The 71,883-nt window shown below is 48.6% G+C and overlaps 2 long non-coding RNA genes across 2 annotated transcripts; both read left to right on the top strand.

Annotated features, from left to right (window-relative positions):
- The first annotated feature begins 51,237 nt into the window (after positions 1–51,237).
- Positions 51,238–55,891, top strand: LOC112669963 (uncharacterized). The gene is made up of 2 exons (XR_003142695.3): positions 51,238–51,740; positions 52,651–55,891. It is a non-coding gene; the product is annotated as an uncharacterized LOC112669963 (long non-coding RNA).
- A 3,392-nt stretch (positions 55,892–59,283) lies between these two features.
- On the top strand, positions 59,284–62,486 carry LOC112669962 (uncharacterized). The gene is made up of 2 exons (XR_003142694.3): positions 59,284–59,559; positions 62,148–62,486. It is a non-coding gene; the product is annotated as an uncharacterized LOC112669962 (long non-coding RNA).
- Positions 62,487–71,883: the final 9,397 nt, after the last annotated feature.

Here is a 71,883-nt window from a genome sequence, read left to right as displayed (position 1 = left end):
GTATCTGATGGGATGAAGTTATATCCCATTGACCTAATTATCACTTCCTCTAATTATTAGGAAGTTTGGAAATTTTTTCATATGCCTATTGATCATTTATTTTTCCTTTTCCCATAAGTTACTTGCTCACCTCTGTAGGGGATTTTCATGTCATTTTAGGTTGCTTCTATTTTCCATATTGGTTTGTAGAATATCTTTATACATTTTGCCAATGAATCTTCTGTTACTTGCATTGCAAATATCTTTTTCCAATTTGAAATGCCTTTTCCCTTGGTTTTGGTGTCTGTCATTGTACAGTGTTTTTCACTTTCATGAAGTCCAATTTAATCTTTTATTTATCTCATGGCTTATGTTTTGCACCTCATTTAAGAAATTATTTTTTTCTATAATGTATTGATTATAATATCTATCATTATTGAATTTAATCAGCTTGGCTATTATTTTGCTACCTTTTGAGTTTGATGCTTAATTTAATTTTATTCTTATTTTAAGCAGATGTTTTTTTCTTTATCTTTTTTATTCTTTTAATTTATTTTTTATTTTTTAATTTTTTGTTATATATACATATGTGTATATATATGTATATATGTATACAAATATACATATATACAAATATATGGATATATATTTATATTTATTGGAATTCAATTATAATTGAATTATAATAATTATAATTATTTAGACGTAAGGACACCTCCAACCTGAAAATGAAAGCTTGGAGAACCATTACCATTCAAATGGTCCTCAAAAGAAAGCTGGGGTAGCAATCCTCATATCACATGAGTAGCAGAAGATATTTAGAAGGATTTTTAAAAATTTCCAAGTGACAAAGCTTACTGGTTTTTCTTTTTCTCTTACTACATCAATTTTATTACATTATAGTCAGAGAATCTGGTCTGTGTTTTTTGTCTTTCTTTAGTCTCAGTCTAAAAACATAGAATCTCAGCATTTTCTGCCCATATGGTAGAAGCCTTCTAGGCATCACCAGCTCATACGTGTACGCCTGTATGGCAAGAGAATGGGTATCACCAGGCCCTAGAGGGAGACCTACACAGCTTGGAGACTGTGCTATGGTATAGGAAGGTGTCAGATATATATTTGACCTCCTAATTTATAGTGATCCTGGCTGCACTAGAACTCAACCTGTGTCTGGAATGATCAGTTTAGCAAATAGCCCCTCAACATTCTTTCCCCACATGTCCATTTTTTTGGTTTGTTTTTCAGCCAGAACAACACAGAACAATCCAGCTTTGCCCCTGAAAAGCCCCTGCACTGGAAAAAATAGGACATTAACTTAACCAAGTGACTACCACCATATCCACTCTATTCAACACCCAATTCTACTGCATAGCTGGTTTGTTGGTCAGTCTTACTTTCAAGAAGATCATGCAATGAGCACCCCCAGATGGTAGACTCTAAATAATCATAAGGCCAAAAATAAAACATACCCCAAATTTTAATAATGTGAACTTCTGCGATTCTAAAATTTCCCTAGAGAAATTATGACCTCAGTCACATATTCTCCCTCTCTGCTGGGAAATGAATGACTTCAAATGCAATGCCCCCTCCCCATGATGTCAGAGAAATTAAGGTCTCTCTCCAAATCACCTCTCTCCGATTTTCTTTTTCTGTTCTGTTCCTGGCAGGTGGCCAGGCCACTGCCACCTCCCCATGGAGTGCACAGCACCTCTCACTCATCCTCAGGCCAGAAGGTTCCAGGCCAACAGCATGGAGCAAGGAGGAGTGCAGATGACACAGATCTGCCTTGAGTCATTCTTTGTGTTGTCTCTAGGATACCGTATTTTCCCAAGGTCCTGAACCTTGCAGAGTGATATATATCTTGTTGCTTAATACATATTTATTGGAAATTAATGATGATAAGCAGCTGCTTTCTATGTCTGCCAAGTGGTACATTTTCATAATTCTATTCTGTAAAGCAGTTGATTCATCTAAGAAAGGCATCCAAATGAAAGATATTAGAGCTGTTTCCTTTCGTGTTGTAAAAACTTCATGTCAAAACCTAGTTTCTCCGGCTTTAACTCTGTCATAACACGGCGCCAAGCTGCACTTACAGATCTCACAGATCTTCATTTGGTAATGAAGACTTTGGGAAGACATTTACTTTTTTGAAAGTAGAAGAGAGGAAAGAGCTACACACTGTATCCCTTAAACAAAAATTTCAGCAAGTATTTCCCTGCAATATCTCTGCCCTTTCTCCAAGGGCCACATGCTTCTTTTACTGACTCTTCTTTAAATACACGTAGGTATACATGTGGGCACACACACATGCATGTGCCCCTGTCATTCCGGATATTCCAGACTCTGCCTCCACATCCACCACACTAGGTCTAAATCCTCTCTGCTTTCAGTCTCACTCGGAAAAACAAAATTTTGGCCTGTATTAAGCCCTTCATCAATGTGAGGAATCACGTTGGTGAGGATTAGGTTCCAATTACCTTACAAAAATTCATAAGTATGGTAAATCATATTTCTGTGCCCCTCTGGAGTCCAATACACTTTTTATTTTCTTTTTCTTTTTAAGGATTTTATTGATCTATTCATGAGAGACAGAGAGAGAGGCAGAGACACAGGTGGAGGGAGAAGCAGGCTCCTTGCAGGGAGGCTGATGTAGGACTTGATCCCAGGACCCCAGGATCATGACCTGAGCTGAAGGCAGACACTGAACCATGGAGCCACCCAGATGCTCTGAATACGCTATTTCTAGTGGGCTGACTTAACATGGCCACTTATTTCTCCAATGATGAGTATCAGATGAAGCAGCCAGTGATATAAAGGGGCATGCAGCTTGAAAACTATGCACTAAACATGGGCATCCCAGTGCAGGGAGATGTTCACACCCTGATATTGGGATTGAGGTGTCATACTGGAGGTGGAGACCAACTGAGGGGACAATGCTTGGTGACTCTTATTTCACCCTCAGGAGTACATATGCCATCATGTTGTCAGGTGGAAGGGCAGGAAGACTCCTTCGGAGACTGTTTCTTGATCTACCAGTTTTCATACGATTGCAATGGCTTAATTTAAATGCATATATGATTAGACTCTGCCATCTTTTACTCAGCTGTTGTAACCGGGGAACTTCTGTTTCTCTTGCCACAAATAGAGATGGGTATCTCAGAAAAATATTTCATCATATGATGCCCCTGCTGTAAATAATATAATAAAAATGCCAGATTGAGAAAAAAAAACAGGGCATCAAGTTATCTTAAAGATCAATGAATTGATAGACTGGAATACAGAGAAATGCATTCAAAGTGTGTGGGCTGGTGTCTGCAGGCTGCATAGAAATGAATTTTTATCCCAGGTGGTTGTGCTGCTAAGGGAAGGATCTCCCCCTGATTCAGCTCAGTTTCCACACTCATTGAAATTGAACTTGGATGTCAGAGATAGAGGCAAGTTTCCTCAAAAGCAGAAAAGCAGAACATAGTTGTTATTCGTGGCCAAAATGGGTTGGAGTGAGTGCAAGTAGTCTTATTGATGGAGAAAGAGAAGATACTCGATTACAGACCTTGAGTTTGGGGGGGCCTTCATGTATAATTCTGTTTCAGGGAAACAAAACCAGAATACAAAATGAATGCAGAGTTCAGACAGGGTATAAAATGTATATATATGGGGGTGCTGGAGTGGCTCAGTCAGTTCAGCATCTGACTCTTGATTTGGGCTTGGGTCATGGTCTCAGGGTTGTGGGATCAAACCTCACGTTGGGCTCCACACTCAGTGGGGAGTCTGCTTGGGATTTTCTCTCTCTCCCTCTGCCCCTCCCTCCTCTCTCTCTCTGTCTCTCTCTCATGGATAAATAAATCTTGAAAACTGTATATTGAATACAGTATTTATCTGAGAGAAACAGAAAGCAGGATGGTGAGTACAGGTAAAGTGTGTACATATAACTCTTTTATATTCCATTTCTATTGTGGATAAATTCTTTCTCCTCTAAATTTCGAGAGTGCCACTGATGACATAAGGGAGAGCTATTGGGGGGGTATTATTATTATTATTTTTGATATATGTGTGTGTGGTTTTTATGTGGGGTATATGTGGTGTGGGTGTGGTGTATGTAGTACATGAGCCCTGGATGTGCGGTATACATGATTTCTGTGTGTGGTATGTGTGGTAGGTATATGGTTTGTGTGTGGTGTGTGTGCATAATTATATGTGTCCTGTGAGTGTGGTGTATATGTTGTGTGTATGTTATATGTGTGGAATGTCTATGAGATATATGTGTTTGGTTGTGCGCAGTATATGTATAATGTGGAAGCGATATATATGTAGTTTTGTGTAGTGTTTGTGTGGTATAGGTGTGTGTGTGTGTGTGTGGTTTATATAGGTTGTATCCATGCACGTGGTTTATGTGTGCTGCGTGTTTGTGTGGTATAAGTGCAGTGTCTGTGGAGTTTGTATTTGTAATATATGTGTTGTGTGTGGTGTAAGGGTGGTGTGTTGTGGTATAAATGTGGTGTGTGTATGGAGTGTGTGTATAATTTGCGTGTGTGGCATATGTGTGGTGTATGCATCATTTGTCTGTGGTGTGTGTATTGTATATGTGTGATGGTGTGTGGTGTGGGTACAGTTTATGTTTGTTGTTTTTGTGGGGTATGTTTGGTCTGTGTGTGGTGTATGTGAGGTGTGTTTGTGTGTATGTGGTGGATATTTTAAAAGTGTGATATGTGTGTGAGGGTATTATTTTTTTAACTTGACACCTTACTGAAACTATTTGTTGATTCTAATTCATTTTGAGTTGTCCCACATTGTAGTAATTCTATAATGTCTCTAAATAGTGGAACTGTTTATACTCCTTTTCAATATTTACATCTCTTCTTTACATTTACTTTTTATGCAAGGGGCTATAACACCCCATGTGATATTAATTAGCAGTGAGAGGTGACAGGTTTCACTTATTCCTGACTGTAGGCAACACTGGGATGATGGCCTCTGTTAACTAAACCCACCTGCAGCTATGGATAGCTCTAGCCTGTTGAGAGCTTCCCACCTCAAGCACCTGTGTCCTTCTTCTCTTTTGGTCTGTGCTCTGGAAATTGGCTTGTCTTTGTGCAGAACCAGCTCTGAGGGATGGCAGGAGAGGCCATTGGGGATAGACTTGAACAAATGGGGGCGGGGAGATAAATGCTTTCTCCTCCTCAATCCCTGAGGAGGCCATTCCGCTTATATGTATTTATCTCTTCTTCTGTGATCTTTAAACCTTTTATTTCTGGGATCCCTGGGTGTCTCAGTGGTTTAGCGCCTGCCTTCAGCCCAGGGCATGATCCTGGAGACCCAGGATCAAGTCCCATATCAGGCTTCCTGCCGGGAGTCTGCTTCTCCCTCCGCCTGTGTCTCTGTCTCTGTGTCTCTCATGAATAAATAAATAAAATCTTTTTTAAAAATAAACCTTTTGTTTCTTTTTCTTGCCTTATTGCAATGGCTGAGACCAGCAATACAATTCCTAATAGACATGATGAAAGTGGACATCTTTGCCTTATTCTTCAAGACATTTTTTTTGTATGTCACCCCTTCATTGAAGATTTTCCTGACCTGCTTCTGTAGAATCCATTCTTGTCTAAGCCTCAAGTTCCAGATGGGGTTGTGAAGAGCTCTCTCCTGAGTATAGAGGTTTTATCTCTTACTTTCACAGTGCATTTTTTATAAGTGTCCTTCTCTTCCTGGACTGTGACCTTGAAAGACAGTAAACTGATCTAGAATAAAAACTTCCCTTTCTACTTATTCCTTATGCAAATTATTTAATCTATCTCAACTTCAGATATGCCTTTTATAAAAGCAGGATAATTATACATGTCTTGAAGAATGTCTTTAAACCTTTCCACCAAAGGAGATGTCTGGGAGGTGATGCCGTCGGACACAAAGGCCTAAGGATTTGCCACGGGAAGGGATGTTGGCAAAAGCTGGCAGGACCTGTTCCTGCTACTCTGTCCCAATGCCTGTACTTTCATGCCCAGAGCTAAGAACTGTTCACTGATGGTGAACAACAGAACACGATCCTCATTACCTCTCTGCCTCCCTGACCAGTGCCCTTAGTACACCAGCTTTTTCCTCTTCTTACACAAAACCAGGCTCACTCTTGCCTCAGGGCCTAGGCACTGACTGTTCTTTCTGCCTACAGTGCCCTTTCCTCAGCTATATTTGCGGAACAAGCCCCCTCACTTCCTCCTCACTTTCCTCCCCAACCTTTTATGTCTCCCATCCCTACTGTATTCTCTGCCTTAATGTTGTCTACTTCTGATTTACTTAGAAGTAATTTAATGATGTATTTTATTTTTTATCCATATCTACCCCTAGAAAGAGGAAACAAGAACCTCTGTCTGTTTTTTCTCCACTGCTGTAACCCCAGAAACAAGAATACCACCTCACACCCAGTCAGCTCTCATTGAATGTTTGTTGAATGAATGAGTCCAACTTTGGCCCAATGATGGGTAAAGCCTGGACCAGCAAGAGGGTCATGCTTGCAGCCATGCACAGGCAATTTCAGCTGTCAGATAAGTGTCGTCTTCTCCCAGTGATCATCCTTGTGTGAAGGGGAACGGTAGATTCCATGTATTTTTTCCACTGAGCTTTTGTGCTCAAGTTTGAAGGCTTCTTGGACTGAATTTTGGGATAAATTAGGAAAGGAAAGAGAGTATCAAGTATGCAGTAAGAAGGATGATGATCTGAACAATTAATAGGAAACATAAAGAGAAAAGGCCATGTGTCTTAGGAAAGTAGGGCAGGTTATGCCAGTTTCGTTCCTCTCACTGAGTGGATGCCATCGGTGCTGGCACAAAACTCGGCACTTGGAGCCACTTCCTAATGAAGAATGACTGACTTAGAAGGTTCAGTGTGCAATTAATTATATTGTTTGACCTTGCATGACAATGCAGTAGCGTTGCATTTCCTATACCTATCAGCATTTGGGTCTAATTCCACTGATATGCTACAGATTTTAATCGACACACTATTCAAATTACTTGATAGTAATCAAATTACTTGATTCAAGATTCATTATGTAGAGATGTCCTTGACTAACTCTTGCAGTTGGCACAGAACCTGATGTCTCCACTTCCTCACATAGAGAGCACAGTTCTCTTTTCTTTCTTTTTAGATTTTATTTATTTATTCATGACAGACACAGAGAGAGAGAGAGAGAGGCAGAGACATGGGCGGAGGCAGAAGCAGACTCCCCATGGGAAGCCTGATGCAGGACCTGATCCCAGGACTCCAGGATCAGGCCCTGGGCTGAAGGCGGCGCTAAACCGCTGAGCCCCCCGGGCTGCCCAGTTCTCCTTTCTTAACTTGGTCTTAGGTGGCTTCCTGCAGAGACTCTTTCCCCCCACCTTTTCACTGCTCTTCCACACAAGTCCACTGCTTCCTGCTGTTTTCTCATTATATTCTAAAAATGGTCTCCCCAAGAAGTGATCTTTTCATAGCTTCTTCTAAAAGAGAATGGGCTGTATTTAATGGTTTAGTATAGGTCAGAGAGAAGAGGGTCAAGAGTGGTGGTGAGGAAGGAATCATCATTCTCTGGAAGGAATCACCCTAGAACTCAGCAAGCATTTTCCTGGAGCCACTCTCTGGGGAGCACCATTGAAGGGTGCCCTCGTCTCTGCTGTGGGGCATACCAAGGCATCTCCTCCATGCCAGGGCTGTCTTCATGTCAAATACTAAAATGTCCGCGATTTGTCTTTAGGAATTAAGAATGCCACAATCTCACTCTTATTGTGTCTTGGCCCTCTTGGGCTGTTAAGACGTGAACACACTGATTCCCCAGCTGCTCTCAGGGATACGTGTACGTAGGGCCTGTTGAGAAGGCAGGAGAAGGCCGTGGCCGAGGGGAGATGGGGACATGAGGGAGACTGGGCTGGGGGCCAGCCTGCTGTCCCGAGGACCAGCCGTCAGGAGTCTCCGCTCCCTTCCATCCCCCCTTGCCAGCTCTGCTGTGGGGTCGCCAGGAAAACAAAGACAAACCATCTCCAGGCTGGACACTACGATTTTTCCAGTTCCATAAAGGGAAAATAAAATCAAAAGCCGCAGATGACATTAGGTTTGGAGCCTGTGTATGCCCGCTAATCAAAGCCATGTGAACGTGGAGCATGATTGCAACTGAAAAAAAAATATGAAAAAAAGAAAGGAAAGGAAACAACATCCAATTTGTTTGAAGCTGCAAGGCGACATCAGTGCTCCTGTGGGTCCTACCGACATGGCTAAGGGGGCTGGTGAGAACTTGTGGCGGGGAGAGGCCTGCTGTGTGCAAATATATATACTACTGGTCTCGTCAGCATATGTTTGCAATTTTCAGAGATCATTTCCTCTGTTTTGAGGGGGTGGGGGATTTTTATAAGAACTGCCTGTGATGTTTCTCTGACATGGGTTGTGTCTATACCCTAGCAAGGGACAAACCCAAAAACTTCCAAATCAGAGTCTTTAGATTTTTCTGGACATGGAAAGCAGCCAGACATCATATTGAAGCAAACCCTAGTGTGGGGCACAGAGCAGTGCTTCCTGTTCAGGTCACTGCCAACTCCCTGCTGACTGTGGCTACATCAGGGAGACATATCATGATGCTCTCATTGTCCTCCTCCCGTGGCCCATGGTATGCCTAGGTCACGTATTACACCAACAAGGGGGTTATTCCCTAGTGAGACTTTAGTTTGTAAGCACTGCTGGAAAGGTCTCTGCTACAAGCTTCCACTAATATAAGGAAACCTATAACCACATTGAAGTAACTGGTGCAGGAGGCAGAGGCGTGTCTGCGTGGGGAGGCAGGATAAGCCTTCCTGATGCCCGGCTGGGTGGCATTTCGGGATGTAGGTATCAGTTAGGTGTTGCCAGAAGAGACATACTCCGTGTAATACCTAGAAAATCCAACACGCACCAAATGTTTCTCAGGGAACGTACCACGTGGGCACCCTGTTGTGGGAAAGTGTGCCCCTCCCCACCTCCTCTTTGCTCTCATAGAGGAAGATGTCTCTGAAGTTCTCTTGAGATCTGTAATCATAGGGACTCCTGATACTACAGTATGAATCACTGAAATTGCCATAGTATGTTCATAATATAATATATATTGATCACAGGTAATTGGATAAATGAAATCACCTCTTCTTTCCTCTCAAAAAGAGTCCAAAAAAGAGAGATCATTCAAGTCCCTACAAGGAGACATTTCATAGGCAACTTGCAAGTCATTTTTCTCTGGCCTGGAAGGCCCACAGCTCCGGCCGCGTGCTGCCCCGGGTCTGGGTGCGCTATACCCAGAGCGCGGCCACTGGGTGCTGCTTGGCGGTGACGGCTCCTGCTCCATGACCTCGCTCCTTGGCCTGAGGTCCCTTAGCTTATAGGAAACCAACATCTATATTTCTATCGGACTATAAAACACACTTTAAAATGAGTGGGCATGCAGCATTTTATAAAAATGGATTTTATGTGCTGTTCTGTGACCCTTTAAATTTTGATGAATATTTTACAAATTCCTCTCCATGTGGAAAGTGTGTTTCAACCCCATCACATTCAACAACCACCTCGATCCCATCGTGTGGCTGCACTGGCCACTCATTTCAGCCAAATGGGGTTTATAACAGCTCAAAGAGCTGCAGGTTCAGGACTTCTCACTCCACACATCTTCCAAGGCCCTTTTCTTACTTCTGCATTCCTAATTTTATCTTGCTTTACTAAAATAGGGCTCCCGAAAACATCAGCTTCACGCCCCACAGAAGTGTCTTTAGGGCCATTTTTACTTGTTTGCCTCTACCCTCTACCATCCTTCATTCCTTATCCGTGCTTGCTTCCCTGCCTTCAAGAAGCAAGAACCCATCTATTACGGATTGAATGTTGTGTTCCCCCTGCACCCAAATTCAAATATTAAAGTCCTAACTCCCAAGGTGATGGTATTAGAAGGTAGGGCCTTTGGGAGGTGATTAGGCCATGAGTGTGAAGCTCTCGTATGTGGGATCCATGGCCTTATTAAAGAGAACCTAGAGACTCTCTTGGCCCCTTTGTCATGTGAGGACACAGCAGAAAGGCAGCAGTCTTTGAATCACAAGACCCTCAATAGAACCCAATCTGCCTTCATCTTGATCTTGGACTTCTAGGCTCCCAAACTGTGAGAAATAAATATTTGTTGTTTGAACCTCTAGTCTATGGTATTTTTGTTATAGCAACCCAAACTGACTGAGACCCCATCTTTAGTCAAATACTCTTTCAGTTTAAGGAAACAATTGGCACCTGCCCACATGCAACCAGGACAGTCGCTAGGCCTGGTCTGTCCTGCTGACAATGTGGTGGTGACAAGGATAACATAGAGATCCTATGTGCCCTCATCCACAGTAAGTAAAATCATACATCTCTAATAGGAAAAAGCTATCTGCTTCAAGGCTATAGAGAGAGTCCTAGGACTGGTGGTTCTTGACCCTGGTCACCTGGAGAGTTCTCAAAAATCTCATACCATGTCCCAGACCAAGTTAACCAGAAGTGTGGGAGTGGGACTCAGGCCTGAGAAATTTTGAAAGTCTCCCAATGATTCCAGCAGGGAACCAAGGCTAAGAATCATCTCTAGATGGAGACTCCACCAGCTGCGGGGGAGATGGTGTTCAGAGGCAGGCCATGAGACACTGTCCCAGGACAGGGACAGAAGGGGCAAAGTCCATGGTTCCAGATCTGAATAATCCCCTTCTAAGTCTTCCCAAAGCTTTCTGAAAGGAAACCAAAGGAGCAACTTTGTGGTTAGGAGGAAGAGAAACAAAGACTCTTGCTTTGGATTTTATGTACACAGGCCACAGTCTCCTGTGGATTGCTGCAAAGTTTAGGTTTTTGATAGGTGTTATCACTGGTTCTTTACAATGAAGACAGTCATGTTTCCTGCCTTTGGAGTTGCAAAGTCTGGCCAACGTCAGAAAGTTCAGCCAACTCAAACAGATTTCACTTTAAAATAGCATGAAACATTCTCCCTCTCCACCCAGATTTATGGGTTTCTTCTCTTTGGTACAACCAATTATCAAAACAGCTTCTGATTTGTTTCAATCCCCAATGGGTCTGAAGCTGCTTGGTTGGCCACCATTCTTGGCCTGTCCGTGAGGATAATCATGAAGCCCGCGTCATGCTGGGCAAACTCTGTTGGGTGATTCCCTTCCTCCTTATTCATTACCACTCTGTTGTAATTGCCTGTAAGAACACTAATCTGGTTGTTGGCGGAGGATCTATACTCTACAAATTGAATATGTTACTCAACACTCTGATTTATTTTGATTTATCTTAGGATCATTAAAAATTAAATCAGACAGAAAATAAGTAAGCAAAATAAAATAAAATTTTTTTGGAGTAAAAATCCCCTAGGTATCCATTTTGATTTTTAAAGAATTCGGAATGGTGCTTCTAGTCTCTGAGAACCAACTGAGTCCTGCAATGCTGCTGTGCAGTGAAAGCCCCTGGGCAAGTGGAGGGGCAAAGCTCTGAATTGCAAGTGTTTTAGCTGCTTCCACAGAGGTGGGGCCACAGAGGGCAACTGTGGAAGACCAGGCATATTTCCTGCAAAGCTCCATCTGGATTGAAAGCATATGTGATAATGACTACTTTTCAACACTGTGGGTTTGGTGATTTTTCCAGTGAGGAGCTCATTTGTGGTGGGCTCTCTTAGCAACGAATCTGCAGTTAGGAACCAGGAGTAGGTGAAGCCTGACATCCAACATTTGGTCATGTTCATGCAGAATTTTAGGAACAATCAAAATGAGGCCTAATGGTGAAAAGTTTCCACTTCCTCCCAAGGCAACATTAGATTTGTGCTAAAGAAAAGAGAAAGCTGGCCCTCATGACACCAGTGAGGGGATGCCACAGCTTCACTGGCCTTCCCTTCGTCATGTAAATTCAATCTTCTGCTGCCTTCCACAGCCGCTGGTGTTCCCTCATGCTGCACTCCCAGAAGTCCCTTAGAACCATCCAGTCTCCCTGTAGCTGGGCCCTCTCCCACGCCTGCATTTAAGTGCACAAACCCCCTTCCCGGCGGAACACCTCATTTCCTGGTTAGTGGCTGAGCCAGCAGAGCTGAAGGCCCAGATGTTACCCAGCACGGCCGAGAGCAGACCCACGTGCACGGCACCTGGCTGCGGGCTCCTGGCGACGGTCCCACCATTTAGGGAGATGTGTCTTCACAGTGTGCATGTGACGCCTGTCTGGCCAGAGACCAACCACAACAGCATGTGGCTTCTTGATGCCTCCCTTCCATCCTGGGAGTGAGTTACATTTTTCCTACTGCCTCTGAACTTTTGTTCCTCCGGTGCCTTTGGTCATGTCTTATGTGGAGCATGTTGTGGCTCCTGGTGAGAAGCCCCCCTCCCAATGCGCCAGGGCAAGGAAATGACTCCACATTGAAATGCTCAGACAGCAGAGACTGCAGAGTGTTCCAGCCACCTGGACCACCTCAATAGCAACTGGAAAGACAAAGAAGAAAACAGAGTATGTGGACCAAGCAGACTTGCCCAATGCCCCGCAATCTCTGGGATACTTCCCAAACCTTGCAGGTGTGGTCGGGCCCTTCTCACTGAGTGAGCACAGCCTGACCTGCCCCAGGAACGAAGCAGGACCTTGCTTGATGATCTTGTGGTCACTGTGGCACTAGGGTTCAGAACTGGACCTTGAAGGCACAGGCACAGACGAAGTGGTCTGGGCAGAGCCCTTCCTTCCTCACCCTCAGGGGATGGGGTGCACTGTTGCTGTTAGAAATCTAGACCTCCAGTTCAATATAAAGGCCAAAGGTAAAGCTATACATTTGAAGTTTGAGAAAAGAAGAAGTTCTCCAAAACTTCTGCATCTTAACCCCAGGGACCTGTGAGTTCTTGTGCACATACACATACACACAAATCCTTGCAGATGTGATTAAACTAAGAATCTTGAGACAGGGAGATTTGCCTGGATTGCACAGGTAGGCCACATGTGCAAGCACCTGCATCCTTAGAAGAGGGAGGTAGACAGGAACTTGGCCACAGAAGAGAAGGCAAGGTGGCCACGGAGGCAGACTTTGGAGTGCTATGGCCACAAGCCAAGGACAGCGACAACCACTGGAAACTGGAAGATGTAAGGAACTGACTGTCCCCAGAGAGCCCAGGGAGGGTGTAGCCTGTGGACACCTTGATTTTGGGCCAGTGATGCTGGCTTTGGAGTGCTGGCCTCCAGGACCATAAGAGAATGAGTGTGTGCTTATCTGTAAGGTTGCCAATGACACCAACAGGTCTGGTGAGTCCTTATTAAAAGCCGGGTGAGGGGATCCCTGGGTGGCGCAGCGGTTTGGCGCCTGCCTTTGGCCCAGGGCGCGGTCCTGGAGACCCGGGATCGAGTCCCACGTCGGTCTCCCGGTGCATGGAGCCTGCTTCTCCCTCTGCCTGTGTCTCTGCCTCTCTCTCTCTCTGTGTGACTATCATAAATAAATAAAAATTTAAAAAAATAAAAAATAAAAATAAAAGCCGGGTGAGTGGCCAAGAGCTTGAAGGAAACACTATCTCTTTCTCAGTCTTGTGATATGGGGGCAGTGAAGTGGTTTGCAGGTGACTGGGCTGGTGGTAGTGCCGATGGCCTGATCCTTAAGAGCAGGAGTGATGGCTTGGAAGTGGTGTGGGAAGAGGAGTCACTGACGCCACCTCACCTACAACCCTTTCCAGAAAATTCTATGCCTTCTCCCACATACCTCAAACCTTGAAGTTGGGAAGTGAAGACGTCGGCTGACCCCTAAAAAACCTGTATGGACCCATGTTTCTGCACAAGGGAGCTAGCACTTCTCACTAGGCCACTAAATATGCCTCAGGCTGATGCTGCCCCCACAGGATCTGCACTGGGTCTGGCATTTTCCTTTATAGCTCTCGGGCTTCACACAGCAAGATGCAGTCTACCACTCATCAATAACATGGCGAGGAGGGTTGGGTGTGAGTGGTAAGGCCTAATTGAGAATTTCGGGGAAATTTCTGATCTTTGGATATCTCAGAAGTGGTCAGGGTCTAGGACTGTGGGATGGGGCTTCCCTTCTGAGGCCTGCAAGCTAAAGACATCACACCGAATCCCTGAGATTCGTGGACGATTCATAGAAGATTGCTTTCCCCTGCCTCAACGGCAAAGCTCTCCGAGTCTACTGCCTCAACTTTCTCTCTTCCCTGAAACTCAGACAACTGATCTTTGTCCCTTTGTCCTCTAGTGCTGCATTTCTTGGGAGTCTTTACGAACGGGGCTGAGAAAATCCTGTGTGAGTCCCAGAGTTAATAGAATAACCTATCATGTTCCCAGAAGAGCACTCAGCTCTTAACTCAAATGCCAACAATATAAATACTTCCATTCTCTGGGTTGAGAATCTTCAAAAGCCAAAATAGCTATGCCTGAGGTCAGCAGTCTTAGTTTGTGGTTGCAACCCCCAGTGGGAAGTTCCAGTCACTTGCGGAGTGGGACGTGGGTGAAAAATTAGGAACAAATGTCCTGGCCCGTGTGGACTGTCAGAGCTCTGGAAGGACCAAGGCATCCATGGGATTCAGAGTTTGACTCATTCCAGAGGCAGTGACAATAGCCGAATGTCTGTGGCCAAGAGGCAGCAAATGGGAATGACTCAAGCTCAGGGCTCCCCACTCCCTCGGGGATCCATCTCCACCCACCGCTTCCTGGTTACAGGGCACCCACACAGACTAAGATAGGGCCACCAAATTGTGTTTCCTACAGTTCAAACTAAATGCCAAAGTTCCAGAATTAGAGCACGGTAAGACGGGTGAGGGTTTTCGGATGACTTCTTCTTCTTCTTCTTTTTTTTTTAACTGAAGAAAAGTTGAATGCTTGAAAATTGTGAGCTCAGGCTTGGCCAAATTAATCCAGATCAGTGAGAATGGAAAAATCGTGACTGCATTTAAAAGTTAATTTTACTCCCCAAAGCCAAATAAGCCTTGGGTATAATAGCCGTGTGAGGTCTGTGCAGAAAGGCAGACCATGGAACTTTCTAGAAACCTGAATGATTGCCACGGAAGCTACAGTAAAGACAAGGCTTCCACTGAAACAGGCTGGGCAGATCCCCCTGGCGAGTTCTCAGGTCCCAGCCACCTCACTGCTGGTGTGTTCTTCTGGGGTGGAAGAAGTGGTCTGGGCCCTGGTTTCTCCACACACCTGTGGACGTGACTGGGGAGCTGTCAGGCCCCAGGTGTGGTCAGCTCAGATCTCTGAATTTCCCCAGGCCGAATCCCACCCCAAAATCTGTATTTGTGTGGAAAAGAAGAGAAAAAGGGGAAACAACTAACCAGGAGAAAAAGATGAATTCAGTCTTTGCTCACCTCCTTCTCCTTGGTGTGTCTCCTGCCACCATGTTGAACGCTTCCCCAGGCCGGGTTGTGCAGAAGCCCGTGCCAGCTAGTGAGGCAAGCACAGAGCTAGGAGACGGGGAATACCGGGCTCTAGAAGGATGGAAGAGCATCTGGGAGAGGTATCATGTCAACTGCACAGTCAGCTGCTCTCCACGGAGGTGGGGAAGAGCTGTCTCCTGGGGTGTGGGAGGGACAGCAGGCAGGCCACCTGCCTGCCACCTGGCTCCGCTGGGATTCTCTGCTCCCACGCAGACCTCCAGGCGACAACATTTGGTTGACGAACGCTCTGCTCACTTACCTTTCTCTACGTCCTCAGAGACCTGAGGCTGTGAGAGCCTTCTGCAGCTCCAAGTTTCTCTGATGCCCCCGAGTCCTTGTGGAGCACCTTCTGTGTGTCACGTATGGTTCTAGGCCCTGAGGGACAGCAGCGAAGACCACCCAACCCACCAACCAAGTGGACATCTTCCTGCCATCACGGAGCTTGTGTACCTCTTGTCAGAGCAAACCAAGAATTATAATACAAAGATAACATGATGAAGAAGTGAATTCCATCCCTGTCTGCTTGTCTTTATAAAATGTCACACGATTCCTTTCAACCGCTCATGTGTCCGACTGACTCAGCACGTGAACCCAGCTTGTGCTGGGAAGGGGCCCAGCGGTGTCTCTCACGAGCTCGTCACAGAGCAGGAGCAGCGTTCACCCCACGGCTACCTGCTGAGCATGAATGTGGTGTCAGCCGCACGGCGACCCGGGCCTGACCGAGTGTGTGTGCATGGAGCTTCCACTCCTGCAGGGGGACAGATAATGATTGAGACGATGACAGATGGTGACTATTGTCATCTGAAGGATGGGAAGGGGTGGGGGACTCTGACTCTTCAAGTCTTTGGGCCGTGGTACCCAGATTTTATTTTTACGACAGAACAGTGACATATATATATATATACATCTTTTAAAAACTTTTGCTTGTAATAATAAATTCTTATTCTTGATAAAGAAGGTGGAAATTTTAAGACTTTTTTTTTTAAAAAAATCATAGTTTCTAGTGATTTAGTGCTTCCCTAACCTTCTTCTTTAATTCACTGTATTTCCTTAATTTATGTCACGAACCAAGGAGATAGGAGCAGATGGATGGAAATGCAAATACAAAGAAATCAATTGCACCTCAGCTTAATAGATACTCTAACACTCAGCTGCTCCCCATGTTCTTTATTTCTCACCTTCACACCATTGGCTCCACATGACATCATGAAAAGAGCACAGGATTCAGAGTCAGTCACACATGGCTCCCGGTAGCAGAACAGATAGCTCTTATGTGCTAACCGTATTTTGTAATTTCTTTACTTTTGTAAAAAAAAGATGAGTATTTTCATACTGTATGATATTGAAAACGTGAATTTCAGCCAAGTTTAAATACAGAGAGATCCACATATCAAAATGTTTTAGGTTCACAGATGAAGCAGATGAATTAGCAAGAATGTTATTTTTAAAATTGGTTGAGCCAAAACGTTCATGTGGAACATCTTCTGGAAACTGAAATCTAGGTCAACAAATTATTCTCCAGAATGAGCTCCTGTGCAATGTTTCTCTTCAGTCTTTGGTACCTTCTGTAAGTTTCAGTAGTAAGCAGTACTGGAGAGGGGACTGTTGCCACAATTTTCCCTGATTTCCCACCCCCACACTTTTTGTTCTACGTGGTACAATGGAAAGAGCAATGAGTTTAGAGATGGAAAATTCTAAATACTTGGGATCAAACTTCTTTCTGTATCAGTTAGCTATTACCAGAGTAATGCTGCCTAACAAGCAATTCCCAAACCCAGTGGGTTATTAAAAGAACTTACCCTCATGCTCATGAAACTACATGTCAATGCAGTAGAGCCAGTCAGCCCTGGGCCCAGGGGTCAGCTCTGTTTCCAGCTGTGGTTCAGCTGGACTTTGGTCTGGGCTTTGGGGGAAACCTAGGTCTGCTGTTCATGCTTTGTCCTGGGGTCCAGGTTGAAGAGGCAGCCTGGGAAGCTATTTGAAACGGCAAAGCTCAGTGCTTATGAGTCAAGCCAAACTGCGCAAGCACGTTGAATTCCTGTGCTCATTCACATCTGCTCCCATTCTTTGGCCAAAGTGTGTCCCCTGGCCAACCCCAAAGTCAGTGTTATGAGAGGATATACATACACTCCTGCCCTGGAGCTCCACAGGAGGAAGAGTGAGGGAATATATGTGAACAATCATCCAAACTATCAAGCTGCCCAAAGCTCGTCTGTAAAACTGGATTTAATACTTCCCACCTCACAGGGCTGCTGTGTATGTGTGTGTATTTGACAGATGGGACTGTCTGTCCCATGGGTGAAATGAGTTTGTCCTGATTTGTTGTGCAAACACAGGAATGATTAATCAACTGGAGCCATACACAAAGCTCTGGTTACCTCACTCCCCTGCGGCTCTGCAGAGGCATCACCCACAGCAGTGCTATGGGGGCACTCCTCTGGGCTGAGCATCTCTGCCTGGCTCTTTCATCTGGGTTCTCCCTCCCTACCAGCCTGTGTGACCCTCTCCTGGCAGACACAGTCGATAGCTGAAGTGGCTTTTTGACTTTTTCTTCCTAGAATCTATAGAGACCAGGACAGATGTTGCTTCCTTGTGGCACTTTCTTTCCTCTCCTAAACTCACCCCAAGTATAATTCTTATCCAAAGCAGATCTCTGATAATCTGATGTGAATTTGGCACCAGAATGAGATTCTTAGAGAATTTATGTCATCATCCTGATAATGGAATATTCCACATCGAGTCTCTTAGAATCAGTCTTTTCAACTCAGAGTGGTTTGGGAATAGAGCTGCTTGTGGGAGGACCAGCTTGTGGTCAGCAGCCACACCTATGAGCTGGGAGTAAGTGAAATTTGGTTTGTGAGGATGGTTGTCTTGTTTAAGGGACAACAAATGTCTATACAATCGCTGGTGAGCCAGTTATGAAGGATTCAAGACCCTCATGGTTGTTGACAGCTATATGTGCAGAGAGGTAGAGGTTTTGGTTTTGAGGCTGTTTCTCTTATATCACAGCCCGTAAGTTCCAGTTCATGCCAATGTGGAGGCAACTGAAGTCTTTAGTTCAAAGCTGTGGTTGGACAACAGTTTTGGAAAATCTAAAATCAGAAATAGGCCCAATCCATTGAGTACACTGTCATAGCGGAGATGCTACTCCTTTGGAACACAGAGAGATGGGTCTACATGGCTCCACCGAAGAATGGACGTCTAGGTGCCATAATGATCATATGGCAAATAAGAAGGTCTTTATGCCTAGAAGACTCAAATCCTGCCTCTGATACAGGCAGGACTCATTCATTCTACTAATATTTTCTAAATATCTACTATGTATCAGGCAAGATCCCCCTGGTCCCTGCCCTCATGGAACACAAAAGCCAAGGGAGATAGATACTAACCAAATAATCACAGAAATAGCAAAACAAGCAATGATGGGGAGAAAAGTATAGGAGTCGTGAATGCATCTATCAGTGTCCTGATTTATTCCAGAGGCAGAGAAAATGTCCCCAAGAAAGTGAAATTAGCTGAACCCTAGAGCATTCGTGTATTGATTCATTCTGTGTGTGAGATTGAGTTCCACAGAAACCGACATGAAGACTCTCTGTTGCCTGCAGAGGTTTACTGGAGTGAGCTCCCAGGAGATCCCCGTGTAGGACTTGGGGAAGGTGGAACTGGCCCCGAGAGAAACCCACCCATAATGTGGCTGCCAATAAGGCCCCAAGGAAACTGGCAGGTAGCTCTCCAGTTGGGAAGGTCCTTCCCAGTTGTCTCAAATGAAGCCAGGGGACTGGGTCTCCGTGTCCCATGTTGGTCAGTCATGGGCCATGGAAGACCTCTGCAGCCAGGAGAATGCTGAGGGTGATTCCCAGTAAGCAACGCAGCCACGAGCCGCCAGTAGCCCGCATTCCCAGCAGCTGGGGATGGTACGTCCATCGGGAAGAGGGAAGCTGGGAGGAGCTGCCTTCACATTCAGCAAATCCTTACTGAGACCCTGCTGTGAGCTAGCTTTCTTCTAAACGAATCAGGAGTGAGCAAGAGTTCTTTGCCTTCACACCAAAGGCTGATGGTTCTAAAATCCTACCCCATTCCGCTTCTCTGCCATGAAAGCTACATCTGTATCCCCAACTGCTATGTGATGTGCTCTAGCATGGGACATGCACACGCAGCAAAGGTAATATGGGCAAAGCAGAGTCCTCATCTCTCCTTTTCCCAAATTTACTTTTCCCACAGCCTTTTCCATCTCAGCTGAGGGAAAATACATGTTTCCAAGTGATCAGGCCAGAAAGCACCCACTTCCAACCTATCAGTTCTATCCTCACACCTAACCTAGAATTTGACTCATTCCCACCATTTTGTTCTCCTTGCTGCTTCTCAAACATGACATTCCTATCGTTGGGGCTTTGCATTTGTTCCCTCGAGAATGTTCTTTCCCCAGCGATCCATGTGGCTCGCTTCCTCATCCCCTTCAGCGTATTTATAAAATTACTTACTGAGGTCTTGCCTCTGTATCTAAAATTTTAAAACCAGGGATACCTGGGTGGCGCAGCGGTTTGGCGCCTGCCTTTGGCCCAGGGCACGATCCTGGAGACCCAGGATCGAATCCCACATCGGGCTCCCGGTGCATGGGGCCTACTTCTCCCTCTGCCTATGTCTCTGCCTCTCTCTCTGTGACTATCATAAATTAAAAAAAAAAAAAATTTTAAAACCCATCACCCCGATGACTTCAGATCTTTTTTCCTGATCATTTTATTTAGTTATTTTATTTACTGTCCATGCTTCCAATTAAAATATAAGCTCCATTGATGGGAGAGTTTTTATTTGATTTTACTGTTTTCATCCCTATTCTACTCCCTGTACCTAGGGCGTGAGCTGGCACAAAGTAGGTTTTCAATAAATGTCTGGTAAATCAAAGGAATAACTTGATTGCCCAAATCTCCTCCCCAAGTATCTCTGGAAAAAATGAAAGTATGTGAATCGGAGCTCAAAATTTCAATAAGCCAGAGTGATGTGCCCCCATCAGCCCCATCTGAGTCTGACCTCACCTGTTGACAGCACCCCATCTCCATCAAGTGCTCAGATTCCATCCAGTCAAATATGTGTCTGCATCCTTCCTTTGGCCATGCATGTGATTGACAGGAGTAGATATGAGCTACTCTAGTCACTTTGGGGATTGTGTCTTTCATTGACTCCATGCTGAGCTAGGATTTATTCTTTTTGTTTGTTTGTTTGTTATAATACAAGCAGAACTTAAAGATATCTCTTATACCTTTGTTACTATGCTGCTGTGCAGATGGAGGGAGACAAAATGGGGAGATTTAATCTCCAAGCATGCATCTGATCCCTGGAAGGCTAAGCCTATGGTGGGTGGAAGCATAAGAAAGGGAAAATATGTCCCATGGTGGGGATAAGTTTCTCCTTCGCAGTCCTCCCACAGGCCGATCTCAATCACAGAGTAGAACAGCAGACCTTGAAAAGAAAAGCCTGCAGCCCTGTGAGCTGGGTGGGACGCCGCCTACAGCGGAGATGGAGTCACAGGGAAGCCCCTGCTGCTCCTGCGTCTTAGTCGCCCTCACCCTGAGTTTTAATCAGTGAATCAGAAAAACAGATGCAGTTTCCACAGCAGGACCCGTCACATGAATTTTTAGTATTTTGCAAAATGGACCGTTTCCTCCCGTTAAATAACTCATGAGCCGTTATGTGAACTTAAACAGCTTGGTTTGCAAGCTTAGATATACATCTAAAAATAGATATTTATGAGGTCTGGCTGGCTGGACCTGCCAAGAAATCCTCAGGGCTAGATTTACAGGAGCCTCTTTGTCCCTGTCATCAACAAGTCAGTCACTAAGCAAACTCCGGCCTCTCCTGAGCATGAACGTGGGTCTCCAAATGTCTTATTTCCTAGAATTCTATCAAAAACACAGATTTTATTCTCAGAACAGATGAAATTAATTTTTCCAATGTGTCTAACGCCTTGAAACACAGAAATGAAATCAGATGCAGAGGTAGCACCAAAGATGTGGAGGTAATAGTCTTGGGCTTAGACGAGGCAGAGAAGCAAGTCCGCTGCAGTGGGGTGGGGGCTCAGAGCAGGAGTTGCTGCTCAGGGTTGGGTCTGCCTCTACCGCTCATCATCCAGCCTGGAATATTCACCCCAGTCCCCAGGAAGCAGTGCTACCAACTGGGCATCTGGAGTCACGGCGACACCCTGGCTGACCACCCCAGCTGACCTTACCTCCCAGATGGGAAACACATTCTCCTCAGGACACCACACATTTGCTATTTCTACAACTGAGGAAGATTGGGGGACTTTCTGTTCTGATCTGGAGAAAGGTAAAATGTGGGATTCTATACCTGGTGGAAGAAGCTCCAGGTAAGACCCAAGAAGGAGGACACAATGCTTCAGAATACCCTGCAAAGGTGGCTCCTGATAGATAACTAGGGCAGGTCACCCCTCCCACTTGAATGAGACAGATCTGGAGGAGGTGCCTGTGGCCCTTTAAGGGTACCTTAAATTATCGTGAATAAAATCTCAATTTACCAATCCCTGGAGCAATGTTCATTGGGCACCTACAGACAGCCAGAGGTGGTCTCCTCTTCTCAGAGACGATTCCCACTGCCTATTCACAAGAGAGACTTTTGTCCACCATCTCCAGGATTTTGTCAACAAGGAGAAATTCTTACACTATCTCAGTCACCAAGGGGAGTTCCAGTGGGTTCCTTGACATGGTTCTGGGACTCTGGGCATTTAGAATCCAGATTTCCAATGTGATGAAAAGCTCAGGCCCAATGTTCATCTCCCATAGACAGTACACAAACACAACCTTATGGATCCTGACAACCTCTGTGGAGAGATGACCCTGAAAGTGCAGTTTGGCTTCTCTAAAAAGAGCGAGATAGTGAGGACCCAGACAGTGTGATCTGCCTATAATAATACAGTGAATCACAGAGAAAATGAGAAAGGGAACATAATTTCTAGGCTCGCAGCCCATAAAACTATTTTCCTTTCCTTGCTAAAAGAAGGACACAAATTAAAATGAGTGCACATAATACTATAAAACCTTACTTCATGGAGAACATTGCTCTAGAAAAAAACGCAAAGGGTTGTCTCTAGTACAAAACTTGCTAATTTTAAACACATTTATATAAATAAAATAAGACCGATTTTATAAGTGGAGAAAAGATTCTGTGCCCTTAGAGACCAATTAATTTTTTATTTATCCACACAGAAATATTCTCCATTTCCTACAAAACATCATATGCATAAATGAGTACAATTCCTTTCCCAAATTGTTAACATTAACTTTCTAAAGGGCCGTCACAGATGTTAGCCATGAATGGAAGAGGGAAGACCTATAAACAAAATCATGAATGAAAAATGGAAAACAACTATTTAAAAAAGCCCACTGTAACAATATGACTATTTTTTGCACAACTTCATGCAAATAAACCAAGGTTAAGACAAGATTTTGACCCCAAGAGCTTTTGATCCTAGAAACATTCTCATTGGTTACAAGAGCACCTATGACTTTCCTGTGAAACAGATTTCTTTTTGGTTTTGTTTTTTTGTTTTTGTTTTTGTTTTTCTGGAGGGACTTCTGGTAGAACAAATATAATTTGCGCTCAACTCCCTAGACATCAAAACTAAATTTTCAAAGCTTGTTTCCGTTTTCATTTCACTGAGCCTATTTCTCTCAGAGTCGATAGTCTTCCTCTGTTTGCAACAGCTCATAATGAAGATCAGTATCTGAATCCTCAGTTTTTTTAAACAAGCATAGCTTCTGCCAACGTCAGGTTTACTTTTGTAGTCATTATCCATTATTTCTACCCAGTCCGATGCTCCTGTCAAATCCTGAACATCTACACTTAGGCAGGAAGATTCATTTCTTTTTTTTTTTAATTCAATTAGCCCATAACCCAGTTATCCCATCTACCCACCCACATGACCTCCAGCAACCCTCAGTTTGTTTCCTATAGTTTAGCATCCCCAATGCCTTGTCTCCCTCTTTGATTTCTTTCCAGTTTTCCCTCCCTTCCCCTATGATCCTCTACTCTGTTTCTTTTTTTTTAATTTTTTTTATTTATTTATGATAGTCACACACACACACACACAGAGAGAGAGAGAGAGAGAGAGAGGCAGAGACATAGGCAGAGGGAGAAGCAGGCTCCATGCACCGGGAGCCCGACGTGGGATTCGATCCCAGGTCTCCAGGATTGCGCCCTGGGCCAAAGGCAGGCGCTAAACCACTGCGCCACCCAGGGATCCCTACTCTGTTTCTTATATCCATATATGAATGAAACCATGTGATAATTCTTTCTCTTATTGACTTATTTCATTCAGCATAATACCCTCCATTTCCACCCATGTTGATCAACATCAAGGAAATACAATTATAAGAACATATTATGAGCAACTATATGCCAACAAATTAGTCAATCTGGAAGAAATGGATGCATTCCTAGAAACATATGAACTACCTAAACTGAAAAAGGAAGAGATAGAAAACCTGAACAGACCCATAACCAGGAAGGAAATTGAAGAAAAAAATCTCCCAACAAACAAGAGTCTGGGGCAGGATGGCTTCCCAAGGGAATTGCACCAAACATTTAAATAATTAAATGAATTATTCTTCTGAAGCTGTTTCAAAAAATAGAAATGGAAGGAAAACTTCCAAACTTGTTCTATGAGGCTAGCATCACCTTAATCCCAAAACCTGACAAAGACCCCACCTAAAAGCAGAATTACAGACCAATATTGCTGATGAACATGGATGCCAAAATTCTCACCAAGATTCTAGCCAATAGGATCCAACAGTACGTTAAGAGGATTATTCATCACAACCAAGTGGGATTTATTCCCGGGCTGCAAAGGTGGTTCAGTATCCTCAAATCAATCAATATGATTCATCGCATTAACACTCTTACTTCATACAATATGATGTATCACATTAATAAAAGGAAAGAAACCGTATGATCCTCTCAATTGATGCAGAAAAAAACATTTAAGAAACTATAGCATCCTTTCTTAGTTAAAACTTTCCAAAGTGTAGGGATAGAGGGAACATACCTCAATATCATGAAAGCCATATATAAAAAGCCCACAGCACATATCATTCTCAGTGGGGAAAAACTGAGAGCTTTTCCCCTAAGGTCAAGAACATGACAGGGATGTCCGCTTTCACCACTGTTGTTCAACATAGCGCTGGAAGTCCTAGCCTCAGCAATCAGACAACAAAAGAAATAAAAAGCATTTAATTGGCAAAGAAGAAGGCAAACTCTCACACTTCACATATGACATGATATTTTGCATGGAAAACCCAGAAGAATCTACTCCAAAATTGCTAGAACTCAAAAAGGAATTCAGCAAATCAGCAGAACATAAAATTAATGCACAGAAATCAGTTGCATTTCTATACACTAACAATGAGACAGAAGAAAGAGAAATTAAGGAGTTGATCCCATTTATAATTGCGCCAAAACCCATAAGACACCTAGGAATAAACCTAATCAAAGAGGTAAAGGATTTGTACTCTGAAAACTACAGAACACTTATGAAAGAAATTGAAGAAGACAAAAAGAAATGGAAAAACATTCCATGCTCATGGATTGGAAGAACACATATTGTTAAAATGTCTATACTGCTCAGAGCAACTTATACATTGAATGCAATCTCTATCAAAATACCATCGACATTCTTCACAGAGCTGTAACAAATAATCCTAAAATTTGTATGGAGCCAGAAAAGACCCCAGACAGCCAGAGGAATATTGAAAAAGAAAACCAAAGCTGGTGGCATCACAATTCCAGACTTAAAGCTCTATTACAAAGCTGTGATCATCAAGACAGTGTGGTCCTGGCACAAAAATAGACACATAGATCAATGGAACAGAATAGAGAACCCAGAAATGGGCCCTCAACTCTATGGTCAACTACCCTTCCACAAAGCAGGAAAGACTATCCACTGGAAAAAAGACCAGTCTCTTCAACAAACGGTGTTGGAACGTTGGACAGCCACATACAGAAAAATGAAACTGGACCGCTTTCTTACACCATACACAATAATAATCTCAAAATAGATGAAAAACCTAAATACGAGATAGGAATCCATCAAAATCCTAGAGGAGAACACAGGCAGCAATCTCTTCAACCTCAGCCACAGCAACTTCTTGCTAGACATGTCTCCAAAGGCAAGCGAGTCTCCAAAGAATCAACTGTTGGGACTTCATCAAGATAAAAAGCTTCTGCACAGCAAAGGAAACAGTCACCAAAACTAAAAGACAACCTACAGAATGGGAGAAGATATTTGCAGATGACATATCAGATAAAGGGCTAGTACCCAAGATCTATAAAGAACTTATCACACTCTAACACCCAAAAAACAGATAATCCAGTTAAGAAATGGGCAGAAGACATGAACAGACATTTGTCCAAAGAAGACATACAAATGGGCAAAAGACACATGAAAAAATGCTCAACATCACTTGGCATCAGGGAAGTACAAACCAAAACCACAATGAGATGCCACCTCACACCAGTGAGAAGGAAGACTCATTGCTTATAAAATTTTAGTCTGTGACAACTTTCACTCCGTATGGCTTTAACTATTGTCAGTTTAATTAGTATTGATTTATTTCTACAAATATTCTTGACTATGCATTGAATAAAAGGCTTCTGTAATTTTGAAAACCTCTGACAATGTTTCAAGCAAGTTCTGTTGAGAGAGAAAGAGGGAGAATAGAGAGAAGCAGACAGAGAAGGATGGGAGAACAGGGCCGAACGCGAGGTGGGACGAGGGGGTGGAGAGTGCCTGCTGCTTCTCTTTGACCTCTCCATGCTTCAAGAAGCACAGTCCTTCCTTAATTATCGTGATCATGTGTTCTGGTTTTCCTCCTGTCCTGACAGCGATATCTGTTTCTTCTCATTTCTCTTCTTCTGCAGACCTATTTAACGTCAAGATTCCTGAATGCTTGGTGCCAGCTCTGGTCCTTTCAGACACACAGCTTCTGGCGCGGGAGCCCGTTCACAGTCATGGTGACAAAAACCACTGATTTGCCTCTCACGTATCCAAATATATCCAATTTTCTTTATCCCCCTTAGCGTCACCCCGGCAGTGTTACCATCATCTCTCATCTGGCTGAACAAGGGCCCTAAGCATCCACCTGCATGAGGAAGCAAGGCCATCTCTTCAGAAGTCCCCTTTGGAAACTCCAACTGTGCAATATAGGAAGAAATATTTTAATGAATAATGGACAAAACCAGGAGGAAGCTGAAATGCAAGAAGCTCCACAAATCCAAGAGACATGAAGGAACGCCCCTCCAATCATATCCTGATCAAATTGTTCCAAACCATGGTTTAAAAATGTTCAGGGGCAGCCTGAGTGGCTCAGTGGTTTAGCACCTGCCTTCAGCCCAGGGCGTGATCCTGGAGACCTGGGATCGAGTCCCACGTCAGGCTCCCTGGGAGGGAGTCCGCAGGGAGCCTGCTTCTCCATCTGCCTGTGCCTCTGCCTTTCTCTCTCTGTGTGTGTCTTTCATGAATAAATAAAATCTTAAAAAATAAATAAAAATAAAAATGTTCAGAAGCAGCCAGCTTTACTTGTTAGCCACAATCACTTTATTTTTCTCCACTCTTCCAGGATCCCAATTAAAATGTACCCAACATAAATAAACAGCACATTTGCCCTAAAATTATTCACAAATGTGTTTTAAATAACTAACAATGTATCTTGGGAACATAGGAAGGTAAGTGTCCCCCTGAAGGTCTGCACTGCAACTGGGGGGTGGATGCTGGTTATTGAGAGTATCAACAGTGAAAAACTAGGAAAAAGAACAGGAACCACCCCACTTTTTTGGGAGATTCTCCAATTCCAGTGAGAAATGGCAGAGAAATATCTTCAGTCCTTACTTTTTAATAGTCAAAGTGATACATATGAAAGTCTTTGAGCTTCATCAACAGTGTGAATTGAAGTTGTGTGTCTTGAGTATCAGGTGACATGTGGGACTGTCACAACATTCTACCGCAGGTGTCATTGGCCAGGAGCATGCCAGCCAGAGTACACCCTGGAAACACCTGTAAAGCAAGGATACATGGGAGCTGGGGGTCCAGAAGTCCAGATTCTTTCTCCAAGGTGATTTGGGTGCAGTTACCCAGAGGGACTGAGCCTAACCTGCCCATGGTGGGAACTGTGCTCATTACTGAGCCTTGCCATTGCTTCCTTCTCTTCCCAGGGCCCAGGGTGGATTCTAAAGTCCACCCATTGCATTCCTTCCTTATTCTGCAAGACTTCCCTGCCCAGTGGTTGGCCTTGTAGGACTTTACTGAGGCACACATTCCCATGCAGATCATTCCTGACTACTGGCCTGCTTGCCCTGCCCACCTGTTGCCAAGGTTATTGCACAGGAACACCTGCTAGACCTGGGGCGGGATGTGACAATCAATGTTACCCCAGATGGAGGTGAGAAGTCTCCCTAACTCTTGCTTCAGGAACCGCTGGTGCTCAGGCCACCCTCCTGACTGGGACCAGTGGTTTTGTTGTTATTTGAGAGTTGGGTTTTCTCTCCTATGGGAAAAAAATAACGATAAAACTCTATCAACTCCAGAAATTAATGCAAGATATTTTTTTTTTTTACCCTCTTACATCCTTGACCTGAGAACTCACCTACTTATTACTGCCCTGACTTTACCTTGAGCAAAATGTAAACCTTCTGTGTGACATGAAAGCTGTGGCTTGCTCCTAGGGCTCACTTACACCTTCCTTAGAACTTCCAAGGATTTCCCTTTAGTGTCGCAGAGGCCTTAGCAGTGAGTCATCAGCGATCTGAATCCTCCGACCTTCTACTGCATTTGGGGTGCTTCCTCCCACGTGTCTCTGGAGGACTGTTAGTAACCTTGCACCTGGAGCTGCTCAGACTGCTGTGGGCAGCTTCCTAGCTTGGTGCCGTCCTGCACTGGCATCATATCTCTAGCGGTGGAGACCAGCACCTATTTGCAGCATCCAGAAATTAAAGACCTTTTCCCATACCTTCTGTTTTCTAATACCACTTGGCAAACACCCACATAGTAGCATTTGAGTCTAAATAAATCCCGTTATCAACAAAATGTGCCCGTTCTCTTTCCACTTAAAGGATTACCCACACATGAGCTAATCATCACAGGGATCCAAGAAAGTATTTTCAGGGATCTGCATATCCTATAACTTTTAAAAATTTTTTATTATTTTTAAAAAGATTTTTATTTATTTATTCATGAGACACACAGAGAGAGAGAGAGAATGAGAGAGAGAGAGAGAGAGGCAGAGACACAGGCAGAGGGAGAAACAGACTCCATGCAGGGAGCCCGACGTGGGACTCGATCCCGGGTCTCCAGGATCACGCCCTGGGCTGAAGGCAGCACTAAACCGCTGGGCCACCGGGGCTGCCCCTGTAACTTTTTTAATTTGAAGATTTTGCTTTTATGACTTTGATAGGTTAAAAGAACATACGGTTGCAAAACTCTGCAGCCTCTCCCATTAAGAGGGAATTCTATTTCTCTATCCCCTTAATCTAAGCCTCATGATGCCTTGTGTTTATGCCGGTAGGTCATCAGCAAGTATACATGAGCGGAAGCTTGAAAAGTGCTCGTCCTTTAGGGTTTGTGTTCTCTTGCTGCCTTTGGAACCCACAGTCACATGAGGAAGACAGCTAGATGCTGGACATGTGGGGTTCATGTGTCATCCATAGCTGAGTGCCACACATGTGAGTGAGGCCATCTGGGGCCCAGTGATGCTCAGCTGATCACCAACTGACTGCAGCTGCATGGAAAGCCGTGGCGAGACCAGTAGAAGAACCACCCGACTGAGCTCAGTACAGACCATCAGTCCACAGAATTAGGAGCTAATAAGTAAGTGCTGTTTGGGGGTAATTCATTACTCAGTTAAAAACTGACTCAGTGACAATATAATGAAATTAATGAGTATAAGGACATCATGCTACTACCCTCACGTGATTTCGATACCCATGTTTGAGATACTATTTACAGTTTTATTAGTTGAATTTAATTTGTTTATAAACTAAGGAGAAAGGAACAGTGTAAATAATTATTAATTCCAAGTGAAGGCAAATGAAATTCTGGCCCTTTGTGTAAATGGGAAAAGGGGAGAAATGAGGGAATGGGGAGAACTGGCAGAGAACGGAATCACAACCACGCACGACCTCCTTTCAACAAATCGTAAATCCATCAAATTAACATCATTCTTTCAATGTGGCTTTAATGTTTAAATTCAAATGTGGAATTTGAGTTATAAACATTAGGAATTTGGACTGATGCTTATGTTTTTGTATATTCATATGCTTAAATAACATGATGATAAATGTATACTTAAATAACGTTAAAATACAAATAATTTAATTCTTCCTGGAAATCTGCAGGCGTTTTTCTTTAAAAGCAGTTCATCCTCTAGTCAAGGTTGAGGAACACTGCTCCCTTGTGTGAAATGAAGCCCTTCCTGTATGGGGCTGTGACCTGGACTCAGGCAGCTGTGTCTTGTGTTTATGTTGGGTCTCTCTTCTTTCCCCGCAGCCTGTAAAGCCTGAGATGCAAGATCTGTTGTGTACACCTACGCATTATTAGCTACTCATGAACAGAGCTATACTTTCAGTAGGGCCAATTCTCCAGCCTCTTTAGATGAAATGGTCCCCACAAATCTGCTCCCTTCTCTGTACTATCCAAAGCTGGGTTTTTCTGGTGTGTGTACTCTGGCTCCTGAAGTCCCCTCCTCCCAGGCTTCCATGACGCATCAGGCCCCCTGGCCATCCCTGGAAGACTTGCCGCTGACCTGGGCCAGTCTACCAGGCATCCAAGCAGTCTTCTTCCTCAGAGGTCGACCTGTTGTCCGAGTCTCTGGAGTAGCTCCACAGGCTCTGCTTTCTCTGGAGGATGAGGTGTGCCCTTCTGACAAGGCCAGGCACATTCCGTGCTCCTTCCCCATCCTATGCACTTGGCTCTGATGGTCCATGTCTTCCAACAACTTGCTCAGCTGGCCCTCCTCACCGTGTTCTGGCCTCTTCTCTTTCCCTGGGCCCCTTCTCCTCTCAGACCTGCTGTTGCTCACAACCTGGGCATGGGGCCATGTTGCTTTTGTGCCAATTTTACATCTCATGCTGTACCATTATTTTTAACACATGCTTCAGATTTCTCAGTGTGACGGCCTCAAAGCAATGGATATAAAACCAATGAAATCTGAGACTCCCAAAATTAACCAATGCTCAAAAAAGTCCAATGGACCTCTCCTCCCTGTCTAGTCTAATGCCTCTTCTTCTTCCAGTGGGTGCCTGGAGCATCTTGCCCCTCTCTGCCTCTACTTAGGAATCAACCCATCAGAGACAGAGTGACCATAGATTTATTTATAAATCAGGACACTTTGGTTGTGAAAGGGACTGTTATAATTATTATGCTATGACAATAGGCATAATGAAGACATAATGTTCCCTTATGGATAGAGTGTCATTATCATAGCCTGTAAATGGGAGGGAGATCTTCATTCCTTTTTTAAAATTGAGTTAAAATTTACACACAGTGAAATGCAAATAACTGAAGTGTACAACTCAACAGCTTTTGACAAATGTATATGCATCTGTATAAGCAACACTCCATCCTTTTTCCATCCCCCAGAAAGTTCCTTCATGCCCCTTCTGTTCAGTCTCATGGCGAACACAACTTGAATTTCTTCCAGCTTAGAATTGTTTTGCCTGTTTTTGAGATAATCAAAAAACTTTAAATCTTTTATTTTCATTGACTTTGAATTCAATTCTATTGTGATCACAGAACAGCCTAGAAAATTTCACCCTTGAAATTAAGTTGACTTATAGTGCCCTCTCAGTAAAAATTCCACATGCACTCAAGAGCAGTGTATTCCGCAGTTATCAGATGAAGCATTTTGTGAATGACAATTGATTTAGGTGGTTTGATAGTGTTGTTCGAATAATCTACGTCCTTACTGATATTATGCCTTTTTTCCCCCACATCTTGTCCAAGTTTGTTCATAGGAAGAGCAGCTGTTCTGAAGTTTTAGGTCCCTGAGTGAGTCAACCAATAAAATTTCCATTCCCTGTGCTTGTGTGTGTTTGCTTCAGGCCATAGAATCATGCCAGATGTTAGTCATGTCTCTTTTGGGGGATGTATACGAGACACGACCAGCATTCAAAACCTCCAGGTCCTGAACCACCTGCTTGCATAGGCAGTCACGTGAAATGAGCTTTGATTCCCAAATCCTGCCATTCCTTCAAACTCCTCTCCAGCGATCCTTCCAGGGGGAGATTTGCACAAGGATCCAGAGCCAAGTGGGAAACAACACTGGTCCTTAGTGTTAAGCAAATGCCTGACAACCTTCTTCCCTAACCCCTCCCCCGACAAGATAGGGCTTCTCTGGTTGACACTGAGTTGGAGGATGTGGTTTGAATGAGGAAACCACAGGGGGAGCTTTTTGCACCACATCTCACACCCCTGTGCCACTGGAGTAGACTTGGAAGTCCACTTGATCAGCGAGTGATGGAACTGAACTAAAGACCTTATTATGGGCTGGGGTGTGCTTATCTCACAAGTCAGGAAGCCTTGGAAAGTCCAGAAAAAGGGCAAGATGAGAGGGGGTTGACCTACATATGACTGACCCACCTGTAACAGTCACTTCAGGCTGTTCCAGCAAAATATCATAGATGAGGCAGCTTAAACGATAGAAATTTATTTCTCACAGTTTTGGAGGCTAGGAAGTCCAGGATCAAGGTGGAGGTCTGTTGGGCTCCTGGTAAGAACCCTCTTCCTGGCTTGTAGTTAGACACCTTCTTGGTGCGTCCTCACTTAGCAGAGAGAGAGGCAGCAAGCAATCCTGTGTCTCTTTTGATAAGGACACTGATCTCATCAGGAGGGCCCCACCCTCATGACCTAATTATTTCCCAAAGACCCTGTCTCTCCATACCGTCGTATGGGAAATTAGAGTTTCAAACTTGCGAATTTGGGAGGATGCAAACATGCAGTCTATAGCACTGCATAGTACAACGGTGGCCAAGGAGAGTCCAGCTCTGACCAGGTCATTGCTCCCTTTTCTCCTGGAGAGGAGTTGGAGCGTAGATAGTGGGAGAATTAGGGATGCTTCACACCCCTACTCAAGTCTGGCACTTCTAGGGAGGGAAGAGAGCCAGAACTTATTGCTTCCTTAGACAAGATGGGTGTATGGGGAGAAGGAAGTGGTTAGCCTTTCTGATGCCCCCAAACTTCCCTGGTTCTGCTCTCTTGACATCCACTGGGCCTGATATTAGTGATCCCATGGGCCCCAGCTATGTCGCTGGGCTTCCTAAGGGATGAGATTCATCATCAAATCACACCAGTCCCGCTCCCCCCTGAGGGGGCAATTTTGCCACTGCCCTCACAACCTTCTGAAATGAGTCAAAACAAGACAGTAATTAAATTTATGGCCAAATTATTCCCCAAGCCAAAATGTACCCTATGCCCCTTCTTTGCCATGTCATCCTATGTATGTAAGTAAGGCTCCCCCATATTGGTCCCCCCAGTGCCATCTTTGGCATCTTTTTCCACTGACATGAAGCCATCAAAATCTCAGGTCATTTGTCATCAAACCTCAGGGACTTGTCCTATAAATCAACTAATAACTATTGAGGAGAGAGATTGGTCTAGAAAACAAACACAAAATAATTATTTAGGGTGTTAAGTCAATAAATTTGAAGCTAAGACAGAGATGAGACTGAAACCCAAGGCCCATAGGTCCAGGTCACAGTGCCACTGCTCAGCTGCTTCCTCTACTCCAGAGCTTCTTACACAACCAGCTCTGTGGCCAGTGGTGAGTGAAATCCTGAGCATCAGCTGTCTCTCAGCTTGTGTGCATGAGGGAGATGTTTGGGAAGACACTCCTTCTGTTATCTCTGTGCAAGCATGGATGTGGTCTGGAAGCTGTGTAGGGGATGGACAGGTGGACAGGACAGCCCGTTCTGGTCTGCAGCGGGGGAGGCACCGCCTGACTAATGCGTTTATTAATCCTGGATGGCCAGCTCACAGGATCCCGAGGGAATCAGGCTCCTACAATCAGTTCAACATTGGGGGAAATGGTGAAAATTTGGGAACAATCAGGTTCCAGCCACTGAGTACATGGTGTCGGCACGCTGTGTGAAGAAACAGAGCACAGAAATCTGCTTTCCTGCATCAGCAGCCTTCATGGAGAAAGTTGTTGCCGTGAATTCCTGAAATGAGAGATATTTAAAACCTCATTTTCATGACCCCAGCAGTGCTGCTTCTAATCCCCCTATGATTTCAAGCAGCTGGGTCAATGGTGTGTTCCAGCCATACGTAGATGCTTGTACAGCCAGAGTCTAACACCGCACAGCTACTTTTTAAAAGATAAGATATCAGGGTCTATCTATAAAAGAAAGTGGCTGACGGGCAGATGGCTGTAATGCCAATACTTAGACTTTTCTCTGCTCTTTGTTCTTTTTACCGATCACAGAGTGACATCCATGAGGAATCACTCGGCATTAAAACCCACATCCCAGTGCTGCCACAAAATCAGAGAAATCCTTCCCAGAACTGAATGTATCCACCAAGTGGGCTTGCAGTTACTACAAAAGCAATGCGTGTTCCTTGGAAACCTTTTAAACAGAATACAAAATGAAAATGGAATCCTCCCCAACACCCCCAGTCTCCTGACGCAACCATTCCCAATGGTTTTGAATGTTCCCCTCCAGCTCTGCTTGTGCGATATGCAAATTCTCACACACAGAGACAGGGAAACCAGATGTCTGATGAGGAAATTTGTCTTTCAAGATTCCAATAAAACAGTCTGGGACTTTATCCCACATGTGGTGGGAAGTCCATGTTCTTCCAGACTAGTCTGGGAATCAGCCAACCAGGGGGATGGGACCATTTTTCCTGGGCCCCTCTGCCATTTAGCTCATTTTTTTTTACCCACATAATTCAGGGAATGATTGCTTTGTTATTCCAAATACACAAGTGTTTTCTTAATCTCAAGTGCAAAGGATTGAGTCAATTACAGTCTTTAGTTCATGGAATATTAATAGTAGTCCACGCTAGGCCTTCATCTGCCTATCTATCTATCTATCTATCTATCTATCTATCTATCTATCTACCTACCTACCTACCTACCTATCCACCCACTTACCTACTCACCAACCTGCCCATCCACCTGTCTAACCACCTGCCTACTCACCCACCTATCTCTTCATTCATTCCTATTTCTCACCAAACATCTCTCCTATTCCTCTTCCCTGTTAGTCAAGCCATCCTGTTGTGTTTTTTCCCACACATCCTGTGTTCTGCATGTATTATTACAACATGCATACTTTCCATCATGCACATGCACTTTTAAATTATGCAAATGGTATTGTTTTAAATATTTCACAGCTCTGCCTCCATTGTTTTCATCACTCACTCCACCTGTCCTAGGCACTTGTGGGATTCACGGGCCTGGTCATTTGTGGACAACTGAGGAATTTTATATATCACATTACTTAGCCTCCTGTCTCCTAAAGATTTCAACCTTGTCTGCTTTTATGGTCCCCTCAACACTCCTCCTTTCTCCCAAGTGCACTCCTACCCACTGTGTATACTATCCTATGTACTTGGGCTCATTAATGCTTCACAAAACAATTGCCCCACCTGGGGCCCTCTTGATCTTGGTGGAAGATGGTGTGGCACATCCAAGCAGCCCTGTTCCTTTGCCCCCTCTCCCAATCTCTGTGTGTGGAAGCGGCTCTCTTAGATATTCATGATCCTACAGATGTTGATGTTGTTGCTTTTATTGAGCAACTTATTAAGAAATAAGTGATTATAAACAAGGTTTTTTTTTAGATTTTATTTTTATTTATTTATTCATGAGAGAGAGAGAGGGAGAGAGAGAGAGGCAGAGACACAGGTAGAGGGAGAAGCAGGCTCCATGCAGGGAGCCTCATGTGGGACTCGATCCCAGGACTCCAGGATCACGCCCTGGGCTGAAGGCAGTGCTAAACTGCTGAGCCACCTGGGCTGCCCTATAAACAAGTTTTAACATTAAATAAAAATGTTCTTTTCCGTTCCTCTCATAGATAGACATACACTATTTTTCCACAAAAATGAGATCATAGAGTACACGTGTGTTCTGTTTTTTTTTTTATGAAACATATTTAGAATTACCAGAAAAGTAACCCAAAACATGTGGCCTTCTGATGGGATACAGAGAGCAGTTCAGTGCTAAAACCATTATCATCACAAATAGAAGTGTCATTAATTACAGATAGAACATCCTTAGGTGAAATTGAGGAAGAAATGCTTAGATATGCGTACAAATACATTTATCATGCCATTAAAGTAGGGGTTTGTTATTGAGACTACTCATCTAAACACCTGTTTATTTGGAGACAATCTTCAAATGAGTGAGAAGCAGGACTCCACCTCATGTCCTGGTAGCCAGGGAGAGGCACCAACTCATGTGGATGCACCTGGAGCTTTGCACTGTGAACTGTCCTGGCTGGAGCAAATGAAAGGCCACCACAGCAATGTCAAGCCAAGCATGGTGGCACTACTGTCCCCAATCATATGTGAGCAGACAGCTCCTGGTGGGATGCTGACTGTGTGCTGCCACTTAGTCTCTTCTGGGTCTGATTCTGCAGCCTTTAATAGAACCTGAGGGTTGCCTGACACCCTTTCATTATGCCAGAATGGATTTCTGATATGAGCACAAGCCTTGGGAATTGGACCATGGAGCAAAAGGTACGTGGCTACCCAAGAGAGAAAATGATGAGAAATAGCTCAGAAATGGGAGTTAATATCTCTGAAATCCAAATCCCAGCACCCAGACCATGAGCAATAATTCTAGCAAACTTCAGGACTGAACATAAAAAGGTTACATTGAGACTGAAATTTGGAGAAGGGAGTGGAAAAAGCGAACCAAATCAGAAGGCAGAGACCTTTTAGGAGAGTAGGATGTTGAGGGTGTGTGCCTCTGTGGAGAGAACTCAGGTGTGAATAGAGAAAGGAGAGAAGCTGTAGACTGTTGGAGACTTCCCATGCTCGCCCACTGGAGGGCATGGATGGTTCAATCCTGACACTGACCACTGGAAGGTCAGATAGGGAGATGAGAAATGCAAGAAAGTGGGAATAGCATCCACCAGACATTTGCTGACATCTCATGAGATAATGAAAGAGAGTCTCTGCTTTGGCTGAATTCTGACTGAGAGTTCATTGTGAAGTGCATGTGATGGAACCTTTGAGAGCACAAATATATGCTCTCTTGAAGTTTCTGGATTTCAAGACTTGAGGAAGTTAGTCTTCAAATTTTCAGGGAAAATAAGTAGATCTTGTTGGAGGAGTTAATTAAAATGTTGCTCCATCTATTTCCCAGTGCCTACACAGACTTTCTTCTTTGAATGGGTGAGTTTAGTCATGGAAATATAACTTTGCATGAATTATTTTTTTATGTTTTTATTATTTTTAAAAAGACTTTTATTTATTTATTCATGAGAGACACACAGAGAGAGGTAGAGACACAGGCAGAGGGAGAAGCAGGCTCCATGCAGGCAGCCCAATGTGGGACTCGATCCCAGGACCTGGGATCATGACCTGAGTCAAAAGCAGATGTTCAATCACTGAGCCACCCAGGCATCCCATGCATAAATTATTTTTTTGAATGAATTGCAAAACTGTGTCATTAAATAAGTAGACATAAAATATATTCTATCTTTAGGGAGAAGATAACCAACTGAAATAAGAATGTTTATCATTGGTTCTGAAGGTAGGTGCCATGGTGGCTATGAACAGATCTAGCCAAGCTCTGGGAAGAGTCTCAGTGTCCCCAGCCATAGGACCCCAGCTCGGGGGTTACCTCCCCTGTTCATCCCATCTCCTTTATCCGAAGCATCTAGAAGAGACCACAGTGTGAGTTCTCAGGTGACTTTGTAGCTATTAGGTAGAACTTGAGACAGAATTGATTGTTGCCAAGCTGAGAGCAAAAATGGAATTGGAGCTGTGGTTGGAGACTGAGGACGAGTCAGGGGAAGGAAAGGGGGTGTCAGAAGTGGGGAGGAAGGTGATGGGCGAGAGGAGGAAGGGTCGGAGGTGGGGTTGTCTTCCCTGGCCAGTGTACCACTAGCTCGTGTGCCTCCTTAAGTATCAGTGAGCAACCGTCAATGCCAATTCCCAGCATCAAACACATCAGCGCAGCTCACCCTCACTAGTGAGATGTCTTGCAACACTTGAATACAACATCAGATGAAAAAAGGAGAAAGAAGCCACTTGGACTCTGTGAGTTCTTATTTCAAATGGTCCCTAGACAATGGGAGCTGAGAGCACCTGTGTCAACACGACCTAGTTGTCTGTTCCACCTCTGCCCACGAAAGATCACGTAAACCAAACAAGTAACTTCACTCTGCTTTAGGAACATCCCAAAATCAATTTATCTGAGACAACGCTCCACTCACTTAGATAAATGACTTGTATATAAGCAAGAGTTTACATCTCAAGACTTGCTTCAGAACCCTTGCCCTGCCATCCCACCACCATCAATAATGGGCCACAGGCTTTGCCTACACCCAACTCATTTCCTTTCTTGAAATACCTGCCTTGAACCACCTACAGCAGAGCCCACAGGTTGCAGGTACCCTAACTCGGACTCCCCTTTCCCGTCCAGGCTGTCTACCCTCTCCTGCAGCAAATCCTAATGATCTGTTTTGCTTGATTAGCAAGTTTTTGGTGATATTTTGGGGAGTTCAACGAAATGTAAAATTCAATCATTAAGCTTTATGTTCAGTGTAATCTCCTTTGCAAACTAGCTGTGTGATCACCAGCGAACGCATCAGCCCTCCTTAGCCACATTTACTTTCCACAGAAAAAAAAGAGAATAGTTTTGAAACAGTTTTCACAGGATCACTGAAAAGAAAACTAGCATAGTGCAGAAGTGTTGTGTCCCCGTCTAGTGTCTCATGACTCTTTGGAAGTGGCTCACATTTCAATACAGAAACCTCTTGGTTTCCAGCCTGCATTGGAAGTTAAGGTTATTTGAGGAGGCTTGCTTTTTTGTTTTGGTTTTTGGTCTAAGTCTAAGTAGGGTTATAGAACTGGATCAACCTCGTGCCCCTTAACAACAAGGGGATTTTATTTGTCAGAATTGATTTCATTGGATTTGCAGTCATTGCTGCTGGGCATGCTCACGTCCAGGTCAAGATTTTGCTCAGTTTGGAGCACTGCATGTTCTTCTCGTGACATGGAAGTTTTCTAGGCCAAATTTTAGTGTGCTGCTCAAACAGCTGCTAAATACAACTGTCAATCTTCAACTATGCTTTTAGTTTTAAAATTGAGACTACAATGTGTTCATTAACAAACACATCTCTGGAAGGAATGTGACAAGCAAAGTCTTCCCACCAATCACTCACAACAGTATCTCAAGTGTAGCTTCTGTTGTTGCTCTGTTTCCCTCAAAGGCTCCAAAGACTGAGAATAATGTAAGAATGAGAAGAGTCCCAGAGCCTGACCAGGGGCTGAAACACCTTGCAGGAACAAACAGAGTGTCCAAAGCTATTGCTTCCAGCCTTAGCCCATACTCATTTCCGGCTTCTGTGAACTGGCTCATATAAAATAATAAATAAGAATTTATCAGATAGCCAGAAAGGGTGATAGATACAAACGACAAAGCTTTTTGGAGATAATTCTCTAGAATTGTGACCATTCACCCTCCACCCACAGGAGGTTATGGGGCATTCTCACCCTCCTTCACCTGCAGTCAAGGGAGGGATCTTCGTCCGGCCCCTGGAGGGTGAGGGATGCTGACACTGGTGGCATGCGATTTACGCAGGACAAATCTGGAGACAGGAGTCTGTGACTTGGAGGTGGAGCTCAGAATCAGCACCGACTGTATACAATGCACACTTTGGAGATGTGAGGCCAGGGATGCAAGCATGTTTCTCCCTGATCCCTTAGAGGGAAGCCTTCTTCTCGCTCCTGTCTTCCATGCTCCATCACTGGAAGAGCTCAGTGACTTTTTATAGACATAAAAAGAGGTGAAATGAAAAATAAGTGAATCCATACTCATCCCTGCATGGTGGGTGCCCAAACCTTAGCTTTGTCAGAGAGAAAGAAAGAGGTTTTAAATTAGGCAGGAGTTTAAAGGTTTGATATTACTCTACACTGACCTTCTCAAAGCCTGGAAAAAGAGGCTATCTCTAATGGTTTGAAAAGCTATGAAGTTTTACCCGACATTCCTATAGAGGTAGAAGGAAAGATTCAAGAGACCAGGTTTTCAGGGGTCTCAGAATTAGTAGTAACGTTAGATTTGGTTTTCACTCTGTTGAATCCAATTATCTCCATATACTGGTTTGCAAAGTTCACCGAGCGAAAACAAAAGAATCTTCACCTCTCATGCCCAATCTAATTCTTTTGTCTTCTTTCACCTTATTGTTTTTTTTTGTTTTGTTTTGTTTTGTTTTGTTTTTTTTGGTTGAGATGAAATCTGGAAGCTTCTATCCCTTCGGAGTTTGAACACGCGCCTGTGGGTGATCCAGCAATTAAAATGTTTCATTGGACGCATTGAGGTAGCCTTATTTTTGTGACATTCAGAAAAGAAAGGGAAACGTGGGAATCTGATAGTAACAAGAGTAAGGCAGGGGTTGAGACCAGTAGGCAAATGAACTCTTAGGAGAAATGGAGAAAGACTGACCAGCGGGACCGGAGGAAAATCAAGAAAGCATGTCTCGGGAGCCACGAGGAACATGTACTCTGAGGTGGACCACCGTGCTGAAGGGTGTGAGAGGCCACCACTGTGGGGATCCGCGTGGGTCTGCTGAACCCAGGCAGGGGAGTCACTGGTGTTTCTGGTCTGCTGCTGTTTGGTGGAGCGGTGCACGTGACAGGTTCCAGAACACTGGCGAGGGAGGAGGGAAGACCCTGGAAGCAAGGTAGATCGAGCTGCTGTGTTCACCCCCCTACACACACACTACAACTGCACACAGTGCTTTGGATCAGGAGAAGAAAGTGCTCATAGTAAATGCACAGCCATGCTCCCAGCTAGAGGGAGAAGCCTCAGATGCCCCAAATGTACAGAGAACTCACAGCTAAGGTGACCCTCTACAACGGGTGCCAGCGCAGTCTGGGCAAAGGGCCTTGGGACCTGCATTTGAGTTTTTGTATCAACGTAGGGCAGGAGACGGGACCATGGGCACGTCTGGGTGAGGGAGATAGAACTGGTGTGCCTGCATCAAGCAGCGGCCTTGAATGACTGTTCTTGATGTAAAGAAGGGACTAGAAACATTCTGCTCCCCAGAGAGATGGCCAGGAAGTCTTTCCTTTGGTCAGAGAAGAGCTTCTGCGGCTCTGAGAAGTCATCTCAAGTCATGACCTCACATGCAACAGGTCAGAAGTTGAGTGACCGGTGTCATATGAGGATCTTGAGCTGAGAAGGAACACGGGGATGGGTCTGGGTCCAGTGCACCTCGAAGAGCCTGAAACACACAGCAACCGGTGCCAGAGGAGCCCGGCCCAGCCGAGAGTTTGGGGCCCCCTCAGAGATGAAACCACGCCCCCCAACAATAAAAAATACAAAGTATGTAGGGAAACTCACCACCGTAAGGGAAGATCAGCAAATGCAATGCATGGTAGGATTTTTACTCCAAAAAAAAAAAAAAAAAGAGTTTAGAAGAGATTTAGAAACTATTGGTATAACGTTGGAGGAAAGGAGTATTTCTTAGAGAAAACTCAACATCTCCCATCCACGCACATACAACCCGCAACACGCAGAGGAGGAAAGATCAGTTGGAAGTAGGTACTCGACACTTCTGTGCAACAGGAGACATGCCCACGTTGACAGTCGCTGGCGGGGAGCAGCCGCGTGCAGCACGGACAGTCTCCTGGGGAGTTGGGGTTGGTATTGAGGTTCTACAAGGAACCCCTTCGATCCTAAACACAGCACCCAATGGACGGAAAGACAAACACCCTCACAGAAACACGGTCGGAGGACACGAGCAGTCAGTGCGAACAGAAGGTGCCCAAACGGCGGGTCACCTTGGGAAGACGCTCCGTCTCTCGGGCTGCAGAAAATCCAAAGTAGATGCTAATTAAAACCAAACGAGGCGTCCCTTCTCATCGTTTCCAGTGGGCAGATTTTTTGTTTTAAAGATTTATTTATTTATTTATTCATGAGAAACACAGAGAGAGAGGCAGAGACACAGGCAGAGGGAGAAGCAGGCTCCCTGCGGGGTCCCCGATGCGGGACTCGATCCTGGGACCCCGGGATCACTCCCTGAGCCGGAGGGAGATGCTCAGCCGCCAAGCCCCCCCAAGGCGCCCCTCCAGCGGGCAAATTTCAAGAGGCACAACAGAATAAAGCTACCCAACACACCTGGTTTTGCAAAACTGTGCAACTAGTTTTCCAACATCACCAGACCCACACAATGCTGGGCCCCGGGTGTGTCACCACGCCGAAGCCACCGGATGGGCCCCCCCTCTCGCCCCTTCTGCCACTTGTCACCATTTCCCACCTGCCCCCGCCCCTGCCCTGCCCTCCTAGGCCTGTTTTCTGTCTCTAGACCGTGGCTGGTGGTCTTCTGGGTCACATAGTCACATCTCGAAGGGTCTCCGGTGAATCCAAAGAACGTCTCCAGTGCGTATTTGAGACCCTGGGACAATGTAGTGAGGGCGAGTGACGCTCTGAGAAATCCTCCTCGAATCGAGCACCGAAACCACGGCTGTCCCGGAGGCTTGGCCTGGCCACCCTTCCCCGGGGTCCCCCCGCAGACCCAGCTGCTGAGCAAGAGCCCTGGACTGCCCCCCCGACCCCCGACAGAGGGGGACACTGTCTCAGCACCATGCTCTATCCGCACTGCCTCCCCCTGTGCCCCGCCAGGCCCTCCCTGCCCTCCGGACGCCGTCTCCCCCTCGGCCAGCATCTCTTGGGAGATCTCTCGCCTCGAGCTCCAGAGGCTCTGAAGGGGAACGCTGTGGTTAAATCGTTGGCCAGGAGCTACATTTTGCATTTCCTGATTCTTCCTCATGACTCCTCATGTGATGTTGGCTGGGTCTTTATCCCGCATCCCATCCAAGTTCCTGTGCTGGGCTATGTAGGACAGTTCTCAATTAAAAATGACTAGTTACATGGTATGTCTTCCCCCAGTTTCCAAAGAACCCAGGGGTGGCCCGTCCGGGGGTGGGGGGTGGGGGGTGGGGTGGGAAAAAAGTAAAGAAGCATCTACCTCGGGTCTCTACCCACAGCCGCCCTGCGACACCCGCGTCCTCCTTCCCCCACTTCCCTCTCGCCCGACACGTGCCTCCTTGGTCCTCTCTTGGGCTGTTTGCAAAGCAGTCTTAGAGAAGGAGACGTACAAAGCAGGAACCCAGGCTCGCCCGTAGTTCGAGACAAAGGAAAGCGTTCTCAGAATGTGGGAGCATCTCTGGTTTTTCCCCGCGTTTCGCACATGAACTTTGTCGTGACCATCGTATTAGAGTTTTCCTGGCACCAACTCGTCTTCAGGAATTTGATCCTTCGCGCTGGCTCGTACACTTGTGTTTGAGCCACCCTTTGTGTTCGGAAATAGAAGTTATTTATTTTTTCCCTGTTACAGATCATGCCACCAGGGGCATTTTGTCCTCACTCCCAGGGATGGACTGACGAGGCCAGAGGGTGTAGACGTGTGTGTTCATCTTTGGAAAAACGCGGCGGCCGTGCCTTCGAGAAAGGGCAACCCGGGGTGCATCCCCCGGGCCCGGTGTGAGTGCAGCACCTGCCCGGTGTCTGGAAGCCCTCGGCAGCCTGGGCATCACCGCGCCACGGCCACGGCCATAGCCCCTCTGACACAGCTGCAGCCGCTGCCTCCCGTGGGGGCCCCCCGGGACCTTGGATCGAGGCCTCACCGCTGCTCCCTTGGGCCTGTGCCAGTGCCTGACCCGGTGCCTCCCGACGGCCCTGGCAGCCCGAGCCGGCCGTTCCCTCTCTGCTGTATCGGACTTACTCCCAGCGGGCAGCTCCCTCTGGCCCTCAGCGTGGAGGCCTTGTCCCTCCCGCTCCTCCCAGCCCACATGTTCAGGGAACTGATGGGTCCCCATAGAAGTTGGGGGACCTCGAAGGGCCATGTCCCCCAAGCATCCCTCCCTGATGATAATCAGGCCTGGCTCTGCCTGAGGAGTCCCAGGCCTCCCCGAAGCCACCGCGGAGGAAGACAGGGTGGCCAGGACTGGGTTCTCCGCCAGCCAGCGTGCATCCTGCATACGCAGGGGAACGTCCTCTCCTTTCCCCTCCTCTCCTGCTAGGACCCCCTCCCCAGGCTTTTTAAGGCTCCTCGTCGTCTTAAACGGGTCACTGAAAACTACCTGTGAATTTAAACGAGGCATTATTAAATTTGAGCTTTTTCTCAAAACAACAAAAGCTTTTGAGCAGGGCATCCTAGGAGATCTCTAGTTATTATCTGGCATTTCCTTTAAAAAATATCCTCTTGTTCTCGGGTCAAGCCCCCGGGGGCCTGGCCCTTGCTTCTGTCTCCAGCTGCAGGGACCCTCTGCGCCCTCATGCGTCGGTTCTTGTGTTAGAGACACAGTTTCCTCATTGAGTTTCCCAAAGTCACCACGAACCTCTGTGTTCTCAGCATCCAGTGCTGGGGGACTGGGCGGGGGGGGGGGGGGGGGGGCGGGCGGGTGGCCTGTGACTAACGCCCACTGATGCCCAGAGTGGCGGCAGGCGTCCCCCAGAGAAATCACTGGGACTTTCCTTTGCCCCCGGATCCCAGAAGTGGGTGCATTCTCCCACTGGTGGGAGTGTGGTCCGGGCTGGTCTGATTCATCTGGGCCGAGGGGGCGAGGGTCCAACAGGGCGCTGCCGGCTGGCGGAGCCGGCCTCACCCCAGGGCCGCTGGACAGGGCCATCTGCTCCCCGGGCTGGCTGCGGTCACGCTGCCACCGCTACTTCTCTCCCCGGTCTTCAGTTACAACCCTACGGTCTTTTCATTAGACTTTCCCCAAGCCTGGATTTCTAGATTTTGGGTTGAATTCCCATCCATGGTGACTTAGGTGGATGCTTTTGGAATGATGCTGAATATGCACCCCATCGGGGTGGGGGGTGGGGGGTGGCTGGCGCTGATACCAACCAGCTCTCCCGGGAAAGCAAAGGACACAAACACCTGATATGTCGGGCTTGCCCATTTCCACGGTGTAAACACTGTCGCCACGACCAAGCTTAAGCTACCAACATGCTGATCACTGCACACGGATCAGAGGAGGGGTGCATGGCATCCCCCCACCGTACAGCACATGGCTGCTCAGACCCAACACACAGCTAACAGGCGGTGGTAAACTGCAGCAAATTAATGAGGAAACGGTGAGTTTGGGGAATTCATTAACTTTGGTGACAGTAACTTCTTTGGCTATAAATGTAGGTGATCTCATTTATACGAACGGCCCCATTTAACGTCGGCCTTGTGAAATTCCTGAGTTTTAACCCTCAGCCCCGTGAGGCTGTCCCAACCGGCTGCAACACGCCACTGGCTCTTATCTGCAGACAAGACGCGCTGCCTATGTGTGCAGAACAGCCGAGAAAACCCAGATTTCTAAGGATGCCGGAGACCCCGTTCCGCATGGTGAGGTTCTCTGTGAGGGACAGTCAATAGCCCTAGATTAAGCCAAGTCAAGCAGGGAGGGAGCAGGGAACACAATGGAGCAGCGGCGTAAAAGCACATTTTTAAAACTCCTTAGGGAGCCGTGCGACGTTCTCCGCCCCACGCGGTCAGCCGGGGACAGAGAGAGAGCAAGTCAGAGTTGCTCCGGAGCCAGCAGCCCAAGGTTCAAATCCCCGGCCTGCTGCTTAATGGCTGAGTGGCCATGGACAATTCGCCGACTTTCTGATCCTCAGTTTCCCAGCCTGTAAAGTGGGGACAGGGACAGCGCCCACCCCGGAGGGTCAGTGGATAAAAATGCGGGATGCTGGTCTGACCCCAGGGGCCCCTCAGCGCGCCCGCAGAGGCAGGACTTGCACTGGGGTCAGAGCAGCAGGGTCGCTGGGCACGGGGTCGGGGACGGAGAGCCAGCACCCTCGTCTCTTCTGTCTGGGAAGGAGGACGCTGAGTGCAGAGCTGAGAGCTGTGCGAGGCTGGAGAGCGTGTGTGCTCACAGCGCAGCGCTCAGGGGGCGCTGGGCGCCTTTGCACACTCAGGGTGTGTGTCCCCTCCCACGTCCCTGTGGCCATCGCCACAGGAACAGGCTGGAGCCGGGGGACCGCAGGGTCATTTCAGAAGCGCTCTCAAAGCTGTGCTCGGGATGGTCACTGGACTCCCGGGTGGTCATTTCACGGGGTACACGGACACGGATACGGATCCTTACGGTGTTCACCTGAAACTGATACAATGTTGCATGTTTCTCGTATGTCAGTTACATCTCAATTAAAAAAAAAGGAAAGGAATTATTATGAAGTCCAAAAATGAAACCCCCCCGAAAAAAAACAAAAGCAGCCGTGCTCAGTTAGCTCCGGACACGGATCGAGAGCGTGTGGACTCCAGCGAGAGGGCCGTGGAGACGGATCTGACGTGAGGGTCTGCACCCCGGCCTTGCTTCCTGCGTCTGCAAGGTGGGTAGAGGAGCACCGTCCTCCGGGGCTGCGCTGGGCACCCGAGGCACTGCTCCACGTCGCAGGCTGGTCACCACGACGTGCTGCAGCAACGGTCATCATAACCCGGAGTGCCAGGGCCCGGAGTCCCTGGAGCGGGCGGGGCAGGGTCCCCCCGGGAGAACCGGCGCCTGCAGAAACCCAGCATCCGGGGAAAATCCGTCCCTGGACGTGAGATTACAGGGCGGCCCCCGCAGAGCCGGGCCTCTGACTCACAGCCGGGCGCCCCCACACTGCGGCCCCCCGAGTGGGGCCCGGGCTTCTGATTCATGTTTTCCATGGTTACCCGGGGAAATGAGAACCGTCTGGACACCCGGCCGCTCGGAGGCTCTCAACCCCCTGAATGCTCAGGGGCAGGGACTTGTAGAACATCCTCCTCCTTCCGTGCACCCACCCCCACCCCAGGGAGCAGCTTCAAACCCGGACCGGCTGCCCCGGAGGGTGCTTACTGAAAGCGCGGGGAGCACTGGGAGCACTGGGAGCTCCAGACTCCATGCTTCCCAGGTGGCAGCTGCGCCTTAGGCCGTTATTTGGTCTTATTTTCTGTTCTGCGGGCACTTCTCTTCACACGCAGACCACAGCACACCACGTGGTCTTGCTTCTCCACCGGCGGTCCCCTCAGCGGGCCGCTTTCTGGCCAATGTGGGAAAGGACAAAATTCTTTTCTAATTGCAGTGCTTGAATTTGAGGGAAAGAGGAAGGAAGGGGATGTCGCAGAGCCGTCCACTTGAGGTGGAGAGTGTCGTGTTTATCCTGGGAAAACCGTTCTAGGGGACTCGGAAGATTGCTCCCTGGGCCCTGCAGCCGTTTTGCTCAAGTCCTCCTCCCCCCGTATGCAGGGGACACAGGCTCTGCGGTTACAGTAAGCCCCAACCCGAGCCTAAAAAAACGATAAAGCGTGTAGCCTGGAGCGATGCTCGCTGCGCCGAGGCCGCGCCAGATGCTCGGGTCTGGTCGGCCGTGTGCCCACCCGCGTGCCCTGGGCAGGTGGACAGGGACACAGCGTCCGGCCGGGGGACGCACCCACGGCTCTCAGCCTCGATTCCCGGCCCTGGGAAACGGGCGTGACGCCGGCTGTCCCGGAGGTGGAGGTCGCCCCCAAGACCCAGTGACAAGTGACGTGGTCCTGGGAGGTCACTTAGCCAGGAGCCTGCCGCGGGGAATGCAGGGGGAGCGCGGCCCCGGGGTGGGCGCGGGGCTGTGGGGAGCTCCCCAGCCGGGACCCAGGGGCTCAGGGAGCTGGCTGAGACCTGGGGTTCCCCGAGGGAGGGCTCTGCGCTGCCAGGACAGGGAGCAACACCGTGGAATTTGCCACCAGGGGGCCACCCGGACAGGGAGGCTGGGCTGTGCGTGGGTGGGCTGGAAGTCGGAGGCGATAAAGAAGTTGACACGAGGGCCTAAGCTTCCCTTCTAGAAACTGGGTGGTGGAGGGATGGAGGGAAGAGGCAGTAATTTTGCACAAGCTTGTGCCCTCCGTGTGTGCTTGGTGATGGGACCCTTCCACACTTTAGAGCCGAGTGGAAACCGCCCATCTGGCCAGTGAGTGGCCCCAGAAGGGCTGCCGGGGTTTCTCTCCCTGCCGACAGGGCTCTCCTCCGTCCTCCCCTCCGTTCTCTCCTCGGGGTGGGAGATGCAGGGGTGCGGGGATGCAGGGACGCCCCTGGGCAGCACCTGGACCCGGAACCCCTGACAAAGGTTTGTGGGATGACTGGAAAACCTTAGGGGATCCTTTGATTCATCTGATCCTTTGCTCAGGGACTGTTCACGGTGATGGGCAACTCTCTGAGGACAGGAAACGCCTCCTTGGTTTTGCCTCTGGGAAGGGGAAGCAAATCAGGACCATCCCGTCTTTTCGGAGGACGACCCTTTGCAAGGAGGCCCTGACCCATTTTTTTTTAATTTTTAAAAATTTAAACGCAATTTGCCAACATATAGGATAATACCCAGTGCTCATCCCATCAAGGGTCCTGACCTTTTAGAGTTTTAAGTCAATGTCCCTAAAAATCCGCTGCCTCAGGGGATCCCTGGGTGGTGCAGCGGTTTGGCGCCTGCCTTTGGCCCAGGGCGCGATCCTGGAGACCCGGATCGAATCCCACATCGGGCTCCCGGTGCATGGAGCCTGCTTCTCCCTCTGCCTGTGTCTCTGCCTCTCTCTCTCTCTCTGTGACTATCATAAATAAATAAATAAATATTAAAAAAAAAAAAAATCCGCTGCCTCAGTGTCCCCAACCCCCACCCCTGGCCTCCGACAGCCACTTCCCTGCATCTCAAGGATGCCATCTTGTGGACAGCAAATCTGGAAAGCCTGTCCTCGCAAGACTTTCACCAGAGGCAACCCGGTGATTTGCAGGCACAAAACTAGCCCAGCAGCTCTGGGCAATAGTGCGATTATCCCTTTTTTCTAGTCTTGGAACCAAACTCAGAGAGGCTAGTTACCTTCCTGAAGGTCACACAGCCAAGGAAAGGCAGAGCCGGAAAGCTTCCCTGCAGGCCTTTCCTTCTCTTCGCTGTACACACGGTGCCACCTACACCACCAGGTGTTGGATACCAGTGGTTTTCCAGCTTTTCCCCCAACTTTTAACCTTGGGATCCCCTGTGCACGCGTGTGCCGCGGATGTAGATGTATGCGTCAGTATTGCTGGCACCACTTTTCTGCAGCAGCAGTTATCTGTCCCAAGTACGGGGCCTCCGATGATTCTGCTCTGTGTCAGGCTTGGGAATGCTGTTTGCCATCCCTTCGATTGTCCCCATGACCCATTAGGGGATCAAGACCCGCGGGCTCCTCCGAAACGTCTGCGTCCCAATCTCCAGAGTCTGTGGGTGTCACCTTCTATGGGAAAATGCTCTGTGCGTGTATGCGATGCGATTATGTCAAGACTTTGAAGTGGAGAGATTGTACTGGATCGTCCGGCGGACCCGATGCCATCAAGGACATGACGGGGAGTCCAGGTCCGGGAAGATGTGACAACAGGAGCAGCTACAGGGGCGGGAGGGGGGACACATTTGCAGAGGGAGGAAGGGGCCAGGAGCCAAGGAACGCAGGTGCTTCTGGAGGCTGAGAAAAGTCAAGAAGCAGATTCTCCCCTCAGAGCTTCCGGGAGGAGGCAGCCCTGCCGACACCTTGACTTCAATCCAAACTGATTTGGGACTTCTGGTCCAGGACCCTTTGTGAGAGATTAAATCTGCATTGTTTTGGGTTCCCAAGACTGTGGTGATTCACTACAGCAGCCCTAGAAGTTAATACGGGTGATGCCTAAGAACCATACTTAGGGGTATCCCGGCAACGGCACGATCAAGGTGCATGTGGGCTGCGGACGTGGGTTGATGCGTGGGGTTTCAGCCTCCACAGCATTTTAAAGTCTTCTCTGAATTATTTACCACCCTTTAAACATCACGATGTTTTATGCGAAAATCAGTGTCTGGCTTGGCTGCTTATATGAGGCCTGAGTTCCCCATGGCAGCACCTTCTTCCAAACCTCCTCCTTCTCTTCCAACACACTTGTGAGATTTCATTTTAACTGTTGTTGAGGTCGTACAATCACAAAGCTTAAGGAGACCGGGCCGTGGCACAAGGATTGAATAAATACTCATTTCCCAAATCATTCAAACCTTCCCACCCTCAGAACGTAGTTTCAGGCCTTTAAAACTCCTGTCTCTTCTTGCATTTCTAAATACTATGCCTGACCTGTCACACCGTGGACCAGTAGGCGACATGATCCCTCTCTTAAGGATCCAGGATTGATAAAGTCTAGCCCTGTTAACCTTACTCCAAATCTGCTCCTTTTCTCATCTTCCCAATGTGATTAAGTCATAGGTTTTGATAAAACCGTGTTCACTGTGGAGTCTTATCAGGTACGGCTTTTTGTTTTTCCTTGAGTTAATAATTGCATCATTTTTCATTGCCTTGGTTTTTCTATGTTTCCATCACTACTTTTTGCAAATGATCTCTCTGACCTGGCAAATGCTCAGCAACACTCTTCTCCAAATGCTTACATTATTTTGAAAGAATCTAGCAGCCTCATTAGTTCCCCTGGAGGCTAGACTTCTGGAATTCACCATGCTAGCAGCCACAGCAGGGTTCAACCCTTGCCGTGTGTTAGAATCCCCTCTTTCCCAAACTCCTCTTCGGTCTCCCTCTCTCTCTCTCTCTCTCTGTCTCTCTCTCTCTCTCTCTGTCTCTCTGTTTGGACTGTTGTTTTGCCAGACATCCCCACCCCTGTCAGTAGTCAGTAGTGCTCTAGGGAAGAATGACTGGCAGCTTGGCTGGTTACAGAACTCTGGCTCCACTTGACGGGATGAGCACTGGGTGTTATTCTATATGTTGACAAATTGAACTCTAATAAACAATAAATTTATATAAAAAAAAGAACTCTGGCTCCTTTCAACCTTTAAAGGCACTTCCTCGTTATCTCCCAGCTTCCAGCAGCGATCCAGATGAGTTGAGTCTGATGCCTTTTGAGAATCTCCATCCTGACCATGGCCGCTTTCTTCTGGAGGCTTCTAGGGCCTCTTCTTTATGTGGTGACATCACAAACCCATACACATCCACGTGGTCTTCTTTCCTTTTAATCAGTAGTACCTGGCGGACAGTGGGTCCCTTCAAGCTTGAGACTCCAGGTGGTAAATTCTGGGAAACTGCCTCAGGGGATATTCCATAGACAATTTTCTGCCTCCTCATTTCCCCTACTAGCTCCTTTTCTAGAGCTCTGCTTAGTTGGGAGTCAGGAGACAACAGAGAGTATGCCCGGATTAGGGTAATTTCAGGAGGGTTCAATAAAGAGATTTTATAAGGAATTTATAAAGGCGCGGGCATGCTCTGAGGGTGGACACTGTGGGACCAGAACCTCCAGAGGGAGGAGGAGGGAGCTGCTTCCAGAATCAGAGGAGAGAGTGATGAGGAAAGGGCCCACCAGAGGTGTAAGACCTCTCCTACTGGAGTGCCCTGCGTTGGCCAGTCCAGCTAGACATGGAGCAGGGGGCTGGGTCCTCCTGCTGTAGGTCCTAGAGGTCAGCTCCCAGGTGCAGGGCAGGGAAGGCGGGAGCAAGGGTGCGGAGGGGAAACAAACCATCCAGCACCTTCTGACACCATATGTCTCAGTTTCTTACTTTTTTTTTCTCTGTTTCTCTCTTCTGCTTCCACTCTCTGGAAGAGTGCCTCGGCTTTATCTTGCAGCTCTCTTGTGAACGTTCTATTCTGCTGTCAGATTCACAATATTTTAAAAAGCCATTTCATGTGCTGCTTCATTTTTTTTTGAAGTCACTTTTATTTTTGTTTTTCAGATTGCCAAGTTTTCTTATCTCCCTGAGGTTAACAGTTACAACTCTTGCCTTCTGCTTCCGGCCACGTCTCAGTTTTCTCCGGGTTCCTTCTTTTCTCTTTTCTCTTTGATTTTGGTCTCCGGGATTCCTGTAGGTGACTCGCCTTAACTGCTCCCTAATTCTGGCAATCTGTATTCCAGAGCCTGTGCGAGGGCGGTAGGAGGGCAGCTCGGAAGAACTGAGTTCCTGGTGCGCTGGGGATGCCTCCTTCTGCGTCCCGGTCACTCCTCAGGGCCACAGGCAGGGGGCACAGGACGCCCCTCGGCCAGGCACTCTCCTGGGCACGGTGCCAGCACGGAAGGGGGCGCCTTACTGCCCTAAAAGCCTTTGGTTCAGAAAGTCCTTCGGGACAGTTACGGGTCAACGCAACGCAACACCCATATTCCTGGGACGCCCCTAACGTCCTTCACCTGAGACCCGGCAGAGGCCAGTCCTGCATGTGCCCCCCACCCAGGGGGCATGGACGCCCTCCAAGGTCAGACACTCGCCAAGGTCGCAGAGCCTGTGGAAGCTGGGGGAGGGCGGGGTGAGACGGGATGGGTCGGTCCGGGGCAGGGGCCGGGGGGGGGGGGGGGGGGGGGGCGGTGTTGTTTTTATCCAAGGCCGCATGGCCCCTCACTGAAAAGAGGAATGTGTAGGGAGAAGGTGCGAAATCAGGCTGTGACCCTCGGGCACAGGCCACACGGTGGTGGTGGCCCCAGAATGGAGTGCTCTGCAGGTGTGAGAACCCAGCAAGACAGAGGAGCGGCAGTGCTGCCCCCAGGGAGGAGTGCCGCCCTCTGCTCCGTCTCCCCTCCTCCAGCCTCTTCCTCCCCCTCCTCCCCCTCTTCTGTGTCCTCTCCTCCCTGCTCCTCTCCCCTCCCCCCTCCTCCCTCCTCCTCCCTCCTCTGTGTCCTCTCCTCCCTGCTCCTCTCCCCTCCTCCGCCCTCCTCCCACTTCTCTCCTCTGCCTCCGTCCTCCCTGTCCTCCCTACTCCTCCATCCTTCGTCATTCTCTGAGGGAACATTCACTCTCCACCTACTTTCACCCTTGGGGCCCTTCCACAGGGAGGTGCTCAAATAAGGCACACACCCAGCACACACACACATCACACTTCACGCATCACACACACACACCCTGTGCACATGCACACACACACACACCCTGACACGTGCACACACATCACACACACACCCTGTACACTTGCACACACACACCCTGTGCACATGCACACACACACACCCTGACACGTGCACACACATCACACGTCGCCTCTGAGGGTTGCCCGTGGAGGGTGGATGCCCACACCAGCCGCGTGATTCGCGCTGTGATGCAGGACTCAGCTGCCCCACGCCACGTCCGCAGCCTCCGGGCAGCCCTCCCCGAGCCTCACACTCTCTCCTCAGGAAGCTCCACATCTGCTTCAGCAAACACGGGCGGCAAACCTGTTGACTCCCCGGTGTGCTCTGGACTGGACTTGTTCCCTCAGCGGCAAGGAGAAGAGTGGGGGACGGAGTGGGGGACCCTCGCTGCTCCTGGCTGCAGCCTGTCCGTGGGAACCAATCTTGTTCAGAGGTCAGTGCCGGCTGTGAAGAAACATTTTCGATTTCTTTTGTCCCGTAAGAAGCCGGGGTTAGCAGTCCTAAGGAATTAATCTCAGACGTTCCTACTTGAGTCTCCCTGTAGGGTTCTAGAAGTTTCCACCTCCACAGAGTTGAGGGGGCAGGTGACCTGTCCAAGAAAGGTCAGAGGGGAGGAAGCGCCGTGAGACTGTGAACGTGCTCACTTAGCCCCTCTGGTCGTCCTGGAACCTTCCCACGCCAGCTGGCCACTGCCCCTGCTGATTATGGGGTACTAATAATGGAGTGGGAAACGGGGCACCCAGGGGCGCTTCTCCAGGTGGGGTCTCCACCTGCACCCTGGGTCACCTGCTCAAGAGTCAAACCGTCAGGAGGGAGAGTCCGACCACGGGGCCCTAGGTGTGGGGTGATGTGCCAGGAAGGTCGTGTGGCACAAAGCGATGTGTTGGAGGGGAGCGTCCCCCCTACAAAAGAAAGGGGGTCGGGGGATCCCTGGGTGGCGCAGCGGTTTGGTGCCTGCCTTTGGCCCAGGGCGCGATCCTGGAGACCCGGGATCGAATCCCACATCGGGCTCCCGGTGCATGGAGCCTGCTTCTCCCTCTGCCTGTGTCTCTGCCTCTCTCTCTCTCTCTCTCTCTATGACTATCATAAATAAATAAAAATTTAAAAAAGGGGGGGTCGGGTGCAAGAAGGGAGTCTCCATCTGACCCCGTGCCACGGGGAGCAAGCTGGAGGGGTCACATGGGATCTGCACGGAGGAGCCTGCTTCCTCGGGGGCAGGATGGGGGCCTCGCTTCCTTGGTCTCTTGGGGGGACCTGGGGACCTGGAAGGAAAGATCCTCAGAACAAAAACAGAAGGAGAAGCAGGAGGAGGGGACCTGGACAGGGAGCCCCGAGGCTGCGCCGTGCAGCGTGGCCAGGCCGCCGGGTAAGAGGAGCTTGAGCCCCGTCTTCAGGGGGTTACGGGGCTCAGGCCCCCCGGAAAGGTCAGCCTCTCGGCAGCCACACTGCTGGCAGGGGCTGTTTCTGGAAGATTGCAGGCCAACCAAGCGCGTGGAGGGTCGCGGATACCAGCAGCTTTGATGGGGGACTGGGATGGGGACTTTGTGCTCGGACTGGTGAGGGCGGTCGGAATTGACAGAAAGGACCCAGGAGAAGCCACATGCGGGCTCAGGCCAGAGTGAGCACCGACTTGGGACAGCCCTTGGCGGGGGAGGTGGAGGCAAGGGAGGCTGGCCTCCACGCCAGGTGCCAGGAGAGAAGGACGGGGGCACGGAGGCCACCTGGCAACGCGGATGGCGTGGATGGCGGCCGAGACAGCTTCTACTTTCTCCGGGAAGAAGGAAGCAAAGCCACGTGTTTAGAGTTAGGGCCGGGTGGGGTCACAGGCCGGAGCCGAGGGGAGGCCGTAAATCAGAGCCCGAGGCCCCCCTGCACATCCCCGGAGGCTGCAGCCTGCCCGCCACCCCTCAGAGCCACGGGTCATGAGCCGCGACGTCACCGCGTCCCGCGGCCAGGTTTTTATTTTCTTTTTTTTCCAAGTGTAAGAAATTTTGCAACATGATATAAATTTGATGAAGTCTTGAATTGTTGTTGGGTGTTCCGCTGTGTAGGCTACACCTTACTAGCCCAGCCAGTTTTTTTTTTTTTTTCATTTTTATGAGTATTTCCAGACAGTTGTTTTCAAACTCGGGGTCTGGCCAGGACGGCCCCCCTCGGCTCACACGTGGGATGGACGGGACCAGCCCCTGACGGCCAACAGGCTTGGACAAAAGACGGGTGGGAAGCCACTTGCCGTTTCCAACAATAAGAGCAATAACGTGTCATCACTGCTGTGTGCCCACGACGCCCGGGTGCCTCCGCACGTGTTCACTCCCTTCCGCCCACCGTCCTCGCGGCGTGACTGCGCCGGGGCTCCCCCGACTGCTCGTTCCCCCCACGTGCGTCCGGGCGGCGGCTCATGCCGGTGGGTCCGGCAGGTTGGCCACACCTGGCTGCCTGTGCCACGTCGTACAAAGGACAGGGCTCCCTCCCGGCCCCATGTCCCTGCCCCTCTGTCTGGACATCAGGGTGTCAGGAGGTCGGTCCTTGGAACCCAGACACCGAGGGGAGGGAGCCCAAGCCACAGGGCCCGGGACGGGGCTGCACGGTGGGCAGCGCCGGCTTGCTAACCACGCCCAGGTGCCACCGTGGGAGTGGGTCATCCACCCCCAACAGGGGGCCGCCTGGCTAAAATCCTAGTGGACACCTGGCTCTGCAGCCTGTCCGGGAAAGCGGAGGCCAGAGTCGTGCACCAGCTGCCCTGGGCTCCTGCCCGCAGAAGCTGTGTGACATACATGACATTCGACCCAACACCTTTGAATGTCTGCCTCTGCCAGAGGTTTCGGTGCCCAGGCCGGAGTCTGGGGGGCAGAGGTTCCAGCAGCCGTCCCCTCCCGGTACCGGCACGTGGAGTCCCCACAAAGTCCCTGTGGGCCGCCTGCTGAGATTAGACCTTTTCGGATGAGGACACTGAGCCCAAAGCCTGCAGACCCGGTCACCGGACGACCCGGACGAGAGCCTAGGTCTGTCCCCGAGGCCTCCAGCCCCACGGGCTCCTTGGCCCAGTCTGTCCCGTCTCAGGCCCCAGAGACAGCAGGTCAGTGTTTCGGGCCCCACTGCTCCTGCCCCGCCTCGCGCCCCACTTCCCTCTGCCGGCCAGCCCTCCGTGCTCCCCGCTCCGGGCCCGTTGCTCTCACCCTGAGGGGCTGTTCTCCTCTGCTGGAGGCCGCCATGTGGTGGGACACCCGGCACCCCCCGGGGCCTCCCCTCCGGGCCGACCAGAGCCCCCAAGGCCTCTCCCTCGGGCCCGACCCCTGCCGCGCTTCCCCAGATTGACCCACGGCCTCTGGCCCTCGAGGCTTTCGGGGGCCTCCCCCTGCTTCCCTGGAGAGACTTTCCGATTCACGACGCTTGCACCAGACTGTACCTCCTTCAGTCCAGCCCCACCCAGCACGTTGGAGACATTTCCGGGAGGTTCTTTCACCTGCTCGGTTGGTTGTTGCATTAAAGTATAGTTGACGCACAAGGTTACGCTAGTTCCAGTTTCCTGAGGTTTCTTGCCCGCGAGCGTCAGCCTTCCCCACGTCCCAGGGTTGGCCCCCTTCCCGGGGGCTCTTCTGACATGTGCTCCACCATCCTCCAGGGGAATTTTTGAGAGAAGTTTGAGGTGGGGGCTTGCCATCTAGAACCACAGACTGGAGATCTCTAGTGACCCAAACACGTGCAGAGTGAGTTGTCGAGGATGGGGAGCAGGACTTGGGGCCCCTGCATAACGGGGAGAGGCTGGGGGGGCTGCTCTTGCTGAACCTCACCCCTATTTGCCCCTGGCTGCAGAGCCGCGGTTCGCTCCGGAGAACACGGGGACCTGGAGGTGACAGGCTCCATGGCTGGAACTCTAGGCCCTGGATGACTCTTGCCTTTCATTGTGGTGAGAGGAGCCACTGACCGTGGCTGTGGAGAGGGCTGTGGCCCCGAGGTTCCACTTAGGGTCCCTGGCCCATCCTCCCTCCCACCTGGATCCACTGAAACCCACGTGCCAGGAAACCCGCAGGTGCCACGGGATCTCTGGCACAGCAAGCAGGGTCTAAGGAGCCAGAGTGGCATCGTGGGGAGCCATGGGCGGCTCTGCAAGGTCCCAGTGAAAATGAGACCGGGTCGGTGTCCATCCTTACACCAGCCAATCCACTCTACCCTGCGGCCTGAGGCCGGGTCCCGACCAGTGTTCACGCCCCACTGTTCTAAACACCTGCTGCTCCTCCTGCCCTGGTCTCCTCAACCACACAGGGAGACCCCAGAGCGACCAGGGCCAGCTCCAAGGGGGCGTGGTGGGTCCGGCCTCCCTGGCTCTTGGGCTCAGCCCAGGTAGGCTCACCGCAGGTCTAGCTATGACCCTTTCGGACTAATGGCTGGTTTGTAGGCTTTGAAGCTGAGTCCTGTGCTCTCTGGCCCTGCTCTCAGAACTTGGAATCCTAGAGCCTACACAGGGCATCCTGGAGGCTGGGGTCCCTCTGGCAGGACCTCGGTTGGGTGCCATACCCTGCACGTCAGGCTTCTCCCAGGCTCCTCGGATTGCTTGTCTCAGGCCTTAGACCCGCTCCGACCGTGGTGCTAGCTCTGTTCCCTTGAGCCCACCCCCCAGTCCAAGACCTACTTTTCATGGTGTCTTTGGTTGTTTGCCATCAGCAGTAATTTGATCTTCCTTGTACATCTGCTGGCCTCTCAAGCTGGAACTTCCCTGGTTTTTGCAAACCGGGCGGTATCATTTGGGAGCAGGAGGAGGGTAAGTATTTCTAAGTGGGGGGTTGCAGGGCCCGCTGTCTGCGGGGATTGGCCTCCGCAGCAGGGAGTGAAGCAGCTCTGACCCTGTCCCAGAGGGAGCAGCAGCACCCTTGCTCTTGCCCCTTTCCACCACACAGGAATGCTGGCCCAGGTTGCCAGGTGAGCAGATTTTTCTCAAGAGAAGTGAGAAATTTGAATTTTTATACGAAAACTCCCATTTTTCGGATGTTAATTTATTAGCGTTTTAAAACACCGTGAGGTCCAAGCCAAACGAGTCTGCTGACTAGAGCTGGCTCACGGACAACTATTTGTGAGCTCTGTTACGAGGAAAGCCATTTCACTAATAATACCAGTGATAACAACACCAATAATAAAAGGCACCGAGTGCTCACCACCTGCCAGGCGTTATCCTGCGGGTCTCGTGTGAATGTGGGTCTCGTGTGAATGTTTTCCTTCATCTTCACTACACTCTTATGAGGCAGGAACTGCTATCATCCTCTGGTTTTATTCAGATAAACAGAGATAACCTCAAAAAGGTGAAGGAGTGCGCCCAAGGTCACAGGCCTGGAGAGAATCAGCCCCTGGAGCTCACACCCAAACCACCCGGTCACACTGCCTTTCACAAGCACAGAAGGGCTAGGGAGGGGTTCCTTTTTGAGATCTACAATTTGTTTTTCCAAGACATAAGTATAAGATACACAAAAATACAAGCTGGCTCTTCTAGAGATGGAGGATTATAAGTAACATCTTTCTTTTCTTTCCTTTTTTTTTTTTTAATTTCCCAACTATCCCTTTATGTATTTTTAAATGAATTTTGTGGGGTTATTAGTAAAGGCCTGTATGAGCTTCAGTCTATATCTGTGTTTCCCCGAGGGAAGGCCCACTGCCTTCTCAGTGGAGATTTCTCCAACCCCTGGGAGACACATCTTCATCGGGGAGAATGAGAGCCATGATTCTCCATCCCGGTGAGTGAGTGTGTTTCTGTGTGTGTGTGTGTGTGTGTGTGTGTGCCTGTATGCATGTGCGCAAGTGTATTGGGTGGGCATAAGAACTGAATATGCAAAAAAAAATAAAAATAAAAATAAAAAAAATAAAAAAAGAACTGAATATGCAGATACATATTTTGGAAAGACTTTCCAGATCATTCTGCTAGCCACACCCCCTTCTGGTTGAGAATGATTATTTTTAACATTAGAACTAATCTTCAATACCGCTAGAACTAAGACTACTGGCTGAGTCTATCCGCTTATTCTCACTAGCAATGAAAAACCTTATTTTCTCCACCCTGTTATCAAAGTAGATTTTGCTTATTTAAGAAGATTTACAAAATACAAAAAAAGTAGAAAAAAAGAAAAATTATGCAGAGTACCATGACATAATCACTACAAAGTGACTTTGGTACATTTTCTCTTGGTCTCTTATTTTTGTTTATTCATTTTTAAACATTTTATTTATTCAAGAGAGACACAGCAAGAGAGGCAAAGACACAGCACAGTCAGAGGGAGAAGCAGGCTCCCTGCAAGGAGCCTGATGTGGGACTCAATCCCAGGACCCCAGGATCACGACCTGAGCCGAAGGCAGACGTTCAACCACTGACCCACCCAGGCGTCTCAACAACTTATTTTAAAAACAAGTCCACACATGACAAGGTGCACCCTGTGGGTAGGAATACCTGCCACATATTGCAACAGGAAATCTCTTTCTCAAGCTAGAGGCTCATAGTATTTCAATCGGGGAACTGCAGCAAATGGAGAAAAATAAAGTCCCCCAAACTAAGGCTGAACTAGTATTTGAGCTATCCTAAAATCCTACTGATGCAAACAGCTTTCCCTCAGCATGGTTAATCCTTTCTCCTATTAAGAGATGTGTCTGAGACATGGAATCTAACTATAGGCACAGGGCTGGATGGGTCTGGCAGGCTCTCAGACCCTGAGACTGAGGTCAAATGGGAATGCCAGCTGGCCTGCCTCTCCGCCAGCCTCAAGGAGTGAAAGTCCCCTCCAGCTTGCTTAGTAGCTGTCTCAGATTCATCAAGCATATCGTGAACTCTGAACATGCACCACAGGAAAGGAAAACAGAGGGGTAAGGGAGGTCAAAGCATTGAACTCTGGCTTCCAATGGCTGGAGGTAAGGCATAGCTTCATAAAGGAAATGGAGACTATCTTACTCCCCCCACCCCATGCAGAATGTGAGGGGAATCCAAAATGGAACACTGAAACAAATGAACCTACATGACAAATGACAGCAGAGAAGCAGTGACACCCTGGGAGCCATGAGCTCACCTTGTGTCCAGATCTTGGTTTCTAAGGAACATTCTCCATGGAAAGGAACAGGGCTCCCTAGAGAAACAGCTGACCCCAGGACCGGCCCAGGGAATGTACGAAATCTGCCAGAAACATTTTGTGGTGCCAGAAAGTAAGACGGTGATCCAAAAATGATGGGGTCATGCCAAAACGGGAGCCAACTTCAAGGCTCTCCCAATGGCTAAATCTCGGACAGTTGAACAACAAAATATATAATGCTAGTAATGGATTATAATGCCTAGAATGAGCTAAATACCCACAAGTCCATGCTAATACTAATCCATAATTGAATAAATATGGGTATTTATCTCTTAGCCATTCTTTAGAGTAAAATTCCAGTTAATATATATAGAAATGATATAGGAAATAGGTCTTGATTTGGTTAACACATACTAATAGGTGTTGTAGGCAAAAGTCACTCATGGAGGGTAAATTTAGTAAAAGGATGATGAGAAATGGGATATTTACATAGTCTCAAAGTATCTTCCCACTAATACTTATTAATTACAAAAGAAAATATGCTAATTTGACAGTGAAGAAACCCGGCAGACACAACTTTCACCAAATCATCGAAGTGACCATCACTAGTAGTAGGATATATGGATCTCGTATGTACCCCCTGCTACAAGGCACTGAGAAGGACTCAGCACTGCCCCTGGGGTGTCCCTGGTGAAAATGCGTAACCTCAGTCTCCTCATGAGAGAATGCTAAATACAAATTAAGAAACCAGAAAAATAAATAAAAATAAAAATAAAAAAAACAAACAGAAAAAAACAAATTAAGAGGCTACCTGTAAAATAATGGCTGGCATTCCTCACTCACCATCGAGGTCATGAGAAACAGACAAGAATGCCAATTGTAGATTAGTTAATAGTGTTATGTCAACATTAATCTCCTGGTGTTAAAAATCGTACTGTTGGTTATATTAGATGGTAGCATTTGGAGAAATTGGATGAAGAGACAGTAGAATTTCTGTACTATTTTTGCAGTTTATTGTAAGTTTGAAATTATTTCAAAATAAAAGCAAGAAAGTGATGGCATGACTTTATAGGGTTTCGAAATTTCCCATTGGGAATTTTATTTATTAATCAGGTAGGGAAACGTTGATAATTTGAACAATACTGAACTGTTCTTTAGGTCACATGGCTTGGTCTCTTCTTTAAAAATGAAAAACAACATAGAGTTTATTTAAAAATCTGGAAAGTAAAATTAGCTAGGAAAGGGACTATATTTTATGGTGAGCTGTAGAGCTAAGAGTCATCCAAAATCAACAGTGTTGACTATTAGGAGTTCAAGTTGAACTGATTATACACATCTTGACATGTTCTCTTGATTAAAAAAGAACTTAACCTAGCGTTTATAGCACTTAGGGAGAGTCTCACAAAAGTATGTATGTAATCAAGGCATTTCCAGAGACACACCTTGGAGTCCCTGCTGCTGAATTAAGCAGCAGGTCAATTAGCTCTTCCAGCTGAAGGCCAGCTCTAGTTTCATGGATAATTAAGCCAAGGCTGTTGGATCCTTGAGTAAGATGTAAATTACTGGCAATTTCAGGATGAGCTAACAAGGGAGGCCCTCCAATTGGCTATGGGTTTTACTAGAAAATGAAGAAATAGTCAAGTCAGTCGGATTTTAATTACATTTGATCCCTAACCTCTGAATTTACTATTTGGCATGCATTTCAAACTACAGATGAGTTCTATCATAGAGCTTCCATTAAAGGTTCTCATTCAGGATGACATTCCAACATTTTGTAGGCTTTATATCCTTTACACTCCCAAATCTCCACTAAAATGACGTAACAGAGTGATAGGGAAAATTCCCCATAATCACTTGGAACTAGGAAAAGGCACCATCCAAATTCCTAAATTCCTGATGATTTACAGTAAGAAATGGTACCAGAAAAAAAAAAATGAGGGGAGGGAAGGGAAGGTGGACCATTCCACCACTCACCTCTTCCAGAGTGGGCTGCAGGTCATGGTGGTCAGTTAATAGGGAATGGATGTCAGCCTTGCTACAGGCCCAGGCTGGGGTCAACCTCACACCACAATAACTGTGCAGAGGGCACAGAACAGGATGTCCTGCTGTGTCAGTTCCCACTGAAGCTGGTCCCCTGGCCATAGGAGACAAGTGCTCAGCGCCGCCAGCTGGCACTGCCACAGCAGGTGGCCCAGAGGAGAGGAGATGTTCCAGCACAAGACTTGCCAGTTCTGTGCCACCTCCCACTAACTGCAGTTCCTACTTTACATATCAAAGTACATTAAATCCACCAAACAGGCCAAGAGTTCCCAAATTTTCCATTCTTTTCATCTGGGATTTCCTTCTGAAGGCAAAACAGAACAAAACAAAACAAAACAAACAAAAAAACCCACTGAATTCTGCAGATGAAAAGATGGAGACCAATGGCCCATTTAGGAAATTTGGACCTCTATAAAACAGAGGAAGTATTTTAAGAAAAACAGAATAAAAAAAAAAACTTAAAAAACAAAAAGAAACCAAAGTTAAGAAACTTGACATATATATTCTAAGTAAGATTTGAGGAGATATTTTTTCTTCATGACGGTTTCACCGGTGCAATTTGAGAAAGAGAATGCTCGAAGTATCATGTACCCAGCTAAACTATCAATACAGGATGAAGGCAAAACAAAGACGTATTAACCGTGAAGAAATGAGGACATTGTCTTCTCTATGTCCTTTCAGGGATCAGAAAAATGTGCTCAGGAGTAAGATTCAGCAGAATAAAGAGGAATCTAAGGAAAAGGAAACATGAGATTCAAACACTGATGGAAATACACCAGAAGAGCAAGTGGAAAGCAACACAAGGATACTAACATTAAGGCAGACGGCATACGGGGAGTGAAAAGGGAACCCGCTGAACAGAAGAGACTGGCATGCATTTATCGGACTAAAGGCTCATCTCTAGAGCATGTGTAGAGCTCATAAAAAATCATCATAGTGAAACAGTTAAACCAACGCAACAGTAAAATGAGCAAAAGGCTTTGCAAAAATATCCAATGACCAATAAACATATGAACAGCTGCTCGACTTCATGGGTCACTGGAGTAGTGCAGATTAAAACCACACGTGTCAGAATGACTAAGATAATACATGTTTAAGAACAGACAATACTTGGGACGCCTGGGTGGCTCCGCAGTTGAGCGTCTGCCTTTGGCTCAGGTCGTGACCCCGGGGTCCTGGGATCGAGTCCCGCATCGGGCTCCCCACAGGGAGCCTCCTTCTCCCTCTGGCCCCTCTGCCTGTGTCTCTGTTTCTCTGTGTGTGTCTTTCGTGAATAAATAAATAAAATCTTAAAAAAAATAGACAATACTAAAAGTGTTACCAGGGATGTAGAACAACCGTACTTTCATACCCCACTCAAGGGAGTGTAAATTGGTACAATTGCTTTGGAAACCTCCATGAGTCGGACAGAAACCCTTGAATCAGGGATTCAGAATCACAGATCTGGGCTCTTCCTGCTGTTCACTAGCGTGGGGGGCTCTGTGCCCTGCGAACCAGCTGCAAACTACTCTTTAAGAAGATTGGGGTGCCAGCCAGGGCCCCAGCAGGAAACATGGCGTTCTCGGGCAGGGTCATGTAGGAGGGTCTGATGAAGGGAAGTGAAGATTGCAGGACCCTGTCTCCCAGGCTGCCACACGTGGGCAGAGCCCCTCAGCGAGATGAGTAACCTTAGGCACCTCGAGGTGCTTCCATGAGGGGGCAACACAAGGGTCCCCCTGAAGTTGAGGCCATCAGCCTGCTGGACTTCTCACAGCCCTGGACTGCCAGGCCAGGAGAGGTATGGCTCTAACAACATTTTGAAGCAGGGTCTTTTTCGACAGGGGGACTGTCATGCCCTGTAGGGGGTTCAGCAGGATCCCTGGCCTCTGCACCCTCCACCCCTCCACCACTGACTGTGACGACCAAAAAAAAAAAAAAATCTCCAGACATTGCCAAGCGAACCTGGAGGGACCAAACTGCTCCTGGCCAAGAACCCCTGATTTGGGGTATTGTCCCAAGGGTTGGAAAAAAAACAAACCCGAGTTCCAACAGTTGCAAGATATCATTCGATTTCCTTTGTCACAAGAGACGGCTTTCCTGCGGGGCAGCTGATGGAGCTGAGGGTAGAGTCCCGGGTCAGACACCGGGCTTCCATCGTCCGAGGCTTTCCCAGGCCACCTCGGGCCCTTCCCCAGGTCCAGAGGTGTCTTTTTTCCTATAAAATACTTGAAAACCACGAAGCTTAGGTTTTCTAATACCTCAATAAATATTTGAGACCACCTGAGATTGAGAAAACAGAATGGGTTAGGATGGAAGGGGGAAGTTAGAGTCCTGGCGAGGGGTCAGCTTCCTCCGGGGGCCGCCTGGCTTTCTGGTTGCCCATTATCCTTGCAACAGGCCATTTCTGCCCCTCGCCCTGGTGGACGAGGAGCCACGGTGAGCCTCCCGTGCTGCTGGGGGCGGCCTTGGCTGGGCCCGTGAGCCTGCCATAAACCACTGAAAAGTGGTTTTTGTAAACATCTCCCCAACTGACATGGAATGAAACCCCCCCCCCCAAAAAAAAAACACGGAGGTGTGGAGCGCTGAAAAAAGGCGGCTTTGTGAAGCTTCACAATCCACCCTGCCTGCCTGAGCTGGCAGACGAGGCCGGGTCAGGGCGGGGGGGCATGGAGGGTGCAGGCAGGGGTGGACAGAGGGTGCAGGCGGGGTGGCCCAGTGATCCCGCGGAACCCACCTACCTACGTCAAGGTAGGCCTGTCCCCGAGGCCTGCTCCCTGGGAAGCATTTAGGGGGAAGAAAAGGGGAGGAGGGCATCAGGGGGGCTCGAGGGTGCATGTGCGGACCTCCTGCGCAGACTCGCACACGCAAACACACACGCACATGCACACACCAGCTCACACGCGCGCCCAGACGCTCACACAGGGGGATGGACACAAATCCCCGGTTTTCAGCCCCAGGACCGCGCCAGCTCCCGCGTCCCTCTATGACTCAGGGTTCCCAGAAGGAAGACTGCGCCACATCATGGGTTTGGCACCGGGTCCCCCCATCTTCCAGCCGCCTCTCCGAGATGACTCACAGGCCTCTTGTTTATTCGACCACTTCAAGAAGCTGGGTCTCTGCCAGATGTTTTCTTGGGCAGCGGGGACACGAGGCAGGGCAGGGGTGGAAGGCGGGCGGGGTGGGTGGGGTGGGGTGCAGGGGGGCATTCTTGCCCAGAGACTCAGGAGGAGCCGGGGGGGTGGTGGGGGAGCAGGGGCCTCCCCTGGAAACCAGCATGTCCTCCTTGGCCGTGGCCACAGGTGTCCTAGCCCCAGGACGCGGAGGCCCCTAGACTTGCCCCCCCCCTGATGCTGCCAAAGGCCCCCCCTCACCTCTCGACCGCCCATCCCCGAGCTCAGAACCCAGACGGCTGCAGAAATGCTCTGCTTTCAGCCCCTGCGGCCTTCACCAAAGTCCAGGAAACAGGATACTCGGGAGTCAGGGGGCCGCCCGAAACTTCTGGAGGGCCTCTATCTGAGGCCGCGGGGCCCTGGGCCAGGGGGAGTGGCTCAGTAACAGCACCGCTTTTCATATTTGCCTCTCGGGGTGTTTCAGTGTTTTTGGAAGGCCAAGAGGAAAGCAGAGTGTTTTCGCGGCCACATGTGTAGGAAATTAGACTTGTTCTAACTGCTTCTCGAAGGGACTTAGAGCCACTGATTTGCACACACCCCGATGCCACTCGCTCCGGATGGATCGGCAGGGAGCAGTGACCCGTGCACATACTTACCTCCTCTTCCAGGAGCCACGGGAAACAAGACCGCTGGCCGGTCAGAAGTATGAGTCCTCGGCTGGGAGGCTGAGCCCAAGGCTCCACTCGCTCGAACATGACGCGGCCTGGTCACCGGTCGCCGGTCACTGAGCTCTGGTCACCGACCTGGGGACAACGGGCTGTCCAAGGGAGCGAGGGGCACGTGTGTGGACATGTCGCCTTCCCCTTTGCCAGCGGCTGGAGACAATGGCTTCGGTTGCCGTTAGACTGAATTCCACAATAGTTGGTGTCAGCCCAAGAGCAGAGGGAGAAAGGGAAAGAACAGGAATGGAGAGGAGGGGTGAGGGTGAAGCCAGAAATTGAGTTTCCAAGAGAGCGACAGGGACGTGAGAGGGTGGTGGAGGGGCGCCCGGGTGGCTCGGTCGGGTGGCCGTCTGACTTGTTTTTGGCTCAGGTCATGATCCCAGGTCCTGGGATGGAGCCCATCAGGCTCCGCATGCAGCAGGGAGTCTGCTGGAGGCTCTCTCGCTCCCTCTGCCCCTCCTCCCTGCTCTCTTGCTCTCTATTAAATAAAATCTTTATAAAAAGTGGGGGAGGGGAAAGAGGAGGTCAGTCCTCAGGATGGTGCTGGGCATGGTGCCCCTCGTGGGACCCTGGGCTCAGACTTCATACCCGGGAAGGCCTGAAGACCAGTGCAGGCCCGACCCCCCACGGGGTGGGGTACAGGGAAGCCAGGAGGTCTCAGGGCCAGCCTCGGTCTCCCCCAGGAGAGAGGACCCTGCCGTGGGGGCCCAGACTGGCCTGGGGCCAGGTGCCCTGTGTGCCTGTGTGCCCTGAAGGCGCGGAGGGAAGTCTGATGTCCTGCTCCCATCACTGCGCACAACCCTGTGGCCTTCATAGACCCTGTGTGCAGCCCGTGTGTAGATGCTGGCTCCAAGCCCAGGTCCCCACGGGAGCTCTTTATCAGCCTAAAGGTGAAGCCAGGGCCCAAGCTCTCAGGTGGGAAGCCAAGGGGGCTGGTGTGATGTCTGCTGCCGCCCCCAGTGCTGATCCACACGTGCACCTGCCCCCAGAGAGGGCACAGGGCAGGACCACCCAGGAAGGAAGCGAATCTGCCAGGGGAGGAAGAGGACCGGGGAGAAAGGGGTCTCGGTTGCTAGTGCCGGGTGTCCGCGTGCGGCCCGTACCTGGGTGCTAGTGTCCTGACCTGCCGCGCCAGCACGACTTGAGTCTGGGTGATATCAGGGAAGCTCTAGGTTCACCCCAAACTAGAGAGAAACAAAATCCTCTTATTGGTAGAAGACTTTAGTCCATTAGACAAAACACACAAGTTCTAGCTTTTCCTCGAAACGCTGAGCAAGTGCATTTCTAGGCTCGGGCACTCGCAGCTCTCGATTTCCGAAGTGCTTCGAATTCCTCTTCGGGGCTTGGCGTTAAGGATCTTCAGTGTTAATATTCGCAGTCTTAGGAGATGCTAGAAAACAGACAAAGCATTGGGTGCCCCTCCCAGCATCCGTCTAGACAGAACTAGACACAGAAAAATGAGAAAATAATTGAATTAATTTAACCAATGCTGTTCAACGATGGAAAGCCTTCAACTATACGTGCTTTTAATTACAGCGTGGGTTTGTGCGCGCCGAGGGTCCTAACTATATTTTGAAGTTAAATGAACAACCGCTGTCTCCGAGAAAGCGTTCGCTGCCCCGGCAGGAGAGGGCACGGGGAGGGTGGGGACCTCGGCGGTGACCTTCGTCACTGGTGTCCGCCAACTGTCCTTCTCGTTGTCTCGGGGCTCGGGCTCCCCTGAAGAATGCAGGATCAGTGGGTCACGGAGACAGAGGGTGAGGAGCGGGGCGACTAATATAAAGGCTGGTTTGAGCCAAGCTCCAGGGGAGGCGGCCCTGCTGGAGACGGGTGCGGGGCGCCCTCAAAAATCTGTTCAGGGCACCAGCTCTATTGTGCTGCACTCGACCCCACACAGACGCACGAGGACACTGCTGCTGGGAAGGACCTGCTCCAAGCAGTGCGACCCCCTCCCCTGAGCCTGGGGCAGGAGCAGGCCCCTCCCCTGAGCGCTGGGGCAGGAGCAGGCCCCTCCCCTGAGCCCTGGGGCAGGAGCAGCCCCTCCCCTGAGCCCTGGGGCAGGAGCAGGCCCCTCCCCTGAGCCCTGGGGCAGGAGCAGGCCCCTCCCCTGAGCCCTGGGGCTGGAGCAGGCCCCTCCCCTGAGTCCTGGGGCAGGAGAAGGCCCCTCCCCTGAGCCCTGGGGCAGGAGCAGGCCCCTCCCCTGAGCCCTGGGGCAGGAGCAGGCCCCTCCCCTGAGCCCTGGGGCTGGAGCAGGCCCCTCCCCTGAGTCCTGGGGCAGGAGAAGGCCCCTCCCCTGAGTCCTGGGGCAGGAGCAGCCCCTCCCCTGAGCCCTGGGGCAGGAGCAGGCCCCTCCCCTGAGTCCTGGGGCAGGAGCAGGCCCCTCCCCTGAGTCCTGGGGCAGGAGCAGCCCCTCCCCTGAGCCCTGGGTCTGGAGCAGGCCCCTCCCCTTAGCCCTGAGGCAAGAGCAGCCCCCTCCCCTGAGTCCTGGGGCAGGAGCAGCCCCCTCCCCTGAGCCCTGGGGCAGGAGCAGGCCTCTCCCTAGATACAATCTTCCGGCTGAAAGCTTAATTTAAAGCAAACCAAAGGTGCTCTTGAGAGAGAAGTAGCAGGTGTCAGGTCCAGGGGCTTCCCAAGTGCCCTCTCCTGGCCCTGGGTTCCTGCAGCCCATGTGGGGGGCGGCAGCAGGGTGGAGAGAATGTTCTAGGTTCCTGTGCGAGCTGGCCTGTGAGGGTCCCAGTGGTCCGTGGGGCTGGGGGTCAGACCTGGGGACCATGGGTGAGCCAGTGAAGGGGAGCCACTGGCTGGGCCCGGCGTCCCTGGACAGGCTGCTGTCCCATCAAGGCCTTGTGAGGTCTGGGACTGTGGCCTGGGGGCCTTCCCGGGGTGTCAAGCACTGGTGGCCTACTGGGGTCAGGCAGCTCTCGGGGCTGTTCTTCTGCCCAGGTCCTTGAACTCTTAGCAAAATGTTATGAGGCCGCGTAGGCTGGCCGGTGCCCCGGGCTCGGGGTGGGGGGGAGCCCAGTGTCCCCTGCTGAGGCCAGGGTGCCGGTGGCCACACCCCGGAGGCGCCCCAGCAGTGGCCCCCAGCCGTAGGGCAGCAGGACCCTTGGAAGCCGGGAGCATGGGCCTGTCCATCCCTGCCCAGACCCCAGGCCCAGCTCCGCAGGGGAGCGGCCCACTGCCAGGGCCAGGTGGCCGGGGGCCCGGGGGAGGGTTTGCGAAGCGCTGCTTACCAACAGCCTTCTCCCCTTGAGATGCCCTTTTGATTTTCTAACCAATACTCTCCTTCCAGAATCTTTAGGCTTAGCTCAGATGACTTCTTTAGAGAAAATGAGGAGGAGGAACAGGGTAGCCGGGTCAAGCAGATAAGAGGTTTCTGAGGGATTTGCCTATGCGGCTTTATCTGAACATCTGGTGCTTAGGATTTCAAGATGTCTGTTTTTTCTAGGAAACTTCCTGCCTAATCCACCATCATTATCTGGGGCTCAGAAGGACTCTGGTAAATTCTTTCGTCCCTTTCCTCTGGGTCAGGTCAGTGTGGGAGGATGATGGCTCTGGCTTCCGGGCTCCATCGCACCGCTGTGTGGACTTGGGGGAGCTGAAGTCAGACTTTCACTGTTGACAAAATGGAGACACAGAGGTCAGCCCCACAGTTTTGCACGGATGAAATACTGTATTGTTGAGAACGCAGTGGTGTGCTAAAACAACAACAACAGTAACAACAACAACAACAAAAAAACAAAACCCCAAAAAACAACAACAAAACCCCATGAAAACCATAGGCAAAACTCAACATTAATTCTGAGACTTGGGGCCTCCCTTCCTGTGCTGAAGGCAGGAGGACAAGTGACCACCACCACAGAGTCCTACACTCTGTACATTCACCCCTGGCTCCCAGGAGCCACCGCCATGGTGGACACGAAGGCCAAATGCTGGGGCCAAGAAATCTGGTAAAGAGTTCTTCAAAAAACTACACAAAAGCTTCCTTTAGCCACTGAGGAAATATCAGCATCAGAGAAGATTGCTAATTTTCATTAATGACACGAACTCCCTAATGTATTTTCCCATTTGTTCTAGAAAAACAAAATACAGAAAGTATTTAGAGATTCATTCAGAATAAAGACAATTAGGTTAAAAAAAAAGGGGGGGGGTGCGTGGGCCGTAAATAGAGGGGAAGAAGGAGCTGGCACGCGGAGGAAGAGAAGCAAACGCTGCATGGACGGGAAGGCTCCAGGGCTCAGAGCACTGGGCTCTGAGCTCCCCACAGGCCGAGGCAAAATGGCAGAGACAATGGCAGAGACAATGGCAGAGACGGTGGCAGAGACAATGGTTCTACGACGTCCAGGGTCCACTAGCCCCTCTCTGACACAGAGATCTGGAGAGGAATTTCCCACGGGGGGGGTGGTCCCCTGTAGGAATGGTAGGGGGGGGCAGGGGGGCACAGCCTTCTCCGTATGTCAGCAGCAAACACGGCGGGACAGTCCCAAAGTCCTTCTCAGAACAACGGCCCAGGGGCAAGGCCCAGAACAAGCCCGCGCTGCTGCACCGGGGGCTCCCGAGCGGCGCCCCCCTCCGTGTGGCCCAGGGAACACACTCTGAGGATAAGGGCTTCAGCGAGTTTTCCATGGATACTATCTTCCATTTGATAAAAACCTGGGTAACAAGAGCCCTCGGAGTTAATTTTCCGGTGAGAGCCGGGCGTCTTGCTCTTCTCTGTTGCAGTCAGAGGCAGGGCCACACGCTTTGAACGGGCAGGGCCACGCTGCCTGCCTCTGACGACGCTGCCCAGGACGGAGGCCGAGGCCATCATACTGCTCCATGGAGGGCCACGCCGTTAATCAGCTTCCAGCTGGAGTTCCTGGATGCTGACTGTGCAGGCTCTCTCGCTCTCAGCAAATGTCCACGATAATTTGATTGGCTTTTACCTATTTCTTTTTTTTTTTTTTAATTTAGCATACATTTAGATTTGGTCTTCTAAACTGATGAAATTACAAGTGTGTTTCAATCCCCCCCAAAAATTACACCCTGGCTGCACCTTTTGATTTTTTTCTCCAGTTATTAGGGATCCAGCTCCAAATTCACCACACATTTTCCCGTCTTGCGGGTCTTAGTAAACTCATCCATTCCACTCTTGTGACAAAAGGGCTGGAATCTCAAGGACCAATCAAAAAAAAAAATTAAAAATCAAGAAAACAAATCTTCTCTTACAAAATATCCTAAAACCAACAACACGTTCGCCAGCTTTTAGGAAGACATATTTCTCCACGGGGACTGTGTCATCAGCCAGGAGTGACAGTGACCTGATATTCAAAGAATGGAGTGGTTAAAAATGACCCAACGCCAAGTGAGTTAGGGCAGCGTATTTCAAACAAGTGGAAAACCAAGTGGCAGGGGAGGGTATGAATCAAACAGATGTCTGCCTAAACCATTTGCTTCAGCTCAACTCGAGAGGGCTCCGAAGCCCAGGGTTACACCTGCATATCTGGTCTCCTGGTCGGAGCCTCTGCCAGCCTGAGGGAGGGATGAAGAGCTACCCTGCACAGATTTCCCGCATCTAGAAAAGCAGCTCTGGTTACATGAAAGACATCAGACACAGCATCAAAATACACGTTCAGCCAAGATAACGTTGATAATGTAAGATAATGAATGTTTAAAACTAAGGCTGCCTAATCTTTTGAAATTGGTCCATATTAAAGCATCTCAGCTGAGGACACATTCCTGTATTTCCATCCACATTCCTTGTGTTTATGGGGAAAAGGGCTCAAAATCCTGTGTGGCAGTCTGCTAGAAATCTAGATTTTAAGGGAAGGTATCCAACAGGCTTAAGGCTACCAGATGCATTTGGAATTTCTTGGACCATTCTCCTTTGACATCACTTACTGCCAACCTCACAACCAGCCTAATCCAGTTTTTAAATTATGTTATTTGATTCACATGGGACACCTGCAAATAGGTTTTTCATCACTGTGTGGATTTTTACACACAGAGCATTTTGCTGGCTGTCCTGAGTTGCTCTTCGTAGAGACTAGACACAATCGCTTCTCGGCCTTTTGGCTAAGATCAAGCGTAGAGACTAGACACAGGCATACAGTTAGGAGAATATTATGAAATAAAAAACTGGTTTTTTTATCATGTGACTCACAAGTGGAAAATGGCCTGGCTCCTCTTTTATTCAGAATGAAACCTTTTCCTACAGCTCCACCCAGGAGAAAAATCATAATTCATATCCAGGATGCGCATACTCTGGTCAGGTGGGTGCACACACGTGATCGTTAAAGTTCACTCGCTTCTTGAAAATACGTCCAAAGAACTCCTGGTTCCTCACTGTCTCAACTGATCCAGGAGACTCTGTCGGTCATCCAGATCAAGGAAATTTCCAGGGTGGTTTTAGCTTGTCTTCTGATACTGAGGTAAAATTGCCCTTTCTTCTCCACTACAGTCTGAAAGCTTCTTTTATGTTGAGGAGCAGCAAAATCAGAGGAAGATGATTAACTTTGCTTAAAGGAAAAAAAAAATCCAACTAATAGTAGTCAGTGCTCCCGAATCCATCAAGAACTTCATCTTCCTCACACAGCAGCGTTACCAGTGGTTCTCAAGGAAGAGGAA

The sequence above is a fragment of the Canis lupus genome, chromosome 25 (assembly GCF_003254725.2).
Source record: "Canis lupus dingo isolate Sandy chromosome 25, ASM325472v2, whole genome shotgun sequence".
NCBI classification, from domain to species: Eukaryota; Metazoa; Chordata; class Mammalia; order Carnivora; family Canidae; genus Canis; species Canis lupus.
Note: the sequence above shows the minus strand (reverse complement) of the source record. Positions and strands in the feature narration are given on the sequence as shown.